Genomic DNA, 72089 nt, shown 5'->3' on the forward strand with positions numbered 1-72089 from the left:
TGCATCGTCAGTACAACTCAAATAGAAAATTGGAAAAGTGGGATGTATGCCAACCATCAATACGCTTATTTTTCTGTGAGACCCCCAGCAACCCCAAAAATTTCGTGAGCATCCGATCAAAATTCCGACCTGTAGTGTGATTGCACAAAAAATGGAAAACTATTTCGATGTTTGACCATCTATGACAACCTGTTTCACATCGTTCGAAAGGTTATATTTTCTACTTTCCTTGCCAGGTTTTGCTTTCGATATGCCTCTTACAGAAGAGAGATATTCGCTTTGAAATAAAACGTTGGCCTTTTCTCCAACTAAGTTTTTTTCACATTCCGACCCCTGAATTATATCCGACCATTATCAAAATCAATAGGTTTTTTCGTCTGTGGGACCCCCATTCACACCCAACATTTCGTGACGATCCAATCAAAATGGCGACGTGTAGCGTTATTACAAACAAATTAAGAAATGGGATGTATTACCGACTATTGCGATATCTCCGTTATTTGGCTACCTACGCCAACCTGCTTTACATCGTAGTAAAGATGGGATTTTCTACTTTCATAGTCAGACTTTGGTTTTGGAAAGTCGTCAACCAAAGCTGTGATATTTGTCATTATAACTAAAATCGCAAAAATGAAAAGTTGGGTTTAATTTGCGGCTATTGCGATATCTTTGTTGTTTGACCACCAACGACAATCTCCTTTAGATCGGTAGAAAGGTGATATTTTCTACTTTCGTTAGCAGGTTTTGCTTTTGGTATACCGCTTGTGGATGCTGAGATATTTGCTTTGGAAAAAACGTAAACATTTTCTCCAAATAAGCTTTTTGCCCATTCCGACGCCTAAATATTATCCGTATAACACGTATAGAATAAAAGATACGCGACGAAATATTGATTTCACTAGTTTTTTGTTACTTAAATTGGGAGTGATTTGCTTTTTCCACTTATATTTGCGACTTAAAATGTTTTTTTGAGTTTTAACGTTTTTTTTAATAAATTCAAAATATCTTAAGTTATATATCGAGAAGAGAGTCCTCCAAGGTTTAGAAGATAGCATATTGGACGATATTTGGGATAATTTATCATTGACGGAAGAAGAAGAAGCTATGGACTCAACGGTGAAGCAAATTTCCACCTCTATCTTGACTAGATAGAGGCACACAATCCGCTGAACTGCTCTCTTTCATTGTACCGGAATTGGAAACATCAAAGAAAACCGAGGAAAGTAAGTGAGAATCATCCATCATAAAGACAGACGACTTGCCGGTCTCTCTCTTAACATTTCAAAGCTAAAGAAGTAATGTTACAAAAACGTACCGAATTGTAGTATGCACCTGCTAATAAAAATAAACCTCAAGTTTGTGAGGAAATTTGAAAGGAAATATCTTCTCCCTGCTAAGAGGGAAGTCAAATGCAGGATGGACACCTGTCGAGACCCACATGGAAGTGAACGCTGTCGGAACCTCCTGTTCTTTTGGCAGTACAGCATTGGCAATCAGCAACCTGGAACGGCTGAGGAGTTGTTAAGACTGTCAGCTATCCCATTCAGTTCAAAGTGGAATCCAAAGGTAATAACAAAATCTCAACCGGTGAAAGTTGAAGGCTGATAAGAACGGACTTCAGGTTTGTGAGAAAATTTTAAAGGAATTATCCTCACCTAGCTAAGAGGGAAGTTGTTATCAGCGAAATTCCAATTTCTAGTGCAGGAGGGAAATATATCGAGACATTATGGAAGTGATGACTGCAGGAATCTCTACTCTGGTGGCAGTACTGCATTGGCAACCCGCCGCCACCTGGAACGGCTGACAATTGTAGCAAACTCCTATTCCAGTGGCAGTATGGCATTGGCAATTCGTAATTTGGAACGGCTGAGGAAGTGTCAAGGCTGTCGGTTATCCCACCAACTTCACAACACAACACATCTCAGCCGCCGAAGGTTGAAAAGGTGTTGAGGTAGAAAAATCGAAAAAAGATTATTTTTCGGAACAGTTGGTGTACAGAATTGACCAAAATTAGGTAATGACAGCAATAAACCGCAATAGATAATAAAAAGTCGAAGGTGTCGAGGGCACAACTGTCGAGCTATCGAAGTCTGCTGATGTGGTGCATGCATCAACGGAGCCGTGAGCTTTTTATGTGGAAGTCACAAGAAATGAGGAAACACTGTGCCTATAAGATAGTGTCTGCAATATTATGTAAACTACTAAAGTTTATGGTCAAATAATTTAGATCATATCTGTGTGGCTTTAGACCTGGCAAATCCACCATTGACCAGTAATTTAACTTACGGGAAATTGTGGAATAGATTAATAAAATGCGAATAGATGTTTACCATATTTTTGTCGATTATAAGTAGACATCGGTTTTTTGGCATGTGTTTTACTTCTTATCCGATTGGACTCAAATTTTGGATCTAGGCGTTTTAAGAGTCAATTTTTCGATATTCGGGATCATATCTAAATCTTGCAAAATATATGCCAAAAATATGTAAAATATACAAAAACAAGTGAGCAAAGGTTATAGTCGGGACGGGGCTCTACACCACTACCCCTGTGCATAAGCTTTTCACTTGTTAACATTTCTTTTAGGGAGATACTAAAGTTTTCACCTATATTTTATGCCAAATGACTCAAGGCTAGTAAACATTTTTTAGGGAATATAATCCGACTACCACAAAACTCCAACATGTGGCGCGATTACAAAAAAAATGGAAAAATTGAATATGTTACTGACTTTTGCGATATATCGGTTGTTTGCCCACTTACGCCAACATACTTTGCATAAATATAAAGGAGATCATTTCTTCTTCCATTGGCGGGCTTTCCTTTTGAAATACTCCTACCAGAAGCGGAGATATTGGCATAAGAAAAAACTTGACCATTATCGTGACGACCCGTTCCAAATTGCAACCTGTAGCGAGATTACAAAAAATTGGAAAATAGGATGCATTACCGACTATTGCGATATGTCTGTTTTTTGACCATCTACGACAGCCTATATATTTTATATCGTTGTAAAGGTGATATTTTCTACTGTCCTTGGCAGGTTTTGCTTTTGATATACCTCTTGAAGAAACAGAGCTACTGGCTGTGAAATAAAACGTTGACTTTTTCTCCAAATACGTTTTTGCCCATTCCGACCCCTGAATATTATCCGACCATCATCAAAATCTTTTTTCCCCTGTGAGACTCCCATTAACTCCCAAAATTTCGTGACGATCCGATCAAAATTGCGACCTGTAGCGCGATTTCGAAAAGAAATTGGAAAATGGGATGTATTACCGGCTATTGTGATATCTCAGTTATTTGGCCACCTACGCCAACCTACTTTGCATCATTGTAAAGGTGGGATTTTCTACTTTCATAGTCAGGCTTTGCTTTTAGAAGCTCCCCAACCAAAGTAATCCTCCTATCAGAAAATGCTATAAATTTTGCGATTGGCCCCTAATGTCAGTTCTGTTTTGACATTTGTGTAGTAAACACATGTGAAATACACGTTAATAAACAATGTTACGCTACACTGCTCCAGAACGCGGAATATTGGTGACTATTTATTTGACCAATAATCGGTCGGTGACTTTAGCACAACGTGAATTTCGTCGCAGGTTTCCTGGCCGTCCGCTCCAGACTTCTTTTTGTGGGGCTTTTTGAAGTCGAGGGTTTGTGTCAACAAGCCTCAGACTCTGTCAGCTCTTAAAGACAATATCCGTCAAGACTGTGAGGACCTACCGCCGGAAGTTTAGGCCAAAGTGGAAAATGCTCAAATTACAATAAACTGTGGCGGCGGCCATTTATCTGACATCATATTCTCGACTTGATGTAAAAAAATTAAAAGACCAAATAAATATAATCCACAAGAAGAATCAAAGTTTTTAATTTTTTTTTTTTAAATTACAGCCAAAAACATCGGTGTTGAGGAACACAGTGGCAACTCAGTTGATGGCTTAGGGATGGAACGATTAGTTATCGAAAGAAATTGCGATACCGAGTAAGAGCGCGGGTTTGTCATTCTTCATTTTGATGTACTCTCGATCATCACGATCCTCGTTTATAAAACCAATAAATTTAAAGGTGTAGACCGCCAGAGTCTAAATCTACCACAGTTGTTTCATTTACAAGTCATCACACCATTATATTGCAACACGTAAGTATCGACAGAATACTTTTTTTGTGTTGTTCTCTTTCAAAATAAGTTGTTTGTCATCATACAACAACAATTTCAAGGTTCTAAACCATTTTATGGCCCTAGAACCAAGACAAGTTCATGCGCCAGCATAGTAACCTTGTACATGGTCCTTCGAGTTTCTTATTCACCAAGAATCAGTTGTTATAAAGATAATAAACAGAAAATCATTTTTTTCAAAAAAAAAAAAAAAAACAAATTGTTTACAAAACCTCAATATCGTCACTAATCTCCATCTGTTGACATTTCATTTGGTGTCTCATATCACTACACACACACAAACTAACACAATAAGCAATATTTTTCAACGTCCGTCTTTGCCAAATATTCAGCCGCAATTTTAGCACTTACACCGTTCTTTGTTGAAATTGATCACACACAAGCTTTATCCATTAAAATACAAAACAGAAAACCAAACAGAAAAGATCCACTGAACTTATTTATTTCTTTATTTATTTAATTAATAAAAATTTCAGTTTAATTTATTTTGTGTTCCTCTGCAAATCATTGCTATCGTTTGTTTGTTTTGATTTCGTTTGACAGCATAAAATTAGTCAGTTACCAAGTATTCATTAACATATGTGTGAATGAAATTAAGATAGGTAGCGAAACGTAACGTACCGTAACGTAACGAAAGGCATATTCGTATAAAGTTGTAATGAAAACGCATCAATCTGAACGTATTGTATTTCATTTCATTGCATTGCATAAATAAAAACAATTTATAACTAACTAATATTTAAGTTTGTGGAACAATTATAATATTTAAGTTCTCATGAATGTTTAAGAAAGTAAACACTTATTGAGAAAAAATAAATAAATAAATAAGAAATTCATATAAAAATATAAAGACAAAATAAAGAATAAATAAAACTCAATAAATAATTCAACAATTACACTTTCTTTTGTTACAAAAGCAAGTAGTAGTACAACAATAATAAATTAAGCAAATTTAATAACACTTATAACTAAATAAAATAATCGTTGTAATGGGGTCTACAATATGTTCTAGATTTGAATACGAAACGACTAATCTTGCTGAGACATGTCAAAAAATATTAAAAACTCCTGAAAAGGAATTGTCTGATTCACTGATTGAAACAAAATTAGAAGCAATAGATGAAGATTGGCTTAATGTAAAAACTGCATTTGAAAGCGTATATTTTGCAGATGAGACATTAGTAGACAATATATACAAAGCAAAAGGCACATTTGAAACAGCAAAAGATGATTATCAGAAAACTAAGGCCAGTCTCATGGAAATATTGAAGAATAGAAGGGGACAGTCGTGTAGCGCAATAAGAGCTGACTTTACAAATACCTCGTTATTTCATAGTTCGGCAATGTATCCACCAAGTACAACATTTGACATGTCCGAAATCAGTATCAAGGTGCCGCCTTGTGATACTCAAGACTTCCACGGAAGTTATGAAGAATGGCCTACATTTAGAGATATGTTTACGGCCATATACGGTAAACATGCCATACTTACACCTGCGCAAAAACTTTTCTATTTGCGTAATAAAACCAGGAAGAATAGTTGACCGCTTTCCTTTATCTGATCAAAATTTTGAGTTAGCATGGCAAGCTCTAAAAGCGAGATATGAAAACAAAAGGGTTTTGGTTGACAATCAAATCAAGATTTTGTTTAACATCTCAGCTGCAAAAACAGAAAGTAGTATCGACATAAAACATATTCAGTCGACCATTAGTGATTGCCTCGCAATTCTCAAGGCTCATAATGTTCAGGTATCACAGTGGGATCCCATCCTGATATATTTGTGCTCAACAAAACTTCCTGTCGAGACATTAACATTGTGGGAACAATCCCTGGAGTCGCACTCAGATCTTCCACAATGGTCACAAATGGAAGATTTCTTGATAAATAGACATCAAGTGTTAGAAAGAATAAATAGTCTGAGAGGCCATTCTAGCGCTCATGATTTTAGTGTATATTTCACAACTTATCAACAGTCGCAAAATAGATGTCCTTTGTGTGGAAAAAATCACATACTTAAAAATTGTTCTAGATTTAATATCATGACAATTTATCAAAGAATAGAATATGTGCGTGAAAAAGGATTGTGTAACAATTGCCTGGCTAATGGGTACAGTTCGCATGAATGTGTTAGCATGCACCGATGTGTGTATTGTAAGAAAAAACATCATTCTAAACTACACATAGCAAATATATCACAGTCACAATTTGCGAGAACACGATCAGGGACACAAGAAGGTCATATTCAATTTCGAACAGGAAATGCAAATCAGACAAATACGCATGTCACCACAGATTCTATAATAGATAATACACAACCATGTTCATCAATTTCTATACCTCCAGCAAACAATACTGATACACACATGTCAATAAATCAAGATGACATAATGTTACCAACGGCTCTCGTAAAAATTAAACACTCAGGAGAGATATTCACTATAAGGGCACTGATAGATTCAGCATCAAAGCGAACATTTTTAACTGAAAAAATTGTAAAACGAGTAGGGTTACGGACTGAAACAGCAAATTTCAAGATAAGTGGACTTAGTGGAACGGAGGTTGCTAATTGTAATAAAACTTGCAATCTAACACTGTGTGCCGAAACGAATAAATTTGAATTACTAGCAGAAGTGTTAGTAATTCGGAAACTAACTAATTCCCTGCCAACTCATACAGTCTCATTTTCTGACAAAGGTAGCCTTAAAGATATCAAACTGGCAGATCCATCATTCATGATTTCAGGGCAAATTGATATGCTAGTTGGAAGTGATGTAATACCACATATAATTTTAGAGGGAGTAAAAAAGAATATATTGGGCGACATGGTAGCGCAAAACTCAATTTATGGTTGGTACATTTATGGGCCCATAAAACGAAACGAAATTTCATTAGCATCAATAGAAATATCGAATGTAGACGATGATGTGGGAGTATTACTTAAACAATTCTGGGAACAAGAAGAAGTCCACACGAACCCCATATTATCGGAAGATGATAAATATTGCGAACAATTTTATAGTAGCACAACATATAGACGAGCAGACGGCAGATTTGTAGTCAAGCTACCTTTTAAGACAAGGTTCCCTGGGGAGTTATTCTTAGGTTCATCTAGATACATAGCTAAACGTCAGTATGAACAAATGGAGAATAAATTGAAGAAAAATGAAGCATTAAAAAAATCGTATAACGATGTATTAACAGAATATTTATCATTGAATCATATGAGTCGCAGTAATTCAAGAGAAATAATTAAAAATGGAAAATATTTTTCCTTCTATTTGCCACATCATTCAGTCTTTCGTCCAGAAAGCACTAGTACCAAAGTGAGAGTTGTCTTTAATGGATCGTGTAAGACAAAAACTTCTTATTCTTTGAATAACGTATTACATACAGGACCAGTTTTACAGAATGACTTATTAACAGTTATCTTAAACTGCCGCTTATACAAATACGTATTCAACGGTGACATTGAAAAAATGTACCGACAAATTATTTTAAATAAGTCTGATCGCCAGTATCAGAAAATACTTTTTAGAGAAGATGAATTCAGTCAAATAGAAGATTATGAATTAAACACGGTGACTTTTGGTGTTAATTGCGCTCCATATTTGGCAATTCGTACGCTATTACAATTAGCAATGGAATCAAAAAAAGAGTTTCCACTTATAGTAAATATTATCAAGAATGAAACGTATGTTGATGACATATTAAGTGGTGGTCATACAATCGAATCTGCCTTAGAAGCTCAAAAACAATTGATTCTTTCATTAAAGTCTGCAGGATTTCCGTTAAAAAAGATAACTGCAAATCACTCAAGACTTCTTTCTCACATTCCACATGAAGACTTGTTAAACGAAGACATTCTAAAATTTGAACACATGAGTTCAACAAAAACATTGGGCATTCGTTGGAATGCAGTCACAGATTCATTTTCATACTGTGTGGAGAAGTTTTCAATTACTTCTCCTATAACAAAAAGGAAAATCTTGTCAACAGTATCCAAACTTTTCGATCCAGCTGGGTGGTTGACGCCTTTAATAATACAAGCAAAAATATTGTTACAAGACCTTTGGTTGGACGGTATGAATTGGGATGATGAAGTTGGTCCACAGATTTTATTAAAATGGACTGTCTTCATAGATCAATTTTCTGAAATCGATCTAGTTAAAATCCCAAGATGGGTTCACTTTAGCCAGAAAAGTATTATTCAACTTCACGGTTTCTGTGATGCAGCAGAGAAAGCGTACTGCGCCACTCTGTATATTCGTTCAGAAGAGGATTCTAATGTCTCAATTCAGCTTCTAGTAGCGAAAAGTAAAGTTGCGCCATTAAAGAAACTAAGCTTACCACGGTTAGAATTGTGTGGTGCAGTGCTGCTTTCTTCTTTATTTAAATCCATTGCATCAAAATTAGAAATCAGGAATCATTCAGTGTATTTGTGGACAGATTCCACCATAGTATTGGCGTGGTTGCAAAAACATCCGTCAACATGGAACACTTACGTCGCAAACAGAACAGCAACAATATTTCAAAACGTTGAGAACGCAATTTGGAGTCATGTCTCTTCCAAAAGCAATCCAGCAGATCTTGGAACGAGAGGTTGTAGCACTAAAGATTTGGCAAATAATTCTTTATGGTGGAATGGTCCAATGTGGCTTTTAAGTTCCCCAGAACAGTGGCAAAATCCAATCCTATTGTTCAAGATGCATCAGAAATTCATAAAACAGAAGTTCATTGCGCAACAAAAGTCAATAAAGATATCAGTGACAAGGAAGAAGCTGATGAAAACAAGAAGATTGAAAATAGGTTTTCATCATATTCACGAGCACTTGAAGTTGTAGCGTACATTTATCGATTCATCAGAAAAAGTAGTACGAATATAAAATTCCATGTACCAACAGACAAAAATATAACATTAATGGAGTTAGAGAATGCGAAAATCGCACTTATACGAATTACTCAGAGATCGTGTTTTGAAAAGGAGTATAATGATTTGAATCATTCAAGAAATATTTCCCGGCAAAGTACATTAAGGACGTTAAATCCATTTTTAGATGACAATGGCCTAATTAGAGTAAACGGTAGACTAGCAAATGCAAACATTCGATACGATGAAAGGTGTCCAATTATTATTCCAAATCCTTCGCAGTTATGCCGAATTTTTTTAAGATTCATTCATGAAACATATTTACATGCAGATATATCTTTAATGATGAGTACAGTCAGAAGTCAATTTTATATTCCGAAGTTAAGGAAAGCAGTTAAGAAATGTATTCATGAATGCTTGATATGTGTCAGATTCAAACAAAATCTTAAATCGCAAATAATGTCAGCATTGCCTTTAGAGCGAGTTTCTTTATCATTGCCATTCACTTACGTGGGAGTTGATTTTGCGGGACCATTTCAAATAAAATCAGGCACATTGAGAAACTCTCCATATCAAAAATCATATGCGTGTATATTTGTTTGCTTTTCAACAAAAGCAGTGCATCTGGAAGCTTGTTCAAGTCTATCATCAGAAGCCTTTCTGGCTACGTTTGCTAGGTTCATTAGCAGAAGGGGACTACCGAAATGCGTCATGTCTGACAATGGTACTAACTTTGTAGGGGCAAACAATTCCATGCAGGTAGAATATGACGAGTTTTTACAAAGTGCTGCAGAAGATGTTAGGCAGAAGTATATAGTGCAAGGTTTTGAGTGGAAATTCATTCCTCCTAGCGCCCCACACATGGGCGGTTTATGGGAAGCTGGAGTGAAAAGCTTTAAATCACATTTTAAAAAGGTAATTGGAGATCAAAAGTTTAATTTCGAAGAATTCACAACCATTCTAGCTAGAATTGAAGGCGTTCTAAATTCAAGGCCCTTAACACCATTATCAGAAGACCCTGATGATTTAGAGGCATTAACACCTGCCCACTTTCTTAGAGGTGGTCCGTTGTTATTCGCCCCCGAGACACCACCAGATAACTTATCAGTCATTAATCGTTGGGAAAAGGTCAAAACGCTTCATCATCATTTTAGCAAAAGGTGGAAAGCAGAATATCTAGAAGAACTGCACAAACGATATAAATGGCAATATCCAACGAAAGATTTGGAAGAAGGAGATTTTGTCATTATAAAGGATGAATTGGTACCCCCAAACGAGTGGACAATGGGAAGAGTGGTACGAGTTCACACTGGGCAAGACAGTTATGTACGAGTTGCGGATATCAAGACGTTATCTGGCATTATAACAAGACCCATTGTTAAGTTATGCGTATTACCAATTCAAAACAATATGTAGATACAACATTAATTGTCAGTTTAGTCAAAAGTTATACATATTATTAATGCACACACTTTTCGTATATTTTCTTTGTGTCCGTTCTATCTATGTTCTCTTTACAGTCAAAATGAATATGGGTCAATTCGAGCAGTGTATGGTATGCTTTGGCTTTCATCCACTATGGTTGTGTCCTGCGTTCAATGCCATGAGCACGGAACAGCGTCAGTATGCAGTACGAGCGCATAAGTACTGTTTGAATTGCTTAAGCAGAAATCATTATGTACGGACTTGCACTTCAAGGAGCAACTGTCGTTTTTGTGGCCAACGCCATAACACCATGCTTCACCCTACATCATCGGTACCAATCGGGACAACAAGCCATACAGTACGATTGATGAACACTTCAATATGTCAAAACATGGGACTGAATTTGGGAGTAGGTTCACGGAAACCCAGGACTGAATTTTATCACCCCTATGCCAGCCAACGTTCTTTCCAGAATCTAGAACAAAATCAGGTTCTTTTAAGTTTACAAAAGAAAGATTTGCAAGATCCAAACAAGAAACAAAACAAAGATCAACAACATGAAAAAAAGGAAAGACTAAGTCACAGAAGAAAGAATCCCAAAAGGCCGCTGTAAAACCAACGACAACGTCAAATAATAACGAGACCGAATTATCTCAAAATGAAATGATTGCCCAAATATTCAATAGCATAAAAGAAATAGCATCATCATTGAAAGTTGCACCAGTGCAAGGGGCCCGCCATGTTGAGGAACACAGTGGCAACTCAGTTGATGGCTTAGGGATGGAACGATTAGTTATCGAAAGAAATTGCGATACCGAGTAAGAGCGCGGGTTTGTCATTCTTCATTTTGAAGTACTCTCGATCATCACGATCCTCGTTTATAAAACCAATAAACAAGTAAGGCCGTGCTGATTGCCTGTTATTGTTGTTGGCTTTGTATTGTTGGACTGCAAAATAATACTTGTTGTGTATTTATTTCAGCTAAAGTCCAATACAAAGCCAACAACAATAACAGGCAATCAGCACGGCCTTACTTGTTGACTACGCATAAAGCAAAAACAACATTTTGTTGTGATCTCTGCTTACTGCAAACAACACTACTTATGCTTGTCTTCTTTGCGATGCAAAGACAGCATTAAAAAACAGTAGTGGGTATATGATTTTGATTATTCTGACTCAATTGTGCGGTCAACAGATTTAGGAGGATACAGAAAATTTCTCGTTCTGTTTAATTTTCTGGTCACTCTTATTGACCTGTTTATCGATACAGAGTCAGCGGTTAAGAGAACTGATGAGGAAGTTTGGCTGCTTCCGAAACTATAGTATTCTCTGCCTCCGCTCGTAGTAATCAATTTCATTACCCACTGTAAAACATTTTGTTTCTTCAAATTTTGAAGGAACAAAAAAATGGACTTTAGCTGAAATAAATACACAACAAAACCAATAAATTTAAAGGTGTAGACCGCCAGAGTCTAAATCTACCACAGTTGTTTCATTTACAAGTCTTCACACCATTATATTGCAACACGTAAGTATCGACAGAATACTTTTTTTGTGTTGTTCTCTTTCAAAATAAGTTGTTTGTCATCATACAACAACAATTTCAAGGTTCTAAACCATTTTATGGCCCTAGAACCAAGACAAGTTCATGCGCCAGCATAGTAACCTTGTACAATCGGAATTTTACTTTTGCGCCACCTTGTAACTATCATTAAAATAAATACATAATTCGAATATACAATTTTCGAATGATTTGTGGTATTAATGCTAGTTTCCAAGTCCACCCAATAAACTAACATGCTAATATGCCTGATGATCGGTCTAACCACCCGTGAAACGTAGCACAATGGTTGAATGTGTGGGCCTTCGGTGGATTCCTAATTTTTCAATGTAACTCTTAGGTTATAACAGCTCAACTCGAAAGAGAATTAATTCATATGTCACTCTAAAAATTACCTTCGCCTTAATAAGGCAAAACAAAAAACAAATTTTATATTTTTGCAACGGAAGTTTAATTTTGCACCACCTTGTTACTATCATTAAAATAAATACATAATTCGAATATACAATTTTCGAATGATTTGTGGTATAAATGCTAGTTTCCAAGCCCATCGGTATAACCACTGTGAAACGTAGCATAATGGTTAATTGTGTGGGGCTTCGTTGGATTCCTATTTTTTCAATGTACCTGTTTAATTTCAAACTTGTTTTAAGTAATTTAAATGATTTTATATTCCATATGGGTTTTCCACCCCTGCGTTAGATTTTGTCCCCTACCTTTGTATACAACTTTGTGTATCTCGTACACAAATACAAGGATAGTAACAAGATCTAACGAGTAACTTTTTTCTAAGCTCCGCTTTGTTACATCTTAGCTTTTCTAAAATCACTCGCTCATTGGATATCGTCCTATAAGCACATACCCTTACACTCTGTAAAAACGGTAAATAAGTGATTGTTCCACGAACAATCCATAATAAAACATAACTCAATATTGTTTGAGAAAAAATTCTAATCCTTTGTGTTTTTATTTATTTTCTTTTAATTTCATTGCTACGCAAACATTGGTCCTTCGAGCCGGATTGTTTTCAACGAAAACTACTAACGCTCTCCTTTTTCTCCTTTACAAGGCAATTCGACTACGTCGAGAACAACAACAACCTACACGATCCACGATCATCCCCACATATAATTTCATTTATTTCACCCAAATAATATAATATCAACAACACAGGTATGTACACTGCCTAATTTATTTTTACAAATAAAAGTGTTGTACAGTGATTACCGTGTTGTGATAAATAATTAAAAAAGCCGTCGGTCGTTTTACAAACGCGCATAAGTGTCCGTCCATTTGCCGTCGGTAAAATTCATTAAAAAATATCAACAAAACTAAGTGTCAAATCGTCCACTACTTCCTCACAGAAGAAACAACAACAATCACAGTGATTCTCCTTAATTTTTATTTATTTCCACATTCAGTTTTATCAGTGTTTTAGCACATTTCATTTACATTAAATATAAATTCATTGTTATTGTGGTGTTTTTCTTTTATTGTGCTTCTTTTTGTTCGCCAAAACACCAAAATCATCACAACAATAACAATTCCAATATAAAAGAATAAATGTCATTCATTTGTCATTACTGCTGATTGTTTCCACCTTTAATTAATACGGGTGGCAGATTTGGCACTTATATATCATTTACACCCAATCAATTGTATTAGGGGTATCCAAGTGTAACTAATAATACATTTCAATTTTTTAAAAATATTTTAGTGCCGTTTTCGGGTATTTCTTGAGTTGAATCTTTCGGATATCAACTAAAAATAAATTTTATTCGTGTTTTCGACACCGTGCACCCTATATTCGGTCATATTTCTAAAATTATTATTATTTTTATATATTATATTACATACACATTTATTTCAAATCTTTTATTTAAATATTTTGAATTAAATTGATTTATTTGAATAATTTGTTGTTGTTCGCTAGCGATTACTAACGTGCATTTTTACAGTCCGTGCACCCTACAGTCGGTAATTGCGAAATTTTTGCGAATTTTCGATTTTATTTAATATTTTTGGAAATTTATTTTCGGCAAGTGCTATCTTCGATACATTGCCATAGTTTACGTGTATTATACGATACACTGTAAGCATTTTGTGGAAATTTGAATACACTGAAAGAAATTTAGAGTGAGTTTTGAATTTTTTCTTAAAATTTAAAGAATTTTTGGTGGTTTAATCACGTTAAACCTCAAATATATTGCCGTATCCACGATACATTATTGAAATAGTCTACGACTACTTATAAATTCAGTGTATTCTAACCAATAAAATTATTTTATTTTAAAGCATCACGTGTTTTAAAATTATTTTTGCTAATAGTTTGGTGAAAATTTAACATTTTTATTGGATTTTCGCATACAGTTTTTGACATCACGTGTCACTATCTTCAAATTTCTTGCATCTCGTGCAAAATAATAAATTTCCAAAATACTTTGGTGCATTTTCGTGCAGTTTTACAGAGTTTTTTCTATTACAAGAATTGTTTTTCGAACAATTACCTTGGAAATTCCTGGTGCAAGTGCTTCATTTTTAATATAAAAAACATCATTATAATAAAAAAAAACATCGTTTTCAACGAAACTTTACTTTGATTTTCTAATTAAAATTTTTCTGAATTACGTTCAGTTTTTGATTTAAAATGTCTGTCACTCGACTAGATTTATTTATCAGAGCTACTGACGCTTTGGTTAAATTTGACGCTAGCTTCAGTGCCCAACGGGACGAGGAGCTCGATATTTACATATTAGAGCTACAAGAAGCTGAGGTCAAGAGATTATGGGACAGGGTAAAAACTACGTTTGACGATTGTCTCAATTTCTTTAAAGAAGATGAAAGTTCTGGTAACGACGTTACTGCTGTTGATGGCAAATATGAGGTTGCATTTAGATCTTATCTAAATGCTCTCGCCTCTATTAATAGGAAGTTAGATCGACTTCGGGCTCCGCCCAAGTCATCAGTAGCAACATCTTCCCCTCCCGCTAGTGTAGGCAATAGATCACATCGTTCCGAATGTGCAACTTCAATGTTGGATGTCACGCATCATTCTCACCATTCCTCCAATACATCATTCACATCCTGTGGTGATGAACATATTGGACATAGGTTAAATTTACCACCCTGCGACATTGAAGTATTTAACGGTGACTTCCTTTCTTGGCCGACGTTTAGAGACCTATTTTCGGCTGTGTATATTAATAATACTGGCATTAGTGACATTGAACGTCTATGCCATTTAAATAAAAAGACCAGTGGCGACGCCCATGAAATTGTGGCAAAGTTTTCACTAACCCACAAAAACTTTGGTCCTGCGTGGAAAGCTCTTAAACAGACTTACGACAATCCACGTATTTTGGTGAACCACCAACTTAAACTTTTATTTGACCTACCAGTTTTAGAAAGTGAGACTAGTTCAGGGTTAAAGAAATTACAGAGGGGTATCAATGGATGTATTTCTGCCATGTCCAATTATGACGTCTCAACTGAAGACTGGGACCCTATTCTAGTGTTCATATGTCTTCAGAGACTTCCTAAAAATAGTGTCACACTTTGGGAACAAAGTGTTAAAGACAAATCTGCTTTGTCTTCCTGGGACGATTTGGACTCGTTTCTTACAGAACGAATTCAAACTCTTACCTGTCTACGTGACATTAGGGGTATAGATACTGGCAAACCATCCACCAGTAAAAAAGTTCGTTCGCATTTCACGAATGCTGGCACGAACCGATCCCCCACATTTTCTCCTCGGAATTCCCCCCCTTCTTCGAGGTCCTCTTGTGCCTCTTCAAATAAAACATGTGTTCTTTGTCCACGACAAACGCATCACATCAGAGCATGCCAAAAGTTTCTGAATCTTTCAGTTCCTGAAAGAATAAATACAATTAGGCGACATAACTCTTGCTTTAACTGTCTGTCCTCTAAACATGTAGTTAATCACTGCAGTAGCCCCTACACTTGCAGTAAATGTAATAAAAGACATCACACTTTATTACACAGGGACAATACAACTGCTGGAACGTCTTCGACAGCAACTTCCAACAATAGGAGTGTAGCTTCTTCTGATCAACCCTCTACCTCTACAGGTATTAGATCAGATTCTTCGTCTTCTGCTAATAGACAGGTATTCCATACTGCACAAAGCAGGAATGTCTTATTAGGCACGGCAATGGTGAACATCGTTCATCATGGTACCACGTACCCTGCCGGGGCACTTATTGACCCCGCTTCAGAAGCATCTTTTATTACAGAGCGTTTACAACGCCTTATAGGTATCACATCTACTACAACGTTAGCTTCCATTTCTGGGATTAATCAGACAGTTTCGACCACGTCGCGCAAATTATGTTCGGTCAGCATTACTTCTCCATTGGATGCATCGCGTTCAATAAATACTACGGCCCTAATTTTGCCATCTATTTCGGGCAATCTGCCCTCTTTTACCGTCAATGCTGACATTGTTTCTCAATTGCCAAATCTTCGTTTGGCAGATCCCAATTTATTCAAGTGTCGACCTGTTGATCTTTTGCTGGGAGCAGATCTTTATCCAAAGATCCTACAACAGGGTACTCACATCAATATCTTAGGGTCGCTAATAGCACAAAATACGGTCTTTGGTTGGATCATTACTGGGCCTATTCCCCCTCCAAATATTCCGGTATTTTCAACCAAGGTTAGCTTTTCAGAAGAGGAAAATCTTGACAAGACTCTTCTTCGCCTTTGGGAACTTGAGGAAATTCCCAAACGTAAAATTCTATCCCCCTCTGACCAATTATGCGAAGACTATTATAAGCGTACCACACGTCGGGATTCAAATGGTAGGTACGTTGTTAGCCTTCCCCTCAAGACTGAGATAGTTGGACAGGTGGAGTTAGGCTTCTCCCGAGCAAATTGTTTACGACAATTTCTTCGAAATGAGGCATCCCTCCTTCGAAAGCCACAAGTAAAGGTAGTCTATGATCAAGTTGTTAATGAGTACTTAGCATTGGATCATATGAGGCCTGTTGGCGCCGCTTCAACAGACTCTTCGGTTTGTTACTTGCCACATCATCCCGTGATAAATCCCGACAAACAGACTACCAAACTTCGAGTGGTTTTCAACGCCTCGAACAAAACCTCCAACGGGAAAAGTCTTAACGACATTTTACATGTGGGACCTACTCTGCAATTGGATTTAGTTTTGCTTATTCTGAGGTGGAGACTATTTAAATTCGTTTTTAATTGCGACATCACCCAGATGTATCGCCAAATACGTGTCGATCCGGCACATACTCCACTTCAACGAATAGTTTTCCGGGATTCTCCACAAAAACCTGTTCAGGATTTTGAATTGCAGACGGTGACATTTGGTGTGAATTGCGCCCCCTACTTAGCTATACGGACGCTTTTACAATTAGCGGACGATACTAACGATCGATATCCTCTCGCTGCACACATACTTCGTAGGTGCATGTACGTCGACGACGTACTAACAGGATATCATGACATACGTACAGCCCTAGATTATAGAGACCAATTAATAGCAGCCCTTTCCTCTGCAAAATTTGAATTGAGGAAGTGGACAGCAAATGACCGTGCTATTTTGCAAAATCTTCCCACGGAAGATTTAATCGATGCTAAGGTTCTCTCCTTTATTGAAGCTAGCAGTTCCAAACCTCTGGGAATACGTTGGAATGCTCAGCTTGACTTGTTTTATTTCAGTGTGAGTGCTTTACCCTCAAAAGATCACTACACGAAACGAGAAACATTGTCAACTATTGCTAAACTATTTGATCCTTTAGGTTGGTTAGGCCCAATTATAGTTACTGCCAAAATAGTTATGCAGAAGATCTGGACAGATAAAATCGGATGGGATGATGCACTTCTGTCTACGACAGAACGTGACTGGCAAAATTTCGTGGACTGTTACCAGGATGTGAATTCCATTCATATTCCTCGGTGGGTTCATTATACGCCAGATTGTTCCGCCGAACTTCATGTCTTTTCTGACGCCTCAGAAAAGGCATACGCGGGGGTGATATATATTCGGATAGTAACTCCGAATAAAACCATTTATACTCACCTCCTGACCTGCAAAACTAAGGTAGCCCCCCCTAAAGTCAGTTTCTTTACCACGGTTGGAGCTTTGCGGAGCCGTTCTGGCTTCCGAATTATTAAAAAATATTCAGAATGAAATTGACATTTCATTCCAAAAAATATATTGCTGGACCGATTCTACGATCGTCCTTTCATGGCTAAACAAAACTCCATCTACATGGACTACGTTTGTTGCCAACCGTGTTAGTAAGATTCAGGAGATTACAGACAGAGGTAGTTGGCATCACGTGCGCTCTGAAGATAATCCCGCTGATTTAGGCAGCCGGGGGGTTTCGCCCTCTGAGCTTGCTTCATCCCAACTTTGGTGGCATGGTCCACACTGGCTTCGCCAAGATAGATCTCAGTGGGATATTTCTAATTTAACCTCACTTGACACCGATATTGAAATACGTGCTGTCAAGGCGCATGCTTCATTTTTAACTGATTCCGAGGACTTTTTAGCGAGATTTTCATCTTTAGATAGGGCTTTACGAGTCCTATCTTATATGTATCGGTTTATCCATAACACTCACCGTGCATATAGAGGTCGATACATTTACAATGATGACAACCTCTCAAGTTCGGAGCTAAAAGCATCTAGATTACGTCTAGCTGTTCTAGCTCAAAAAACACATTTCGCGGAGGAGTATCAGTCTTTGTTAGATAAGGTTCCCTTAAATCCAAAAAGCTCTCTTCTACCCCTAAATCCATTTCTGGTTGATACAGGAGTTATGAGACTTAATGGACGACTATCAAGGTCACCCACTCTTTCTTATTCAGAAAGACATCCCATTCTTCTTCCTTACCACAGTCTTTTTGCCCATCTTTTAGTAAAGTTTATTCATATTCTTTCCATCCACGGTGGAAATCAATTGATGTTACGCATCCTCAGGATTGAGTACTGGATCCCAAGACTCACTTCATTAATTAGGACAACGATTAATAAATGCAAAACTTGCCATTTATTTAAAAGTCGTACGTGTACTCAAATTATGGCTGCTCTTCCACCGGAAAGAGTAACTTGTTCAAGGCCTTTTACCACTACTGGTGTTGACTTTGCAGGTCCTTTTGACCTCAAATCCTTTACAGGCCGCTTGACTAAAATCACTAAAGGGTACGTCTGTGTTTTTGTTTGCTTTTCTACGAAAGCAATCCATTTGGAAGCTACTTCAGATTTGTCCACGGCAACATTTATAGCAGCCTTCCAACGCTTCATTTCGAGGCGAGGTTGTCCAAAAACTATATTTTCTGACAACGGCACCAACTTCGTTGGAGCTTCTAGGGAACTAGAGCAGGACTTCAAAGCCGTAGTCCGCGAAAGTCGAAATAGTCTGTGTTCCACGCTGCACTATCAAGAACTTTCGTGGGAGTTCATACCTGCCGGCGCTCCCCACATGGGTGGTCTTTGGGAAGCCGCAGTAAAAAGTTTTAAATTACATTTCCGTAAACAAGCTAAAAACTTCAAATTTACATTTGAGGAACTTTCTACGATTCTTTCCAGAATCGAAGCTTGTTTAAATTCACGTCCTCTATGTCCCATGAATGACAATCCGCAAAATACTGTAGCGCTAACAACAGGTCACTTCCTTATAGGGTCTCCGATCCTAGCTCCTCCGGAGCCATTAATAGATGAATCGCCTCTTCACCTTGTAAATCGTTTCCGGAAAATGAAAGCTCTTACTCAACAATTCTGCCTTCGGTGGAAAGAAGAGTATTTAAAGAGCTTGCATAAAAGATATAAATGGAAGTTTCCGCAACGCGATTTACAAACGGGTGACTTGGTAGTAGTACGGCACGAAAATCTACCTCCCACTTCGTGGAAATTAGGTCGAATAATAGCGGTGCACCCGGGTACGGATTCTAGAGTTCGCGTCGCGGACATTTATACAGAAAACGGCACTATTAGACGGCCAATCGTTAAATTAATTGCGCTACCATAATTATTATAGTCCATATCTCGTGTCGGCTTTCGCGTCCTCTATACTTTTTCGCGAAATGAAAAACGACTATTGATGGTAGCGAAGGAGTCGCGAATATTCGGGCTATGGTAATTACAAAACGACCTACGGTTTTTAACATTGATCATTCTGGTCAATCCTCTCTATAATTGTTCCTCATCCTTGTCTTGTCGCATCCTCTCTATTTTTCACAGAAGATGGAAGATTTAGGAAAGATGGCTGCGACACTGCCTGATATTGAGGACGACGTCCCTATGTCTGATGAGGAACGGGAGCTTGATGCCTCGGCTGTCCCCATTACGGATTCAGAGCTTCCTAAAGATGCCCCTCCTTCGGAGGAAAACAATATTTCTAAAAATCCGTCTACGACGGTCCCTGAAGCTCCTTCAGGAGAACCTGTGGCAACGCCACCACTTTCGGCACCCGTCCGAAAGAACCAGGTCTCGAAAAAGGCGTGTGTAGTTTGCGAAGGCAATCACCAATTACGTGATTGCAAAGAATTTAAGGCGATGCGCGTTGAGAGAAGGTTGCGTGCGGTAGCACTTCACAAGTGCTGTGGCAATTGTTTGGCCACCACGCACCATATGTCCCAATGTACCAGTCGGTATCATTGTAAGATCTGCAACAAGGAGCATCATACGTTGCTCCACCAGCCTTCTCCAAACGACCCTGCTCCAACCAAACAAATTTCAATCACACGCAAACTACGCAAAGGTAGATCTTCCAAAGGTCCGTCCGCTAAAACCAACCAACCTCCACTTCCAGGTCCCTCTATCGCTCCCCGACATCCCACACCGCCTTCGGCAACATATCGGCCTATATCTGCCATTCAGCCTGTAGCTACGCTCGGGCCTACTCTGGTGGCACAGGTCGTGTTATCTGATCGTCGGATACCAGTCAGAGCCCTTTTGGATCCCTGCGCAGGACACAGCTTAATCTGCCGATCATTGGCCAACAGCCTTAATCTGTGCCCGGTAATGGTGGGTCCGGAAAGGTTCTGCCAGGTACTCGTCGCATCGTGTTACGATAACATACAAATTAAGGTTTCGGCGCGAGTGATAGATTTGGGTCACCTGATCGCTCCTTCGGAGTCAGTGTCCGAGGACTATAGAGAACATTTCGCTGGACTGCAGTTAGCCGATCCTCGGTTTTATAAATCCGCTGCAGTCAGCCTTGTTCTGGGTCCTGAAGTCTACCATAAGGTAATGAAGCCTCAGTCCTATTCGAGGCCTGGTTTCCCATGGGCCCAACTCACCATTTTTGGTTGGGTAATCTCGGGTCCCTGTAGTCTTTAAGTTAAACGTGAGGGGCAATCTTCAATTGCCTTGGCTCCACGAGTCCTTGTCACACGACTCCACGAGTCGACTTGTTTTTATTTTTTATAAAAGGTTATAGGATTGTGGCTCCACGAGTCACACAACGGTCCTGCTCCACGAGCAAATAACTTTTATATCTTTATAATGTTTTTTGAAAAAATGAAAAAAGAGAATTAAAAAAAAAGAATATGGAAAAAAACTTGTATATATTTTTTATTTTTAATTTTATTATTAATTTTGCAACATAGCAGGATGTTGCAACGCGGGCGGCAATGTTTAATTTCAAACTTGTTTTAAGTAATTTAAATGATTTTATATTCCATATGGGTTTTCCACCCCTGCGTTAGATTTTGTCCCCTACCTTTGTATACAACTTTGTGTATCTCGTACACAAATACAAGGATAGTAACAAGATCTAACGAGTAACTTTTTTCTAAGCTCCGCTTTGTTACATCTTAACTTTTCTAAAATCACTCGCTCATTGGATATCGTCCTATAAGCACATACCCTTACACTCTGTAAAAAAGGTAAATAAGTGATTGTTCCACGAACAATCCATAATAAAACATAACTCAATATTGTTTGAGAAAAAATTCTAATCCTTTGTGCTTTTATTTATTTTCTTTTAATTTCATTGCTACGCAAGCAGTACCTCTTAGGTCATAACAGCTCAACTCGAAAGAGAATTAATTCATATATCACTCTAAAAATTATCTTCGCCTTAATAAGGCAAAACAAAAAACAAATTTTATATTTTTATATAGTTTAATAATAAAAAATTGTATTACAATATACATATTAGGGCTATAACCAAAAAAATACCACCACATAGCCGTGTAGAGCATGGAAAACTATTATGAAATACGGTGTCAATTTTTCTCTATCGCGAAAAAAGTTTCCGCACCAAATGCATGGAAGTTCAGAAATGCATTTTATAATTTTATCTGTTATAACAACATATTTGCTTTTGATTAAAATTTTTATTTTTTTCTTATCTAATTTAAAATCATTATCAAAGCGTTCTGGGCCAATTTGTTCTCAAATCGCGCCATTTCGGAGCATATTAGGAACTTTTGACACTATTGCAATTTTTCGTTTTTCTTTTTAAACTCGTGAATTTTATGTTTATATTTTTTGTACCTATCGGACCAGAGAATTTGGGGTCATTTGCAACGAATTCGCGAAAGTTACAGGCTGTTTTTGTTGACCTTGCCTGTGAGAATTGTATTTGTTTTCTACAAAAATACAACACCATTACCATGTGGGGAATTTTGTCCTAATAATGAAAACGCGTTTCTAAGATCGATTCGATGAAAAAAGTTTCAGCACCGACCGCAATTACTAAAACCCTTTTCACATTTTTTCTACTTATAATTTTAAATTTGCTTTGTTTGAATAAATATTTATAAACAAAAATACATTTCCCACAGGCAAAGTCATTAAAAACGATCTGTAACTTTCGCGAATTCGCTGCAAATGACACCATTTTCTCTAGTCCGATAGGTACAAAAAATATAAACATAAAATTCGCGAGTTTATAAAGAAAAACGAAAAATTGCAATAGTGTCAAAAAATCCTAATAGGGTCCGAAATGGCGCGATTTGAGAACAAATTGGTCCAGAACGCTTTGATAATGATTTTAAATTAGATTACAAAAAAATAAAAATTTTAATGAAAAGCAAACATGTTGTTATAACAACTAAAATTAAAAAATGCATTACTGAACTTCAATGCATTTGGTGCGGAAACTTTTTTCGCGATAGAGAAAAAATTACACCTTATTTCATAATAGTTTTTCATGCCCTACACGGCTATGTGGTGGTATTTTCGATATCTGCAAAAAAGTGCAAAAAGTTATATCCCTAATACATATAACCATATTTTTATACCTTACACCACACTGTGACATAATAATCTGCTAAAAAATCGACGTTAAACGACAAACAATCTTAACTTAGAACATTTTAAAGATTTTTGATGATTTTTTTCAAAATCCGATGTCTAATTATAAGGCAGGCTTCGATAGCTCTCATTCGGCTTTGTCAGATGACATTAACTGATTCCAGTTTCTCAGCTAAAATAGGAAAGAAGTACAGTTTAGTGCCAAAAGAGATCTCAGAGAATGCTATAGTCTTTAGTGTGATTTTTTCAACATTCCGTTGTAAAATATTACAGCGGGTGAAAAATTAAAAGAAATTGCACAGTATACACAGACAACAAAGTACGAGTTTGTTGCTTGTGTCGACCTTTACCTTTAAAGAAAAAAGGAAGTAAACGGCGATAAGGCCAATGGGATTAATTTTTTTTTGTGTATGAATAGGAATAGATTTTGACAATTGAAGGAATTATGCCACTGCAATTGGCTGTAACCGCAAATCTATAGGAGTTAGATACGAGGGTGCGGACGGTCAGTTGAATAGATGCTGTATGCCTCACGACACGCGTGGATGGTAGGAGGAGCACCTGCTCTCGTTGTAGAAGTTAGAAACGTAACGTTAACCGGATCATAGTTGTTCAAGTATGGAATGAGTTTGCCGCGGAAAAAGCCGCACACTATACGAAATTGCTAGAGGATGTTGGTTTAGGACTTTGTTGTGTCTGATGATGTCATCGACTGTCGATTAATGTCTGATAGAATGACGTCATGGATGGCCCGATGATAGCACTTGAAGTTCTTACGCTAAATGCTAGCCGCAGCATTAATACTAGATTGGAAATTAGTTAAGGTGTCATGGGATGATATTATGGTACTAGATGAATTGCTAGTAAAATAACTAGCTGGATACGAAGAACACTGCATGGAATAATGGTTTCGGATGGAATGCTAGTAAAATAACTAGCTGAACTACTAGGTAGGAAAGGTATCACTGCATGGATTTGTGGAACTGGAAGAATCACCAATAGAATAAACCAGCTGGATGGAATACTTGACGGAGTGCTAGTCATAGTGCGAGATGAAATGCTAGCAGCAGTGCTAGTTCTTGCTGGACGGGTGTTGAAGCAGTATGCGGCTAGGAACCTGGGCTCCAGTCCCTGTGTAAATGCTAGTTGCTACATATCCTCACTACAACTCAGGAAACTGAACAGAACCATTGGACAGACTGAACAGTTTTGCCGCGAGCGCATGAAATCGCTCCGGACCGAGATTTTTTTCAATGCCGTCTCGAATTGCAATGATGCCGGCAGGAACTTCCGGTTGATACTGCTGTCGCTGGGTTGACAATCTCTGGCCGAATGTTCCATTCGGGTAGTTTCGGAGGGAAGACTCAATTATCGTTGTTTGTGTCCTCCCAGAGAGAAAGCATTAAGAACCAACTAACATATTTAAATTATTTTCGATATGTTTTATTTTTGGGGATTAAAAATAACAATGACACATAAATGGGTTAACAACGGATAAAAATCAAAGCTTATGAAATATCATGAAATGTATAACAAAAATATGTATGCGATATGGTTGAGTTAAAAACAAATTATGAGTTCGATCGTAAGAAATAAATTATATAAAAAAACGTTCGAATGGAAAATCAATTATTTCTGATTTTCCATCAGTGGCATGTAGTAAAGTTTTCATTTTCTTTGGTGGGAGTTGAAATCGTTTAATAATGTTTTTCGGTAATTTTCACTTTGCTATGCCAGTGAGCGGGATGAACTTTGTGGACAATAGCAGCGTTATGGTGATGAACGGGAACTGCATGATGTACCAAAGCAGCATGGTGGTGAGCATCAGCGTGATGAACAACAGCACCATGATGATGGGCATCAGCGTGATGAACAACAGCAGCGGCATGGTGGTGAACATCACCGTGATGAACCAAATCAGCGTGACGCAAAACACCATCGTGATGAACATCGCCGTGATGAACCAAATCACCGTGATGGGCAGCATCACCATGATGCAATTCGGTGTGATGCAAATCGGCAGCATGATGATGTTCATCGACATGATGATTTTGGTGGACAACGTGATGATCAACAACGGGATTGGTGTAATGCAAGAAATGATGAGGTTCATGGTGGACCACCTTGGTGACATGGTGAACTGGCTCCACTTTGTGAATGGGTTCATGTTGGATGATCTTGGCAGCTGGAGCATTGTGTACATCAACAGCAGCTACACCATGATGACCGGCATCGTGGTGGGCAACTTCCAAAGCGGCATGATGATCAGCATGATGATAGACTGGGTGGTGTTCAATGCCATGATGGTCAATACCGTGATGTTCAAGACCATGATGGCCATCGACTACAAGACGAGCAGAGTGGCCAATGTGGACGCCATTGCTGTGATGAATATCAGTGTGATGGAAATCAGATCCATGATGGACGAGACCGTGATGGGCATCACCATGATGGGGCAAAAGACCAGCTTGAGCTGAGGTAGCCAAAGCAAGAGCCATAACGCATGAGAATACCTGAAAGAGTTACAATTAAAATTGAAAAAGTTTGTTTTTGGATATAATAAAATAATATGGCAAATGACAAGAGAATACAAAGGGAGATCATAGAATTCTTTTTTTAAGTGATGTTTGATTATTCGAAAAACACATAAGCTCTAAACCGCATTAGATGAGCTTTACTTTAACAACAAAATCAACGTTTGTATATTCGAATTATGGTGGATTATGTGTACGATTGATGTTGCTAAACGAAGGAGTTGTTACAACAGGATACATGTCGGTCATTTTAAATTGAGGTTTTTTTATATTTTCTTCTCACGGTATCGTTTACACGAAAATAGGACCGATTGAAGGAACATTTTAAATTAACAATTTTGAAATATTAAAAATGGAATCGGTTATTGAAGGTGTCACTTCAAGCAAATATTTGTTAAAGGCCAGTTTCTGGGATACTCAATATTATTTTAAAAGTTTTCAGCACTTGATCGTATAAATTTTTTACGATATTTAAGTTTATATATTAACTCATTTTATATATTTTTTAAATCCTTGTCATAATGCTTTCACTTCTTGACTTGTTTATTTATTCGTTATATTCGTACCTTCATTTTTACGATTTCACACTTAAGTTTTTTAATCCCAAAATTTAAAAAAAGTGTCACAAAACTTTGTACGAACTCTTTGTTTGTTCGACGCCGAGTACTGAACTGATGTCTAATCAAAAATACCTCTGCATTTAAATAGTCCCCCTCGGAAAAAAATGTGTGTGGCATATTTGTTTTGGCCAAATTCAATTGCCTAACATCTGATTTCATTCAATTGGTAAATGCTGCCGCCACTGGGTATCAATCGTAATATCCGTAATTACAAATTTGAAAGAAGAAGCTCTAGCTAAGCAAAATAATCAAATATTCATTGCAACGAAACTGTAATAACAATTCGTATGAATGTACATTGGTATGTATGTGACAATAGCATACCTAAAATATTTAATTCATTTCATTTCAACGGAAGGGATTACCGTTTAAGTACTGTTAGTTAACTTAGTAAAAAAAGAAGCGCTGCCGTTTTCGGCTTGGCACCAAACAAAACCAAAATTGTCTATTTTGTGGGAAATTGACGAACGTTTTACAGTCAAGGTCATTTTTGTTGAATGCGTACGACCCGTAGTTGGTTATAAACCTACTTTAAGTTGAAATTAGTGGCACACGTATCTACCATTTAGATTTTAATAAATTTATATTCTAAATGTTTCGATAATGAGTTATTTAGATAACGAAATATAAAAAATGGTGGCACTTCCCCAAGAAACAATTTAGATTAGCTTAATGTTATGCAAATGTTTAAACAGAAAACATTTGGGAAAACGAGAGGCATAATCTATATTTTCACCCTGACTATTGAAATATAGCGTTTCCAAATAAAATGAAACCTTTTTTAAATTGAATGAAACCTTTTCCAAATTAAATGAAACCTTCCTTTTCCAAATTAAATGAAACCTTTACATTTATTGAAAGAAATATAAAAAAATCATTTTAGTTTTTAACGGTTTTTTATTTTAATTTTGATGTTAAGAATTAAGTTCATTGATTTTTCTATTTTTAGTTCATAGATTTTTCTATTTTTTAACCTAAAAAATTTAATAATCCTTGGCCATCAATGGAGGTTAGACTGAAAAGATCTGAAAGAGAAAATTTTGATTTAAAAATTGCTGGTGATGATAGTGTCTATATGTCTTATCCAATGAAGTGGCATTTCGAAAGGATTTGCAGTTTTCAAGCTAAATCCTGAAGACCTATGAAAAACATTTGAAAGTTTGATCTGAACCTTTACATCCCAAAAATGGTAAAACCTAGGAAAATATCAATCAGCTAATCTCGTACAGAATTTTCACTGCTACAACATTTTCTTTAGTCCCATTTCAATAGGACTTGCGGTTTCCAAGCAAAATCGTGAAAAACTAAAAAAACCTACAAATGGGAACTTTGATCGCGATTTATTAAAAAATCCATACAGTCATTTTTTCTTGTTTTTGGATTTTTCTCATCTATAAACATAGCTGTTTCAAAATCCGCAAAAACTTCCCTGGTGTAAGGGGTTTTCATTTAAAGTTAGTTAAGGTGTACTGTGTATAACATTGCTTTATAAGGAGGAGATACAGTCAATCCATTGTCCTAATTTGAACATCTTTATCTCAATAACGGTAAAAACTACGAAGATATTATAAAAGCCAATCTTGTAGAAAACATAGCTACAGCATTTTCTTTAGTCCCATTTCAATTGGACTTGCGGTTTCCAAGCAAAATCGTTAAAACCTAAGAAACCCTTAAAAACCTAAAAAAACCCTAAAAATCGCGATTTATTTAAAAAGCGCTCCTGCGATTTTTTGTAGTTTTTTGAATTTTCTCATCTATGAACACTGTAGTTTCAGAATCCTCAAAAACTTCCCAGGTGTAAGCACCTTCCATTTAAATTCGATTCAAGAGCACCGTGTCGGTATATACTCAGTTCGCAATATTTAAGATAGATCTTTATAAATTGGCGCACCATTTTCTATTACTCCCACAATGTTTGATGATTTCCTGTATTGGATGAATAAACTTTTGCCTATTAATCACTAAAATAACGTTTATTCCATTGAAATGTAAAAAAGTTCACGCACAAATCGATTTTAAAAAAATATTTTTTTTTTTGAAAAATTTATGAAATGAAAAACAAACATTTTTCAATAATTATTTCCTGTTGCTCGAATGAATAAACTTAAGCCTACTAATAACTAAAATAACATTTATTCTATTCAAATATTGAAAAACGTCACGCACAAACCACTTTCAAAAATTTTGGATTTTTTTTTTTTTTTTTTGATAAAAATTTATATTTTTTGAAAAAAGCGATTACGACATTTTTGTGGTTCTCAGAATTTACGAAAATTAGTGAGATACAAATGTTATGTCAGTTTGGTTATCTCATGTGGCTTTAAAGTATATACTTGTGAATTCAAAAAATTGCCCAAAATTCTGATAAATTCAAATTTTAAAATCATTTTGTGCGTGAGGTTTTTTCACCGAATCACCTTATAATTAAGTTTTTATGTAATATTATGTAAAAACTCATCGCGTTATGATACAGGGATATGAGGTTGTAAAAAAATCATAACCCTAGCCCCCATTGAACGGTAACTCCCGATTTTTGGCATTTTCAAGATTTTAGCCGCATTATCCTAAAAAAGTGGGTAAAACCCGCTGAGAATGGTACAGATCCAAGTTTTAATACAGCCCATCAAATTATCGTAAAAAGAGTTTAATTTTTAAATTTTGTATTCAATATTGTCATGTAATAATTCAGCCAGAATTCGTAGAATGGTACCTTTCGTTTTACAGTATTTCGAAGGTTCTGGCATCAATATCAAACCAAAATGGCTGAAATTTGATATTAAGTTTAAGTTGGTGGTATAAAACTTTTTGTCGGTATAGGTCCACGTATTCACATAGCCCCTTACAATTAAATTTTTTATTTAGTCTTGGTTGAAGTAACAAAACTTACCTGCAGAAATTTCTCAGTACAGCCTCCCTACTCAGTAACTTTTTAACAACTTTACTCATTGTTTATTTTACAACAATTTCATTTGTTTGTTTTGTAGTTGTTACAAAAACAAAAGGAATTTTAACAACTTTTCAATCGATAAAAGTTACAGAATAGGCCTACAGGTCGACTTTTTGATACATTTTGAATACTTGTTGTCATTAGATACGAAAGCTAAATTCTGAAAATTGTAAATATTGGTCCATGTTTTGAACAGAAAAACGATGACGCCCCATGGGAGCTTTTTGATACATTTTCTTCCGAAGTGGGTGTAACTTGGTATTTTGTAATATCAATGGGTGGAAAAAATCCACGCCTAAAATTATAAATATAAATTGATTATCATCAGTTAAGATATTCTGATCCTCCAAAACTAAAGTAAACAGACTATTTACTTCCATACAGTTCATGGTTAAGGGCATAAAAAGTCCGGCCGCCGAAGTTAACGTGGTTCTTACTCACTACGTATTTTTTTAAAAGTACTAAAGTATTTGAGATTGTTAAAAAATGCTAAGAGATATACAAAATGCTAAATGGAAATTTTGGGACTAAATACAAAATATTGCTAAATGTAGCTGCAAAAATGCTAAAGTGGTCACACTGATTACATTCTTAAACAAACGTTTGAGTTGCGGTGTGTATTTATATCGCTTTTTGTGCACTCCGGCCACTTGCCCTCAGCATAATGTTCGGACAGCTAAATAAAGATGTTCCGCCTAAGAGAGGACACATTTTCAAATTGTTGACACGTGCTGAAAAAAATTGGTATGCATGTATATGGTGGTGAGATTACCTCAAACTACACCATACTTCGAGGCGACCTATTCAATTGAGCGTTCCAGTGTTATAATTTTAAGGAAAGGAGTCAAAAACAGGTAACCGTATCCGTCCACAGGAAAATTATACTTTACCTTAATCAGCGCAATAAATCCAACATCCGGACAAAAATTAAAAAAATCGGAGAGCTTTCGTTGGCGTCGTTCCTATTGGGCTTACGTTTACACACGTGGAATAAATAGACTAATTTGGCATAACATGACTTATACATGGAATAACTCTACTAAACACTATCCGATTTATTTGTAATTTGTAAAAGGTAGGCATAATTGTTATCTTTACGGAAACACATATTTTTTGGAGATAGACCCGGTTACCTCGTTTATTTTAGCCGGATCACATGAACATGTACATACTCCCCTTATATGTGCATATAAATGATATGGTTTTTAGAACCGCTATATCTCAAGAATTATAAACAAGTAAGAAAATATCAGTCGGCTTTGCCGACGGTCATATATCCTCAGCCTATGTGAATTGAAACTTTCATCTACGGACAGATCGAATACTGGAGTGTTACAGAAGTTGTGTACCGATATTGCCCATCTTCCGACTTAAACTAAGTTTGCACAAAATATTACAGTGGATACAAGTTGTCACAACAAAAATCTAAGCTATTCGAGAGGAGGTCTTAAACTGAACTTTGAAATTTTGTGCGGGAGTTACCCGAAGGAGTGGGCCGATAGAGTCCATATTAAAACCTCATCTATGTCTAGTAGAAGTTTCACAATGTGCAAAGTATGGACCAAATTGGTTACTCCCTTCAAGAGTTATCGTGCGCACAAATTTTCCAAACATTTTGAACTTTTGTCGGGGAGGTACCTGAAGGAGTAGACCAATATGACATCTTCGAACTTAAACTAAGTTTGGACAAAATATTACGATAGCCAAATTTTGGACCAAATCGGCTCATCCGTTTGAGAGTTATCGTGCGCATCAGCCAGCTAGACGGACGGACATTACTAAATCGACTCCAAATTGTCTGAAACACATTTTGTCCAAACATACTTGGGTCTAAAACCATTATTTCGATGAGGCACATTTTGCCCATATGAAAATTAGCATAAATACTGAGGGTATCTATATATATAAAGTAGAAAAATGTTTGTACGTTTGTTTGTTTGTTTATTTGTTTGTTTGAAGTTTATGGACTCAAAAACCGCTAAACCGATCTTCCTCAAATTTTCAGAGTATATCACTACATGGCCTGAAAGTAACATAGGCTATAAAATGTTTTGAAATTCCGCGTTGATCCGGAGATATAGCATCAGAATCGGAGGTACCTCCAAAAATTTATATGTTGTATGCAAATATCTATAGAATGGTATCTTTTACCATCTTCAAATTTTAGATGTATGAATGAATTTGGTCTAGAAATACATTTGCCAAGTTAAATTGAAATCGGCTCAGATTTGGATATAGCTTCCATATACATTTTCGGCCGATTTTAGGTATTTGGTGCACGAAACACGCTATATATCTCAGATTTCAATGAAATTTGGAATGTGTGACGGAATTCGGTATAGAAATTAGTGTGCCAAATTATATCCAAATCGGTTCAGATTTGGATATAGCTCCCATATATTTTCGTCCGATTTCATGTACTTGATGCACCAAACACGCTACATATAAAGAAATTTGGAAGAAAATTGGCCTACAAACAAATGTGTCAAACTATATTATACCTTAGTCGGGGTAGCGAAGCGCACTGGGTTCAGCTAGTAAAAACTATAAAGACTAAACTTGTAGAGAAGTTTTCTATCTACAACATTTACTCTAGTCACTTTTTGATTAGACCCAACAATTTCAAAAAAGAAAAAAAATCAAAGCGAATAAAACCCTTAAAATTTGACCTTTTAAAACCGAATAACATTTTTGCACACATGAGATCGATGGGTACTTTTTGGATATTGGTTCTAATGCAAATCCTAGCTCTCCACCAAGATTCAGCTTTTTGCGAATTTCTTCATTACTTCAATGTCTATTTTGACTGGGCTATAAGTAGTTTACATTCCCTTCATAACCGTTTCGCGTTATCCGTATATGTTACCATTCCCCTGCTTGCGCCAACGCTATCAATAAATTTAATGTTTCAAATTTTCATAAAATATACATATGTATGTCACAAATTTTGTCAATTATTTCACATTTCATTTAAAAAACAAAAAGGTTAAATTTTTTAGCGCTACATCTAAAATTTTTGGTACCTACATAGGGTTAGATAAAATTCTCCTTTACGAATCTCGCGAGCCAATTTTTGGTTGTTGCGGACTAAAGTTATGGCGGTTTTATTTTGACTTTTAAGAACAATATTTTATAAAAATGCTAATTATTTTAATGAGCACAATTGTTACTATTAACTTCTCTCGAAGTGCCTTCAGTGAATAGATTGCATAATACATGTAAAACGATTCGCGGAATGTACATAAAATGGATAAATTATTGAATGTAAGTCAAATTTTTCAAAAATAAAGGTCTATTCAACGGTCATAAAATAACATAAAAATTTGTTGTGATTCAAAACTTCACGGAGAAATCAAAATAGACTAAAATCATACAGATTGATATTATAGTTTCGATGTTATAAAAAAACAAGTAAGAAAAGTCTATAGTCGAACGGAGCCGACCATGGGATACCCTGTACCACTATCCCTGGACAATCGCTCTCCACGGAACTTCTTTTCAATGATTGTGAAAATTTAATTATCAAATATCAGAGATATAATGTATAATACTTATGACCAAAACCAAAAAGCATGACAAAGACATTTTTGTAGCAGGAAAGGAAAATTTAGTTCACACAAACTAAAATGTAATGAAACCCACTTATGTAGTACTACTACTTCCGTTGTTTAACCGCTACGTTATTGAAATTTTTACCAATTTCACACAAAAGTTTCAGCCCATTTAACCCGCTAAGTATTATCTGATCTTCACGTTGGTTTGTACGCTTCTTCTTCATCATAAACTCAGACTTTGTTTAAAATTTTGCGGGTTATTATTTTGACCTACAGAGTCGCTACAAAATTGGTTAAAATTTTGTTTTTGGTCCATTTCATTCCCTGAACATTTCACGATCATCGGCAAAAACTAATCATTTCTATTCTGGCCCGAACCCAACCTCCTTAAAAAATTCGTTACAATCGGTCCATAATTGCGGCCTTAAGCTTGTTTACAATTTTTAATGGACGGACACACATCGCTAAATCGCTTTATCTCGTCGAGATATGAATTTTGGCATACCAAATAAGGGGTCTAGGACGAATATTTCGTGGTGTTACATAAACTTTTGGAGAGACAATATGTAGCATGGGATAAAAATGTGGTTCTCTACACAGAACCCATTATATATTAGGCAATAGGCCCTTTATCTAGCAAACACTTTATTGCAATTTACATCAGAGGAAAGGTCAGTAGTTTTTTCCATATGTAGGCTACTTTGCGAAATATATATGTCCTCAAGGAATTAAAATATCGACCAAAAAAAAAATTTTTATATTTTTCATACAAAAGTAATGATCCATTTCACCCGCTAAAGAATATCAGATCATCATTCAAAATTGTAGGCATCTTTTTCGACCTATACTCTTACCCGGTGCAAAATTTCGTGACTATTGATGTATAATTGCGACTTCTAGCGAGTTTATTATTACACTACAAACAAATAACGGAATATATTAGGCTGTAACTCTGTTATCTGATCATGCACACTAACATAATTGGCATCAATTGAAAGGTCAAGCGTTCCACTTTCAAGTACATCTCACTTGTCCGGAATGTCACTTCCAGGAATTAAGATATAAGCTGTATATTAAAAATTTTCACAATTTTCACACAAAAGTTTTGGTCCATTTAACCCTCTGAATATTACCCGATCGCCATCTCAAATTGCAAGCTTCTCCTTTGCGATATACCTTATTTAAAATGACGCGTTGATCGGACTATTATTGAGACCTACAGAGCCGCTAGAAAATTGGATAAATATTGTTTTTGGTCCATTTCACCCGCTAAATAGTTCAAATTAGAATAGGGATATATTCTGATCTGAACCCGACCTCCATACAAAATTTCGTGACGAATAGTCCATAATTGCGGCATGGAGCGTGTTTACAATTTATAATGGACAGACGGACGGACACACATCTCAAAATCGCTTTATCTCGTCGAGATATGAAGATTGGTATACCACATTTGGGGTCTCCGACGAATATTTCGCGGTGTTACATGAATTTTTACCAAAACAAACTTATAATACCCTTCCTTTTCCACATTGTGGTATAGGGTATAAAAACTAATTGTCATAAAAAAAATTATTTTTTGTTTGAAAAAATAATTTTTCACATGCATTCTGTAGTAGAAAATATTGGTAAAATCTATAGGAATACTTCCTTCATTTTGCTTAAATCTCCCAATAAAATTTACAGATTTTGCTTTATGGACATTCATATCAAAGCTTTTCCATTGAGGAAGATTATTGGGTTGCTGAGGATATATCTTTAGGCTTCTGAAATGGATATAGAGGTCAAATAACACATTTTAATTTTTAATTTTTTTAATTTATATACATTTTAAAATACGTATACATCTTAGCAGTAAAAAAAAAACTATAAAATATCGCTAATTTGCGTAAAGTAAATTTTTCCGCATCCGATTTCAATGTCCACCATGAAAATCTACATAGATATATACATAACTATTTCAAGGCGATCAATCAAGCACCGTGGATGTAGCATCACACACTATTTTTTGGGATAAAATGAATGTTGCTCCCTTATCAGTGAAGTTTTCAAATCTCTGTTTTCGCTAAAACGTAGATGCTGCACTACACGCAGAAAAATTTATGTTAGAAATATGTTTGGATCCAAACAAATATATGTTTGGGACCGGTTGCAAACAAATATATGTTTGGATCCAAACATAATATGTTTGGGTCCAAACAAATATATGTTTGCAACATTTTGTAACATATCTCAATTTGATATGTTTGGGTAAAACATTTTTTTTATGTTAGAACATTTTTTTCATGGGTGGAGAGAGGATGTTTGTCAACGAGAGTAATAACAGTGCTCTCGCGGCTGTGGAATGTTGCTTTAGAATAAACAGTTGTGTGTATTGTATAATAGAAGACGTAGAAGCGAAGAAGGGGGCTTTGGTGGTGTACATGAATGTCCAAAAATTTTATTATAAAGGTGTGCTATTTTGTTGCCCATTAAGTGTGCTATTTATTTGGTACCCTACTGTAGCATAGCGGTATGCTTTTAGTACATACACACATACCTACAAGCAAGCGAGAACATAATTTGTATATTTTGCCATTTCTGTTTCTGCATTTCCAAAACCATTGGAATGCAAAACAGGTTTTATGTGACGATGCAAAACAGAAGAAAGTCAATCGAAGTTTGAGCATCAAAACGATCAACACGCACCACCCCCGTCGTGACGAAGTGAGAAGTACAAAAGTGTTAACTTACAAAATATTATAATTAAAACATTAAAGTGAATTTGCATAAAAATCAAATCCTAATAATCGAATGTGTATAAACAATATTGTAATTATAATTTTATACCTGAAACAAAAACATATAATACTTACCGTGTTAAAAACATACATATACCTGAATAGTACAAAAAACCATAAAATACTTACCTTGTGAATTTCCTTATACTTACCTTTGTACATAAACCTGCTACTTACCTTTGATACATACCTAAATACTTACCTTTTTTGAAACACACGAAAAACCTGTGAAAAGAAAAATATTTATACTTACCTTGAAAACCAAATCCTAAATACTTATCTGTGAACACCTAAATGCAAAAGAAACCCATTGTAAATACTTACCTTGAAAATCTATCAAAATTATCAATAAAGTTGAATTAAAAGTTGAACAAAAAAAAACATAAAATCTTTTCTATGGAAAAAAGTGAAAAAAGGTAAAGTGCTAAACATTTGGTCCTAGTCGAGCCGAATATGTGTGGTTAAGAAAAATCTTAACATTTTCAAAAAACAAATACAACATAAAAGTGGAATTTTTTGGAAGAGTTTTTTACAACAACAAAATTGTGAAACTAGTGACATTGAAAAATTACAACAACAAACGCAGTGAACAAAATTGAAAAAAAAAAATAAAGTTTGTAAAGAGAACAACATAAGAAGCAAAACAGTGACAATTTGTGGAAACTTAAAACAAAACAAATACAGTGGAACGCAGACAGTGGAATATTACAGTGGGACGTGGAAAAAGTGATTAAACAAAAAAATTATTTTACAAGAAAGAAAAAATTAAAATTAAATTTGTTTTAAAAATACTAAACAAAAAAGTTCACATACAAAAACATAAATATCAAAAAAAAAAAACCCAAATTACATTGAAACAAAAGTGAACATTTAAACATTAAAACATACAATTTCTACAACACACAACAATATCTACAAAACAAACCAATATAAACTAAACGCGAATACGGTGACGCGTAACAAAACAACAACAAACAATCAGTTGGAGAGTTGGAGCTGAGGATTTGGAAAGGCGGACAGACGGACAAAAGGTTAAAACCCCCCCATATACTTACCTAGACCCTATAACCAAACAGAGCAAAGTGAGTACAAATAAGTTTTTTGATTTGGAGCGTGGCATCAAAAAAGGAACACAGGGTACGGCGAATTTTGACTCCCGACACTGTCCCTTTATACGATAACTCGCTATTACATCACAAATTGACACCTTTGGATACAAAGACCCAAGTTTTTTTACATAACCCTAGAAAAGCGGACTGAAGTTGACCCAGCGAAAGTGGGAACACACATATACGTCCACACATACACACACAAACACATACAACCTAGTGAAATTTGGGATTTTGTAACAAAGATTTTTCAATTTATCCACATAAATTTCTAAAAAGGTAAATTTTTGTGTAAATTTGGTTAGATCATTTTGTGGAAATCTAACAATTTACAAATACATGCACAGTTCAAGCATAACATAGTGGAATTTTTGGAAAATTCTCTCAATTTTGGAAATTTTCTCATGCATTTTTAAATACAAGAAGAAAAAGAGAAATTTTGTGGAAAAATTGGAAAGTTTAGTGAGAGACTTGTGGAAAGTCGACCTTTTCGCTCATACATATTTGTCCGTCCGTTCAATAATTTGGAAATTTTGGAAGTCTGACCCGATATATATTTTGGAAAATCATCAGTCACTTGGAAACCATATTATTTTTGGAAGCTAAATAATTTCTGTCGGTTATTGACCCAAAAACACATACAACACACACAATTTATGGGAAAATAACCTGAAATTACTAACATAAAAATTACAAACGTTTACAAAAATTTTGGAAAAAATCTTATACGGCGACATACACACAAACAACAATATTAAACAATTTATACATAAGCGCCATATTGATTTCCCAATACATCCATTTTGGGAAAAATTGGAAAAAAAACATTTTGCGCCTTTTACGTACATAAGCATAAGCGTTTGGTGGACAAGCGCCCAAAAATTTGAGGTTAACTAACCTAAACATTCGACACTTTAAACTTTTTCTTATCTTATGAAAATTTATATAACTTTTGATACTCATACATTTTTACAGCATCTTTGAAATTTTTTGGATGAAAATTTTTGATTTAGACACAAAATATTTTTGTCTTTTTTGCAAATAAGCAATATTTTGTTGAAAAAATTTTTGATTTTAAATTAATTAATTTTTAATTTTAAACCAGTTTGAAACAACAATACGACATTCTAAAGCATTTTTCGCTAACAATTTGGATTTTTTGGACCCAAAATAATTCACCTTTGAAATTGTTTGCTGGGATTTTGCTCTGGCTTGACTCGTTTCTTTACTAAGACATTTTTGTTTCCACCCAAAACCAATTATTATTGGAAAAAACAAAAAATTTTCGTCTGTGTTTAAAGCGAAATCATTCTCTCAACAATTTATTTACAAAAGCGTCACTAAAATAGTTGTGGATTTAGACAATTATTCAAAAAACAACTGCGTACAAAAAATCATTTCACTTTTTCTGATAAAATTTGCTGTTTAACTAGGGTTTTATTACAACCTTGTTATTTCTGCAATTTGCTGTTCTTTGGGACTTTTTTTCTGGATAACCCAACACACATTTTTCTTCGACTTATTTTTGGAAATTTTTTTCGGATTTTGATTGAAATTTTTCGACCTTTCAAAACTTTTTCTTGCGTTCTTTGAATGAAAATATTTGGCATCAAATAATTTTAATTCTCTGTACTCACATTGGAGAAAACATTTATCGTACTCCACAAAACATTTACTCTACTCTACAAAATATCCAGTTGTCGTGAATTTATTTGGGAATTAACATCAAAATTTTGCTAAGACAAAATTTTCTGACTCTGTTTTTTACCCAATAACAAAAAGGTTTGACCCTTTGATTGGACTACTTTGTCATTTCTTGCGACTCAGCAAATTTGTTCTAAAGTCAGATCTAATTTACAAAGAAAGATGGCCAAACTTAATCGTGAAAAATTTGTTAACTGTCTTAATGATTTAAAAGATTATGCAGCGATTTTAAGTATAGCGAACACCGAAGATGATATTCATAGATTAGAGGCATCAAGAGTTCAGCTAGATTCGGTTTATGACCATGTAAAAAGAGCGTATGAAGAATGCAGGGATCATGTCCCAGGGGAAGGTGAAAAGGAAATTGACAAAAATAAGCTAAGAACTCATTATCTAGAAGCCATTGACATTTACAAAAATGCTGTAGGAGCGATTAATGGGCAAATTCAGTTAGTTAAGCAGAAACAAGCCGAAGAAAAAGTTAAAAGAGAATCTCAAATGACGCAAAAACTCAATACTGAAGTAGAATTTACACCTGTTTCAAGACTTCCCCCATGTGACACAGACACATTCAGTGGAGGTTACAGCGAGTGGCCTACGTTCCGAGACCTCTTTACAGCGATATATATTAAAAATTCAAAACTAAGTAAAGTTGAAAAACTCTTCCATTTGACCCAGAAAACAACAGGAGAAGCTAGAGAGATAGTCAGTCATGTCCCACTTACAAACGATGGCTTTGAGTTAGCGTGGAAGAATCTCACTGAGCGATATGAAAACAGAAGGATGCAGGTCAACGAGCAAATCAAAATTCTTTTCAATTTACCCCATATAGCGTTTGATTCAAGTAACACAATTCAAAAACTTCAACGTACCATTAATAGTTGTATTCAGACTCTTGAGACTCTAGAAGTTGATGTAAAGGGTTGGGATCCTATCCTTATTTATCTTTGCTCCTCAAAACTACCTCGATCTTTTCTAGAGGAATTTGAAAACTCTTTGCACGACAGCAAAACTTTGCCCACCTGGGAGCAGGTAAACAAATATTTGACCCATAAATTCAAGACATTAGAATCTGTAGGAAATATTAAGCCTACAAGTACAAAATACAATCAACAAAAAACTGATTTTAGTAAAAAATCAAAATTTGCAAACAGTTTCCATACCAATACTTGGCCAAATTCACAAAATAAGGGGGGTTCGGTGAATAAACAAACTTCGAATCAACAACAAAAGACTCAAAATACGCAAAATTGTCCACTTTGCAAAGCAAATCATTTTATTAGAGATTGTTCTCAGTTCCTAGGAAAGTCAGTAAATGATAGAATTCATTTAGTCAAGATCTCACACCTTTGTTACAATTGTCTTTCGTCTAATCACGGCGTCAAAGAATGTAAAAGTCGGTTTGGTTGTCGTACTTGCAATATGAGACACCATTCCATGTTACATAAGGGAACAGACACCCAACAACAAACCCAGAATTACAACTTAGAAAGAGATGAAGTGCGCCCTAGTACTAGTGCTTCAGCTCTCACAACCACAATACAGTCCACAGAACCACAAAACGTTACAACCTTGACTCTACAAGAGCATAGAGTTTTCGAACATAACCCTAGTGCAACTTTGCTTTTCACTGCTATAGTACAGGTCGAAAATAGAGGACAATCATATGATGCCAGAGCAATTATTGACCCTGGATCACAATCTACTTTTATCTCTGAAAAACTTCGAAACAAATTAAAATTGCCTACCAAGAAAAACCTTGTTCATGTTACAGGACTTAGCCAAATCGTCTCAGAAACTTCTACAAAATCTTGTCTTTTCACTTTGCGTTCTCGTTTAGACCCTAGCTTTGAATTAGATGTATGGGCACCAGTTTTGAAGACCCTTCCGTCTAATTTGCCTTCACAAAATATTGAAAAGAGTAAACTTACAGATATTATTGGTCTTAACTTAGCAGACCCGAAATTCCACATAAGTCAACCTGTCGATCTTCTCATAGGAATGGATATAGGACCCTTAATCTTCGAAATAGGGACTCCCATAAAATCTTTTGGCTCATTCTTAGCGCAAAAAACAGTATTCGGTTGGATAGTAGGCGGTCCAATACCCGAAACCACTAGAAATCCACATAACATTTCTTTGTTTAACACCACTTCAATCGAAAAGATTATTACACGTTTTTGGGAGGTGGAAGAGCCCCCAAAAAGAGTTTTGAGGTCAGAAGAAGACTCATTCTGCGAACAAAACTACCTAGAAACAACAAAACGAAATAAAGATGGGAGGTATATTGTTACCCTGCCCTTTAAAAATTGTGAGGAGCTCGGCAATTCTCGTAATATAGCCCTCGCACAGTTTTATAGAATGGAGAAAAAACTTTCAAAGACTCCAGAAATCAAAGACTCATATGACAAAGCGATATTAGAATACTTAGAGCTGGGACATATGAGAAAACTTTCACGTGAGGAAATAGATCAGACCCCAAATTACTATCTGCCGCACCATGCGGTGATTAAACCAGATCGATTGACTACTAAACTTAGGGTAGTATTCAATGCGTCAAGCCCCACGTCAAATAGAAGAAGCCTCAACGATAATCTTTTCGCTGGACCCATACTTCAGCAAGATCTTGTTTTGCAAATATTAAAATGGAGGTTCTTCAAATATGTTTACAATGCCGATGTTACACAAATGTATCGTCAGATTCTATTGGATAGAAATCACACTCGTTATCAACGAATTCTTTTTAGGAAATCTCTTTCTGACCCAGTCGAAGATTATGAGCTTTTGACGGTCACTTTCGGAGTGAACTGTGCTCCATTTTTAGCACTCCGTACTCTCATGAAATTAGCAGAAGACATAAAAGATATATACCCTAGAGCTGCTTCAGTTATTTTACAAAACTTATATGTTGATGACGTCCTAGCGGGAGGTCATTCCATACAAGAAGCGTTAGACTCTCGCAAAGAATTAATTTCTGCCTTTGATTCTGCAGGTTTTCAACTTAGAAAATGGACTTCAAATGAGCCCAAAATAATTAAAGACCTGCCAAGTGATCACCTTTTGCCTCTCAATTGGCTAGATCTGTCTGAAAATGATTCTACCAAGACTCTAGGTATCAGATGGAATATTTCGGGGGATAGTTTTTCAATCCCATCGCCTTCTATAGAAAACAAGATTAACTATACAAAACGGGAAGTTCTATCTACGATTGCCAAATTGTTTGACCCATGTGGTTGGTTAGCTCCAGTAATAGTAGTAGCCAAATTAATCATGCAACAAATTTGGTTAGACAAAATAGACTGGGATGACGCTCTCAAACCCATGACACTATTAAATTGGCAAAACTTTGTTAAAAATACTTTCTCAATTGACACTATCACTATTCCAAGATGGATTAAGTACACACCAACTAATCAAATTGAGATTCATGGATTCTGCGACGCGTCAGAGAGCGCGTATGGCGCGGCCCTCTACATTCGGGTAGAAAATCCCAATAAAAGTGTTGACACATTTCTCCTAGCAGCAAAAACCAGGGTCGCACCGATTAAAAAGATTTCCTTGCCACGACTTGAGCTTTGCGGAGCTGTACTTCTCTCTAAATTGGCCTCTACAATAATATCAAATCTTCAGATGTCGAATATTGAATCTTATTATTGGACAGACTCCACAATCGTTTTAGCTTGGCTTAAAAAACCACCGTGCCATTGGAGTACCTTTGTAGGTAACAGAATTTCAGAAATTATTGAAAATGTTGGTAATGATCGATGGCGTCATGTTGACTCTGAGGCGAATCCCGCTGATGTAGCAAGTCGCGGATGTTCACCGATCGATTTGAAAACACATAATCTATGGTGGCATGGACCCCAGTGGTTAAAATACCAAAAATCTAGTTGGCCCTCAAATAATATTCCGTTAGATACGAACTTAGAAGAGAAATCAGCTAAGGTTCTCACCCTTACAACCATTACTGATGATGCCAGACAAGAACTTTTAAAGAAAGACCCTTTGGTAAATTTCTCAAAGTTAAACAGAGTATATCGAGCATATGCATGTGCTATGCGATACTACAAAAAACACTTACGAGCTTGTCCCGATTACTCCCTTGAAGAGATTCAACAGGCTAAACGTCTAGTTATCATGGTAACCCAAAAATATTATTTTGAAAACGAGTACAAGCTATTGCAAAGAAAATCTAAACTTCCATCTAGTAGCGGTCTTGTTTCTTTAAATCCGTATCTTGACTCAAATGGCCTTATTAGAGCAAATGGTCGCCTTGTTCAATCACCTGCCTTAACAGAAAATGAAAGGCATCCCATCTTGTTACCATATATGTCCAAGTTATCGCAACTCCTAGTAGAATTTACACACCAAATAACTATGCATGGTGGAAATCAGCTCATGACTCGAGTCCTACGTTCAGAGTTCTGGATATTCAAACTGAAAGTTCTAGTAAAAAAGACCATTCATAACTGCAAAATTTGCACATTGTATAAGAAACACAGTCAAAATCAAATCATGGCTTCTCTTCCGCCGGAGAGGACTTCTCTAACACGACCCTTTTACAATACTGGGGTGGACTTTGCCGGCCCTTTCAATATCAAAAACTTTACTGGTAGAGCGTGTTTAATAACGAAGGGTTACGTATGCGTTTTTATTTGTTTCGCCACCAAGGCAATCCACCTAGAAGTAACTAGCGATCTTTCGACGCAATCATTCTTAGCTGCCTTCACTCGATTTATAGGTCGTAGAGGTTGTCCGGCGTGTGTATACTCCGATAACGGCACCAATTTTGTCGGTGCATCTGAATTACTCAAAAAAGATAGAGCAGAATTTATGAAAAATCTTAGTTCACAAGCTATTACCCAAAATTCTCATCAAAACTTAGAGTGGAAGTTTATACCTCCTGGCGCTCCCCACATGGGTGGATTGTGGGAGGCCGGTGTTAAGTCCTTTAAGACTCATTTACGTAAAAGCTTTCCAAATCTTAATTTTACTTTCGAAGAATTCACTACAATATTAATTCGTATTGAGGCTTGTCTGAATTCAAGACCCTTGAGTCCAGCCAGTGACGACCCTAACGACATAGCTCCCTTAACACCAGCTCATTTTCTCATTGGGGCACCGATGTTAGAGCCAGCAGAACCGGATATTTCCGATTCCGACCTTTCATATGTTAATCGCTGGAAGCGACTTAAAATAATTTCACAACATTTTTGCCATAGATGGAAACATGAATACTTAACAGAACTTCATAGAAGACATAAATGGAAATACCAGAAAGACAATTTAAAAGAAGGCGATCTTGTGGTCGTGAAAGATGATCGCTTGTCGCCAACGGAGTGGAAGTTGGGGCGAATTGTTAAGACATATAAGGGGGTGGACGATAACATTAGAGTGGTAGACATCAAAACTTCGCTTGGCATCTCTAGTCGACCCATAACCAAAGTTGTCAAGCTATTTACCGACTGACTAGTCGGACCCTCTTTTCTTAAAAAACTTGGTACTCCTCTCTCTCTTTTAATTACAGATATGGCTGCCTACCTCCCACACAATAATTGGGACGAAGAAGAGGAGGAAAGACCCCCAAACAGGCGACAACAACAAAATCGCCCACCACAACCAGAGCAACCTCAACAACAGCCAATCCATCAACAACATCAACCACGTCAACAACAGCAGCGTCAGCATCAACAACAGCAGCGTCAGCATCAACAACAGCCACAACCAGAACAGCCACAAAGACGACCACAATCAAGAAGCCGATCGGGTCAGCGAGAAGAAAGAAGGGATCGGCCGAGTTTCTGGCAATATGCCTGCGGGCTCTGCCAGGACGATCACGCAATCGTAACATGCCCCAGGTTTAGAGAGCAGTCTGCTTTTCAGAGGTACGAAACCGTTGAACGGAGAGGGTACTGTCGGAACTGTTTGGCCCGTAGTCATCTGGCACCGGATTGCACCAGTTTGACGAGCTGCAGAAGGTGCGACCACCGACACCACACCTTATTACATGGGGCCCCACAGTTAGATAATACCTTACAACCAGCTCCCATTGTGGTGCCTTCATTCTCTTGGGATTTGGTGTTCGTCCCCACAGCCCTTGTGCGTGTCTCAGCCGACAGTGTAGATACTTGGAAGACTGTACGAGCACTCATTTGTCAGTCGGCCACGATGTCCAGAATGGCCTATTCAACGTTCCAAAGGCTTGGTCTCAGATCGATAATATATCAGAGTCGCCGATTTGCTACCTTCAAGATTATGGCCAGGAACATAAACGGCACGTGGGCTTTAAAAGTAAACGCCCTTATTACCGATGAATTGCCACGCAGACCCTATTCCGACCCTTTGTTAGAAGACCCTACAGGCTACTTTGCGCCGCAAGCTCTCGCTGACCCCGATCCTCGCAGCAACATTCCCATTGATTTAGAGTTGGGAGCCGATACATTCTCTGCGATTCACCAGGAGGGCTGTACACCGGCTGGCATTGGAGATGTGAAGGCGTTCAACACAAAATTAGGCTATGTATTTTCAGGCCCAATTAAAAATATGCCTACTAATTAAACTCTTTTATTCACAGATATCACGGCGGGGGAGGCATGTACATGAATGTCCAAAAATTTTATTATAAAGGTGTGCTATTTTGTTGCCCATTAAGTGTGCTATTTATTTGGTACACTACTGTAGCATAGCGGTATGCTTTTAGTACATACACACATACCTACAAGCAAGCGAGAACATAATTTGTATATTTTGCCATTTCTGTTTCTGCATTTCCAAAACCATTGGAATGCAAAACAGGTTTTATGTGACGATGCAAAACAGAAGAAAGTCAATCGAAGTTTGAGCATCAAAACGATCAACACGCACCACCCCCGTCGTGACGAAGTGAGAAGTACAAAAGTGTTAACTTACAAAATATTATAATTAAAACATTAAAGTGAATTTGCATAAAAATCAAATCCTAATAATCGAATGTGTATAAACAATATTGTAATTATAATTTTATACCTGAAACAAAAACATATAATACTTACCGTGTTAAAAACATACATATACCTGAATAGTACAAAAAACCATAAAATACTTACCTTGTGAATTTCCTTATACTTACCTTTGTACATAAACCTGCTACTTACCTTTGATACATACCTAAATACTTACCTTTTTTGAAACACACGAAAAACCTGTGAAAAGAAAAATATTTATACTTACCTTGAAAACCAAATCCTAAATACTTATCTGTGAACACCTAAATGCAAAAGAAACCCATTGTAAATACTTACCTTGAAAATCTATCAAAATTATCAATAAAGTTGAATTAAAAGTTGAACAAAAAAAAACATAAAATCTTTTCTATGGAAAAAAGTGAAAAAAGGTAAAGTGCTAAACAGGTGGCATGTATGCGTCAAACTCGTGTGTTTCTTGTTTTGTTGTTGTTAACCAACGAAGAAGAAAAGAAGAAATGATATGAATTATATTTTTTTCTTTCCTCAGTGTTTTAGTTGCCTTTGTAGAGTCAAGACGGTAAAGTGAGTGAATAAATCAGTATTTTGTCTTTTCTTAAAGAAATTGTGCTTTTTAGTAAATTAAATGTCCAATACATTTTATAATTGAATCGGAAAGTTGAATGGAATTATTTTATTGGACAAGGAAGACATCGCATTTAATATTGGTAATTGCATACATACTTATGTATATTTGAAATATGGCATATCCATATTTATTTATTACATTACATAATCATTTGATTCTAGATGCCGATTCCCCGCTGATGATTTCAACTATGAGGACAATTTGTTTTATTTCACAACTAAAGAGAAGCGTTTAACTACGTTTCTATATATTTTTCCTTTTTAAAAGTGTGACTATTTACAAATTATTTCAATCAGTTTTTCTTTTATTAAAGTGTGTGTATTTCTTTGGAATTTTGTATGTACCTATGTGTTTATTGTTCTTTTGCCTTTTAATAAAAAACCACAACATTTGTGTGTATACTATAGAGATAGACAGTGAGCTCTTACTGAGAGCAAGTGAGCACACATTTTAAAGTGTTTTACATTGAATTTTACGCTCCCTTGCTCTCAGTAAGCGCCCACTTGTGCATGTGTTTGTTTTTTTTGTGCCTTTTGGGTTTGTATTTTTTTGCACCCAAACATAAAATTGTTTCCACACAAACATATCTTTGTTTGCACCCAAACATAAAATTGTTTCCACCCAAACATATCTTTGTTTGTACCCAAACATATATATCTTTGCACCCAAACATAAATATCTTTGCACCCAAACATATATATGTTTGCACCCAAACATATATATGTTTGCACCCAAACATATATTTGTTTCCACCCAAACATATATTTGTTTGCAGACCCAAACATATATTATGTTTGGGACTGTTGCAAACATATATATGTTTACTGCAAAATATGTTTGGGACATATGTTAGAGAGGCCGATTTTTTTTTGCGTGTAGTTGTTTCATTGCAGTGGAAACGAACCGCAGAGAACGCGATAAAATACGCGATATTTTCGGAAACAATTTTAGGCGATTTTTCTACTTTGGAATTTCTCGTAACTCGCGTTTTAGTAGATGGAATTTCACGGGGAATGATTATTGGATCCGGAACGTAAAAAAAACTAAAATGTTCAAACAAGTACGAGGAAATCGAATGACAATTGTAAAAATGAGGCCCGAAAATTATGATTTTTAGAAAAATGTTCGCACAAAATTTCCGCATTTGGATGCAGATTTCTATAAAGCTGTACAGACTACATTCACAATAGTCGTATCAAATAACTCAGAATCGCAAGTACTACAATCCTATGAGTGATTTTTTGTAAAACCTGTTTGCGGAACGTAACTAGAAGAAAATGTCAAAAAACACTGTAAATCTGGCTTCAAAACGGTAGAAGCACATCTAATTTTGAAAACTAATACATTAGTGAAGTGATCCCTATTTAGTTTACTTATACTTTTACTTTGACAGGAAACTCGTGGAAAGTGTGGTTTAATAACAAATCGAGAGAAAACAAAAAAAAAAAAAGACAAGTTGGCTTCAACCCATTTTTACCCAATTTTTAACATAAATATAGCCACAGCTTCCACGCAAATTAACTGTGAAGTCCAATATTTTTTGCCACATCCACAAACATTTCATTTTATTCAAAAATATTTAATTTGTATAATATACAATCACAAGCCGCGTGTTCTACAAGGGTAAACCTTGGCTTCAGCTATTTTAAATTTTCAACAAGTAAGAAAACGTTAAGTTATACCCCCACCACGAACTGTAATGAAGTGAATAGGAACAATTAGTTTTATTTCGTTTATGAAAGTACTAAACACTTCCTTTTATTGCAGGTGTAGTACATATATCTCAGCTGATAATACTCCCTTCAGTTCATATGGGGCGACATTTTTGTTCTTTCCAAAACATGGACCAATATTTACAATTTCCCGAATTGAGCGAAATACATAAAATTGGAAAAAAAACCGACTAGACCTAAACCTGGATATTCTGGATTTGGATAGTTAACAACATCGGGAGCCTCGTTCTATGGAGCTGTATAAAACGTTAACCTGTACCGATACATTTCTGGAGGAAAGTTTCTTAACTCCAGCGAAGACTAAATACCAAATTTCAGTTAACTTTCAAAATACCGAAAATTGGGAGGGATCTTTCTATGGGGTGTATATAAAAACATGGAAAAATACCGGAAATTTTCAGGTGGGAAGTTTTATACCACCAACGGAGACTACATATCAAATTGCATCCATTTCGATGGGGTATTGATGACACAACCTTAAAGTACGGAAAATTGCGAAGTACGCTTCTAAGGGGGTTATTTAAAGAAAAGGGCTTATACTGATAATTTTCTTCTGCAATATTTTAAACACCCATGGCAGTTTAAATACTAAATTTCTGTCATATCGGTGGTATATTGATGCCACAACTTTCAAAATACCGAATATCGGAAGGTACGGTCCCATGGGGGTATTCATACCAATTTCATACCAATATCAAAAACACAATACCAAATATCAGCTATTTTGGTCGGGAACGAGCTATATGTAGAATATCGGGAGGTACCGTTCTATGGGGTCTATATGAAGACATGGACCTATACCGACAAATTGCAGATGGAAAGTTTTGTACCCTTAACGAAGACTAAGTACCATCTTGCAGCCATTTCGGTGTGATAATGAGGCTAAAACCTTCAACATACCGAAAATTGGGATATACCGTTCTATGGGGGTACCCCCCAAAACATGCACGTCTACCGACAAATTTCTGTGGGAAATTTTTGTAGCCCAGAAAAATACTTAATACCAAATTTCAGCTACTTCGGTGAAATAATGAGGCTGCAAAAATCAAAATACCGATAATCGGGAGGTACCGTTCTATCCAAACGTCGACCTGTACCGACAAATTTCTGATAGAAATTTTTTTAGCCCGGAAATAGACTACATACCAAATTTCAGCCACTTGGAATAATAAGGCTAAAACCTTCAAAATACAGAAAATCGGGATGTGCCGTTCTACGGGAGCTATATGAAGACGTTGACCTATACCGACTAATTTCAGGTGGAAAGTTTTATGCATACAAAGAAGACTATGTACCAAATTTCAGCCATTTCGGTGTTATAATGAGGCTAAACCCTTCAAAACACCGAAAAGTGGGATGTACCGTTCCGTGGGGTGTACATCAATGCGTGGAGCGATACAGATAAATTTCTGGGAGAAATTTTTGCATCCCAAAAAAGGAAGCTAAAACCTTCAAAAATACCGAAAATTGGGAGATATCGTCCTATGGGGACTATATGAGGGCGTGGACGTATACCGACAAATTTCATATGGAATGTTTTGTACCCCAAATGAAGACTAACCACCAAATTTCAGACATTTAGGTGGAATATTGCGGCCACAAACTTAAAAATACCGAAAATCGGGAGGTACCGTCCTATGGCGGCTATATGAAGTCGTGGACCTATACCGACAAATTTCATATGGAATATTTTGTACCCCAAATGAAGACTAACTACCAAATTTCAGCCATTTTGGTGGAATATTGAGGCCACAACCTCCAAAACACCGAAAATCGGGAGGTACCGTTCTATGGGGACTATATGAAGGCGTGGACGTATACCGACAAATTTCATATGGAATGTTTTATACCCCAAATGAAGACTAACCACCAAACTTCAGCCATTTCGGTGGAATACTGAGGCCACAAACTTAAAAATAATGAAAATCGGGAGGTACCGTCCTATGGGGGCTATATGAAGTCATGGACCTATACCGACAAATTTCATTTGGAATATTTTGTACCCCAAATGAAGACTAACCACTAAATTTCAGACATTTAGGTGGAATATTGCGGCCACAAACTTAAAAATACCGAAAATCGGGAGGTACCGTCGTATGGGGGCTATATGAAGGCGTGGACCTATACCGACAAATTTCATATGGAATATTTTGTACCCCAAATGAAGACTAACCACCAAATTTCAGCCATTTCGGTGGAATATTGAGGCCACAAACTCAAAAATACCGAAAATCGGGAGGTACCGTCCTATGGGGGCTATATGAAGGCGTGGACCTATACCTTCAAATTTCCGGGGGAAAGTTTTATACCCACAACGAAGACTAAATACCATTTCGCTGCGATAAAGAAGCTAAAACCTACAAAATACCGAAAATCGGGAGATATCGTCCTATGGGGTCTATATCAAAACGTGGACCTATATAAACATTTTATGGTAGAAATATTTCTTAGCCTCTGGAAATACAAACTTACAACCGATTCTGTGGTCAAATGGGACTAATACATTCAAAATATCTTAAAGTGACGCGTACTATATATCGGGAGTTATATGGGAGCTATACCAAAACGTGGACCTATTAAAACAAATTTTGCTAGAAATGTTTTTTAGCCTCTGGAGACACAAAATACCAAATTACAAGCAATTCGGTGGTAAAATGGGACAAATATCTTAAATATTCCTTAAAACAACGACGCGTCACGCGTCAGTTTGTATGGGGCTATACGAAAACGTGGACCTACATAGCCCGCTTTCAATATCAAAAGTCCTACATATAATTGGTTTTTTAAAAATTTCATCAACCCACTTCAATCAGTTCGGACGCTAGAGTGATTTCCACAGACGGACGGACATGGCTATATCGCTGCACGCTGATCAAGAATATATGTATATATAGTTTGTGGGGTCTACAATGATTATTTCGAGTAGTTACAAATGGAATGACAAACTTAATATACCCCCCATCTTATGGTGGAGGGTATAAAAATATTGGTGATATACATAAAGCTCGATTTTTGCGCACTGAATTTTTTTAAATTCTCGACTTTTCATTTGCCTTTTTTTCTGGTACCTAACCCGTGTCGTATACATAAGTGTAGAGTAGGCCTTTATGCAGCATTCTTCGGTAAATCAGAATAACTTTTTAAGGAGTGAAAACCATGAATTGACAATTTCTAAAAGCTATATGTAGATCTGATTATATTGAAAACTTACGCATGAGTGTTTCTTGTTCTTGATCATTTGTAAACAAAACAAATTCCGGAATTCATGAATGGACGGATGTTTCTCTCATATGTTGTCGATGTTAAATATCGACATACAATGATCTACTTATTTGTATTTGTTAACATTTTGTGAGTCACCGGCAACATGGCACCATTAGTGGCTATTTGCAATTCATTGCTACCATTATTTAATTTTATTTGATAGTAGTAAAAGTAGTGCAAAAATTAAGTCATATGCTCTGCATTTGAAATTGAGCATATGTCGCACTTCATTTTATATAAAATACACAAATTGAGTTTGTTGAGGTATCAGTTTACAAACAAACGTTGAAAAACTAAAGATAGTTTTAAGATTTTTAACTAAGGATTTAACCATTTTAAGGCTCAAAATGAAGGTAAGGATAATATATTTAGAAAATGTTTCAAGGAAGCAACGATAACACTTTGCAATTGTTTAGGTGTTCGTATGTGTTTTGGCTTTTGCTGTAGCCACTGTTCAGTGTGGTTTCTTGCATCATAATGATCAAGCTGTTGTACATCACGGTGTTGATACTCACCTCGGACACAATCCCCATTTGCTTGTGAATACTCATCACGTGGAACAGCATCCAGTTTATCATCATGCCGATCAAAACGCCGTTGCAGATATAGGATTTGTTGATAACCATCATGGTGTTGTTGCTGAGGATGTTCGCAATACACCTGCAGTTAAGATCATCCAACATGAGCCTATCCATAAAGTTGAACCAGTTCATCATGTCACCAAAGTCCTTCACCATGAACCTCATCACTTTTTGCACTACACCAATCCCGTTGTCGATCATCATGTTGTCCATAACAATCATCACATTGATGAACATCACCATGCTGCCGACTTGCACCACAGTGAATTGCACCACGGTGATGTTGCTCACAATGGTGGTTATGTACATCACAGTGATGTTCATCTCGCTGATGGTATTTTGGGTCATTCTGGTGTTGTTCACCATGCCGATGTAAACAATCACGATGCTGTCATTTATCATGCTGATATCCATAAACATTCTGCTGTCGTCCATCATGTCAAGCCCGTTTACCATCATAATGATGCCATTGTTACCAAGGTTTATCCTTCTAAAGTTTATGGTCATTTAGCTAAGGATTTTGCTAAGGTCAAAGTAATCAAAGGCCAATGGTAAAAACAGTGCAATTTTATGTTAATACGAATATTGAGAAGAACGTCATGACCTTATGTCACAGTTTATATAGGTTACAAATTAATTGAAATAAAATCATTAGTATATAATTTAAAAAAAAAAAATGTATTTGCTTCACTGATATTCGAAGTTGGGAAAATTTAGGAGAAAGGACAAATCTAGGTATCAATATGAGACCTTAGAAGAAGAGGTACCTCTAAGCATGTAGGATGTCTATGGCGGAAAAGTTTTCCCTTATTATCATTATTAGATGTGTCACGAATACCCGAAGTGAGACCAAACTTCCCAGCAGAGGTGACGGGATTAGCAAATGAGCTTCGTCGAACCAAACCCAGTAACCCCAGAGTCAGGGAGCTGACACTGGAAGTTAACAGGATGGTTCGCGAGAATCAGCGGAATCATCTGAAGAGTTGCAACATTGGAGCCGGGTTAAGTCACTCTCGAACCATGGAAAGAAGGACGATAAGAACTCAGACACGTTTGGCGACGTTGACTGACCTGAAGAAGTGCTCATGTTATTTCAATCGACAGATTGTCGAGCACACCGGGAGCGACAGGGCGAAGAGAAGAGTACTACGTCGCATCAGATATCCTCCTGCGGAAGATGAACCACCGCAGTTTACAATGTATGATGTTGCGAATGCCATCAGGAACGCTAAACGATCCAAAGCGTTGGACCCTGATGGAATCTTCATAGCAATACTGAAACCGTTGAATGAGCCGGGAGTGAGCCACCCTCATTGTTCCCGAAGTCTGGAAAATGGGTACGGTGGTCCCGCTACTGAAGCCAAGCAAGGATGCCAGTGAATCGTACATGCCGATTTCGCTTTTGTCGCCCATAACAAAGACCCTTCAGGCCGTAGTCCTCCCCAGCGTCAGCAATAGCTATCCAATTGACAGTCATCAGCATGGATTCCGTAAGCAGCACAGCACGACAACAGCGCTGCACGCCAACTCCACACATATTTTTCGAGGACTCAACCAGGTTAAGCCGTGTGATAGAACAGTGATGGTGGCGCTTGACTTATCAAAAGCCTTTGATACTGTCAGGCACTCCACGCTGTTTGAGGACATTGAGCAGACAACCTTCCGGCAAAGTCTGAAACGTTGGATAATCAATTGTATGTGTGGACGCCAGTTGTACATGGAATTCAGTGAGTTCCCCAAGGTGGGGGTGATTCGTGTATTCCGCCCCCTCCAGACGGCATCAAGATAGTAACGTATCCGGATGATTGTACGATCCTGGCGTCAGGTACCTTCCCTGATGACATCTGTGAAAGTCTGAACTCCTATTTAACCGATTTCACTACCACTTTCCACGCGAGGAATAAATCTACGGCCACTCTGTTCTCCACATGGACGGCGCAGGTGAGCACAGAGTTGATTTCCATTGTCGATGGTAACAGAATTCCGAACACAAACTGCTCCAAAATTCTTGGGGTTACATTCGACAGCACATTCACTTTGTCCTCGCATGTCATCGCTATCTGCGACAAACAACAAGGGAACAAGGTCCTCAAATCCCTGGCCGGCAGCACTTAGGGTGCAGATAAAGAAACCTTGTTGACCACATATAACGCAATGGGTCGGTCTGTGGTGAGCTATGCGGCGCCAGTGTGGTCCGCGAATTTATGTGATACGTATTGGAATAATATTTAAACCGCCGTGAGAACAGCAACAGGATGCCTCCTCATGTTCTCCGCTAAATTTCACTGTAAGTCACAAAAGAAACAAAATCTCTATTTGCATTACATGCCAAGGAAATGTCGGTATCAATTTTGCCAAAAACTAAGAAACTAAAATAGGAGTGCAAGTTTCTACAGTTTTGGAAATATTTGAGTTAAGATTACATGGAATCATTGCATTTTAGGTATGTATATGTTGTCATTGGCAACTGTACTGACAAGAATGCGAGGAATATTTTTCTAAAAAATTAAACCTCTTTAAAATCGCCTATAAAATGCGATCGAATCAGATTAAAATATTCTAGAAATTTGTTCGCCATAAAATTTTGCTATAGGTCTAGAATACATCAAAACTCTAAATTTTACCTAAACCCCTGGGAGTGACTCTATACTATATTCTGACATTCTGAATCAAAGAAAATCTGTACATATCTGCAATACAAAATATCATTTAAAAACGAAAAATGCAAATATGTGCAGAATGTTTCGATGAAAATTTGTAAAAAGCTCTTTCCTTCTTATGAAATGATAGGGTACATAGCCCAACTTGATCTTACTCACAACTGTTTTCATAATTTATTGTGAAACTTGACCTTGAAAAAAATCAACAATTACGGGCATCAATTATTAAAAAAACGCGCACTTTATTGGCGTTTCATATACATTTATTTCATTACAATTACAAAAAACATATTTAAAAGCCGTTGTTTAGATTTGATAGTATAATATTTTAATAAACAACTTAAATATTGAAACAATTTTTTTTCAAAAAGGGCCTGCTTTTATACCCCCTTATTAAACTAGAAACGTATATCACGGTGCTCTTGAAGCAACTTTAAATGGAAGGAAGTTTTTTGCGTATTCTGAAACTGCAATATATATGAGAAAAATCAAAAACCAAACAAAAATTCGCGATTCAAGTTGACATTTTTAGGGGTTTTTTAGGTTTTCGCGATTTTGCTTGGAAACCGCAAGTCCTCCCGAAGTAGGCCCAAGGAAAATGTTGTAGCTATGAATATTGACCTTTAGTTTAAGTTTGGAAATTGCATTCATGAGCTGGTTTTATAAGGATACGATACAGTCAATGCATTGTCCCAATTTGAACTTCTATGTCTCAATAACGGTAAAACCTACGATATTATCATAAACATCAATCTTGTAGAGAATTTTTATAGCTACAATATTTTCTTTAGTCCTATTTCGATATGACTAGCGGTTTCTAAGCAAAATCGTGGAAACCCAAAAAACCCCTAAAAATTTCAACTTCAATCGCGATTTATTTAAAAAGCGCTACGGCGTTTTTTTGTTTTTTTTTTTATCATCTATGAACATTGTAGTTTCATAATCCGCAAAAACTTCCCAGGTGTAAGCACCTTCCATTTAAATTTGCTTCAAGAGAACCGTGATATATTTTCTCATAACTACACGCAGTGGGATCCTATAAAAAATATTTGACCTATTCAGTGTAAATTGATAAGAAATTATTTTTCAATTTTTGGCCAGGTTTTCGAAATATTGGCCACTGTGCACCGGTTCAAAGATCTCAGCACTCAGACATTTTATCAATTCTGAAGATTTCAATTGTTGTGCAACTTGTATTAGTATTCAAGACGTAGCCTTTCATACTAGATGCCAGCTCCGGAACCATCCATCATGGAACCTTCTGTATAGTAGCCCAGACCCTGCAGAGGATGTTTACTTCGGTTCCAGTCATATCTACTTGGGATAACGACATCTACATGTTCAAATCTTAAAACTTGTTAAAGTGCAGAATTGTGGGAAATTTTGTGATTACATATCACTAAATTGCCGACGATTCCACACTTTAAGGTCTGTTCCTAATTCCTTTGGGTAAATCCATGCCCATAGGTACTTTGGCGGCAAAGATTCTGTTCATGCAGCCTTAGAACAAACACTACGTGCTGCCTGAAGTTTAATGTTGGGTCCCAATAGCAGGCGGTTCAGCGTTGTATTCAGAGCTGATGGTAGACCGTGGATAGGCAATGTGCGCTTACTGAGAGCAAGTGAGCGAAAACTTCAATGTAAAATGCATTGAAATGTATGCTCACTTGCTCTCAGTAAGCGCACATTGCCTATCCATGTGGTAGACTACTTCTAAAGCAGCCAAGATCACCCATATACGTTAACGTGACGGCAACAACAATGTGTATGTTCTCTTTATTCTCATCTGTCGTGGTTAAGAAATGGAAAGGCTCGCTCAGAAAGACTAATGCTCAAAATATTTTGAGCACCACCGTTCTAAAGCAGCAATTGTCACACAACAACAAGCATGGTTTTTCTATTAGTGAGTGGAGAGAGAAGCTCTCTTTGCTTGCTCGAGAGTAAAGGGCTGCGGAATGCTCTTCTAAAGCATGGATAGGCAATGTGCGCTTACTGAGAGCAAGTGAGCATACATTTCAATGCATTTTACATTGAAGTTTTCGCTCACTTGCTCTCAGTAAGCGCACATTGCCTGACCTAGTTCTAAAGGCTCCCGTTATTAGAGTCTAGGCTGCTCTTTGCACCTTTTTTAATCTGCTGGATGGATGTCGATTACTGGCGTAGATAAGATATCCTTAAGATAGCATGGTCCTTACCACATGCACGAATAGAGTGCGATTAATCCTCTCTTCGTTCATTGACAGCCCACAATTTTGCCTAAGCTTTTAGCTTAGCACAAACCAAATTTTCGTTTTCTAGTACCAGATCTGTCTTCGTTGCATTTATTCCAAGAACGTTTGTTTTGGACCATCGAGACATTTGTGATAAAGCCTCACCGCATAAGTTCCGACATTGTAGATAGGAGTTTGCCAGTAATCAGTAGTACAATGTCACAAGCTTAAGCAAACATTATAGTGCCCTGATTATCCAATTCCGTGAATAGATTTTTCATCACCGGAAAGCACAGCAACGGTGTAAGCCCCCACCATGGGGAGTACCTCTAGTTGTCGTTTGTTTTCCTTATGGTCGTAGTTCTAATAATAAATACTTAATTAGTTGAAACACATTGGATGTAAAGGAAATTTTCATAGAACTACACCATTTTCACATGTTATTCGAAGAATTTCGATTGTAATTTAATTATTTCATTTGAAATTCGAAACATTTCATATGTAATTTTAGAATTCCAATTAAAATTCGGATTATTTTATTTATGATTCGATTTTTTTCATTTGTAATTCGAATTCTTCAATTTGTAATTCGAATTTTTCTATTTGAAATTAGAATTATTACGCTGGTAATTTGGATTATTATATTTGAAATAAAAAAAACAAGTTTGGTTGCTTTTGTTTTATATTTGGATTTTCGAATTACAAATAAATTGCTTCGAAACGTAAATGGTATTATTCGAATTTCAAATTAAATAATTCGAATTTCAAATGTAATAATTCGATTTTCAAATGAAAAAATTCAAATTCGTAATGGAAAAATTCGAATTACAAATGAAATAATTAAAATTATTAAGTAAGCAAACGCTATTGTCGGGTGAGGCCGACCACGTGATACCCTACACCACAACTTCTAAGAATTAGCTATGTGCAACCGCCTTGCACGCTGAATGTCCGGGTTCGAATCCCAGGCTTGGTCACATCAAATTTTCAACGGTGCCAAAATAATCCTTAGTAATGTCGTCGATATTTCCTTATTATTTCAGCAATGAAAAACGTCTCTACTAGTGGCAACTTAGGACACGCCGTTCGGACTCGGTGATAAAAAAGGTCGCATATAACTTAAAATGAATCCATGTTTGTGGACAATTATATAAATTATACATTTCTAAAAAATATTCGAAAATTTAAAAATTCACATTGATTATCCCCACCTCTACCTCTACCTCTTCAAATTATCTTTAAATATCAGGTTCCTTTTCGGAATACACCTAAAATAAATAAATAAATATATATACACTAGGGTTATGACTTTTTTACAACCTCATATCCCTGTATCATAGCGTGATGAGTTTTGCCATAAGATTACATAAAATCTTAATTATAAGGTGATTCGGTGAAAAAACCTCACGCACAAAATGATTTTAAAATTTGAATTTATCAAAATGATGGACACTTTTTTGAAGTCACTGAAAACAGATATATAATTGAAAATAAACTTTAGAGCCACATGAGATAATTAAAATGACATAAAATTTATTTCTCACTATTTTTCTTCAATTCTGAGAATCGTAAAAATGTCGTAAACGCTTTCATTCAAAAATATAATTTTTGAACAAAAAACAAAAAATTTAAAATATGTTCAGTGACTTTTTTCGCTACTTTTTTAATATTAGAATGAAATAAACGTTATTATAGTTATAAGTAGGCTTATATTTATTCATTCGTGCAACAAAAAATAATTTTTTGAAAAAAAGAATTTTTTAATTTCATATATTTTTCAAAAAATTATTTTTTTTTAAATCGATTTGTGCGTGAACTTTTTTTATATTTCAATGGAATAAACGATAGCATAGTGATTAATAGGCAAAAGTTCATTCATTCTTGCTACAGGAAATCGTTTTTGATAGTTGGGAAAATTGTGAGTTTATTGAAGATCTATCGTCCAAAAATTGTGCACTTGTACCTCCCATAAAATACGTGGAATCTGTATGTATCGTAATGTGCAGCTCTACCAAATCAATTTTAGTAAGCTAACTTCAGATTTTTGAAAAAGTTTGAGAATTATTTTTCGGTTTGTAATTTTAGTATGAACCGGCAGGGGTTTTTGGAACTTTTGGACCATTATCTCTTGAAGTATGGACTTACCCCAGAAACATTGTATTGTTGCAATAGGGACCGTGAAAAAACCTTCTTCAAAAAAATTCAAACAGTTCCGATACGAGTCCTCAAACTGCACTTTTCCCAAATTTTGTGTGACTGGATGAAATAATACGATGTGCAAAGTTTGGACAATCAGAAAATCCCCTTGAGAGTTTCTTGTTTATTTTTCAGGGTTTCTTGGAGCTTTTCGGCCATAATCTCAGGAAGTATGGACTTGTCACTGCAATTGTACCATTGTAAAGGGGCCGCAAGAACGATCGGCTGAAAAAAAATTCAAAACGATTCGAGAGGACTTTTAAATTTGAGTTTTTCGAATTTTGTGTGGGAGGTACGCGAAGGTGTGGACCGATATGGTCTTACCCGATCTATATCTGGAAGGAATATTAATATATGGAAAGTTTGGACCAAATCGATTGCTCACTTCGCCAGATATCGTTCACACAATTTTTCGAAAAAAAGTTAAACTTTGGTTTGAATCGGTAGATATTTTCGAAAGTTATCGTGCGCGCCAGCCAGCTAGACAGTAAGAGAAACAGATGAACGGGCAGGCCTAACTCGACACCAATGAATTTCGTCCAAACATAATTGGGGTCCAAAACCATTATTTTTTGTCGTATTTTGTATGTTTCCCCTTTACCCTAAATCCTAGAATAGAATAGGTGGCGAGGCGACCCCATACTGCAATATTTGTATAAAAAATCTAATTGGACAACTGAATTTAAAATTTCTCTGTCATGATAGAGACAATCCCATGTAGTATGGGAGGAAATTGTGGTCCTCTACACAAAACCCATTGTATGTTAGGCAGTAGGCCCGTTATCTAGCAGACACATTATTACAATTTGCATCAGGGGAAAGGTCAGTCGTTATTTTTCCACATGTAGGCTACTTTGCCGGTATATACCCTCCAGGAATTAAAATATGTACCAAAAATAAAATTTGCATATTTTTCATATAAAAGTAATGGTCTATGTCACCCGCTAAATAATATCAGATCATCATCAAACATTTTAGGTATCATCTTCGACCTAAACTCTTATCTCGTGCAAAATTTCGTGACTATTGATCTATAATTGCTACCTCTAGTGTGTTTATGATTACACTACAAACAAAACTGGATATATTAGCCTGTAACTCTGCTATCTGATCACTAGACATCGGATTTTGCATATTTTTTATTAATAAAGATACGAAAATTCTAATTGGACCAAAATTCGTTTTGAAGAAAACTGAATGCAATGACAGGCTCATATTTTTTATTTTTTGCATATTTGCATATTTTGCATATGCACAAGATATGCAAAATATGCAGAAAATATGCAAAATATGCAAGTAATATTTTTGACAAAAATCATCAAATTAAATTTGGAAAGTCATCAAAAAGTGTTCTTAATTAAGTTTATTGCCGTTAAACGTCGATTTCTTAGCAGATTATCATGTTATTAATTATTATTCCACCACAGCAATAAATCTGGACTAAAAGACTTAGAAAATTTCCTATAACCCAGCCTTCTTATTACAACATAAGTTGCTTTCTAATACAAATTTGTTCAAAAACTCAATCAGAAATGTCAAAATATAGGTACGTATCCAAATATGTTGATAGTTTCTGCTCGGCCAAAATTGTCTGACAGAATAAAAAAAGAGCTAGAAATTAAGACTACGAAAATATTGAATATTACATAAAATCTTTCATATTTTATTAAAACATATAAAAAATATATACGGTGCCATCATGAATATTTCCCTCTGAATTTTCCGCACGGAAAATAATTTTAAAACGTGAAATTCTTTTAAAATCAATATTTGTTAAAATTGAAAACTACTAGATTCGCATCATTATGGCGTATTCTAGTCGAATCGACAAAAATATTCCCCTTTTGGGCATAAATACGGAAATAAAAAATTGTGAAATTGGGGAAAGGAAACAAATTCTGGACGGAATTTTTATTCATGATTTCACTGATAACTATATTTTAATACCCTAAGGGTATTATGTCTTAGTGAATGAGTTTGCAACATGCAAAATGAAACGAAATAGACCCACAGTTCCTTTTGATGATCTGCATAGATTCGCACTTATCCATCTCGCCATGTCTTTTTGAAAACAAAGCACAGGTCACATTTATGGACCACTTCGCATAAAAATTGGGGATTTTTTGGCCCTAGGACGATCCCTATTTTGGTAAGAATCGATTCAGATTTGGATATTGCTCCCATATATAAAGTACATTCGCGATAATCCCTACACCACAGGTTTCGGCGGTGTCCGAATTATCAAATTGTTCGGATTAACGAATTGTAAGGAAAATAAATTATTTTATATGATTAAATCACTCGTGGAAGTTATATAATAATACTTTTTTAATTTGTAATTGCTAATAACGAACACTTAAATGAAAGTGCTCTACGTATAAAAAATAGTGAGATTTTTCTACTCGACAATCCGGAAAAAGAAAAAGCCAATCAGATTGTGAAAGTAGTGCTAGAAATATGGCGCTTTTAAAGTTTACATCAGGATGTAAGCAAACCTAGCGACAGATGTGGAATTTCATCGTTTTGTAAATTAATATTACTTGAAATCTTTGCCTTTTAGGTGTATAGTGCATTTGGCAACTTTAATGACAATATTGCGGCGAATATTTTTCTTAATATATTTATATCCTATACAACTCGATAATTTTTACTAAATGTTACTGAAACAATTTTTTTACCAACTACTCCATTAAACAACTGTCAAAATTCGAAGCATTGGTAATAATTAGTACAAATTATAGAGTATACGGTATAAATTAAACAATTGTGTATACAAAAGGGTTATGACTCGTCGACTGTGTTATCAAAATTGTTTTCCTGTTGCAGGAATGAATGAACTATATTTTTTTAGCATTCCAAATACTTTTCTAGCAGAAATATGTGAGTGGTTTTTCCATTTTAAAGACAATTCCAAGGTTTTTAACTTATTTTACCACTACCACTCTATTGTGTGGTTTTTCTAATTGATGTCATTTTGCACTAATCATTGTGCGTTCTTCAGTTTGCTTATTATTCATCGTGGATGGGTATAACAATAATGCATTACTTTTCGCCGAGAAGTGAACATTTTTCAATTCTGCATTAAGCGGTTGTATGCGTACAATATAGATCGATATTATAAAATTATGTATTTTTAGAGCATTAAACTAAAACTATGTCATCAATAATAAAGCGGCAGTTAGAGCATTTTTTCAAAGAAGCTTTTTGACCACAAAGAACAAAAATTGCCAATTAAGTCTGTATATACTGAATAAAGGACTAAACACTATAAAATATATGCAAATCTAATATGTGGATATTCAAAACGTATACTACTTCTAATTATAGTTATATTCCAGAACCTGGAATCGTAAATGGTACTTTAGTACTTTTTCCCATTTTGCGCTAAAAAACGAACCCTTTTTCCAGAAACTAGAAAAAAAATGCGCTTTTATCTAAACAAAAATAGCGATGACTAACTCTAGCTCCTCTGTTTTTTTGCTAGACAATTTTGGCCGATTAGAAACTATCACCATATTTGGACACGTTGATTTTGGCATTTCTGATTGAGGTTTTGAAATTTTTCCATTATCTATCTACATTTATATAGGAAGCAAATTATGTTGTAATAGAAATGCTGGGTTATTTGACATTTTCTCACCTTTGAGAACTGATTTAAGTCTTGTTAGTCTAGATTTATTGCTGTGGCGGAATATCTGGAGAGTCTCAATAACATAATAATCTGCAAAAAAACTATGTTAAACGTCAAAAAACTTAAATTAGAATGCTTTTTTGATGATTTTCTAAATTTAATTGACGATTTTTGTCAAAAAAAAAAAACGCTTGCATATTTAGCATATCTTTGCATATTTTGCATATTTTTTGCATATATTTTGCATATTTTTTGCATATATTTTGCATATTTTCTGCATATTTTTTGCATATTTTTGATATGACCCCAAATATCGAAAAATTGACCCTCAAAACGCCTAGATCCAAAATTTGAGTCACATCGGATAAGAAATAAAAAACATGCTAAAATCCGATGTCTACTGATCACATACATCAACATAATTGACATCAATGGAAAAGTCAAGAGATCGTGTTTCAAATATAACTCACGAGGGAGGAATGTGTCTTTCAGGAACAAAGATATAAGCAGCATATTAAACATTTTCACACACAAATTTGTGGTCCATTTAACCCTCTAAATATTTTTCACGATCATCAGCAATATAACTAGGGATCTATTCTGGTATGAACCCGACCTCCATACAAAATTTCGTGACAATCGGTCCATAATCGCGGCCTGGAGTTTGATTACAATTTATAATGGACAGACGGACGGACGGACGGACACACATCTCAAAATCGCTTTATCTCGTCGAGATATGAAGATTGGTATACCCTTTCCACATAGTTGTGTAGGGTATAAAAATCAGATTATTATTGAAGTAATTCTAATTTCAAGTAGAAATCTCCAATTTCAAATGAAATGATTCTAAATTCATTTGCAATTTTAAAATTACAAATGAAATGTTTCGAATTATAACAGAAATTCGAATTACATGTGAAAATGATGTTGAATCAAACCCCATGTTTAACAAATCCTATTTTATTTCATATAATGAACAAAAAGATTATTTTTTTAATTTATTTTGATTTATTTGGATTAAATTAACAAGAAAACATCACTTAACCTCTATTCTATGGTGAATCGTGTTTTAGAATGAATGGCTGTGAGTGAAAGGAAAGGAAATGAGAAATTTTAAATAATTTACACTAATAAATATAAGAACATGAAAATGTCATTGGTTGTTTTTGGTGTCAAATGCATCAGTTATTTCTTTGGTAACTCCCAAAAAGTTCTACCATTTCTTAAGAACTTTCACTTTAGGAATTTTGCTAATGAAATGTCCATGGTACTTGGAGGGGTAAACTTTACGCACAACAACACCATGACCATGATGATGATAGACGGGCTTAACATGATGTACCAAAGCAGAATGTTCATGAACGTTGGCATGATAGATGACGGCGGCATGGTTATCATGATGATCAGCATGATGAACCAAACCAGAGTGACCATGGTGAAGGACATCATCGTGGTGGAGAACATCAGCATGGTGAATACCGGCATGATGGAGGACATCAGCATGGTGAACACCGGCATGATGGAGGACATCAGCGTGATGAACACCAGCATGATGAACAGCACCGTGGTGAAGGAAATCTCCATGATGAACATCAGCATGGTGGACGTCAGCGTGATGTTCAAAATCGCCGTGGTGGGCAGCATCACCAGCATGCAATTCGGTGTGATGCAAATCGGCAGCATGATGATGTTCATCGATGTGATGATTTTGATGGACAACATGATGATCAACAACGGGATTGGTGTAGTGCAAGAAATGATGAGGTTCGTGATGAACAACATTGGTTACATGATGAACGGGTTCAACGTGATGAATAGGTTCGTGTTGGATGACTTGGTCAGCGGGAGCGTTTTGAACTTCAGCAGTAGCAACACCGTGATGACCAGCGTCGTGGGTTACGACATCCACAGAGGCATGGTGATCAGCATGATGGTACACGGGATGATGTTCGACGGCATGGTGATCAACGACAGCGTGGTGATCTACGGCATGATGATCAACAGCATGGTGATATACGGGATGGTTTTCAACGTGGTCAACAACGGCATGATGGTCAAGGGAATGGTGGTCTACAACGCCATGATGATCAACAGCGTGATGTGCGTCGACTGGTAGATCATATGAATAACCAACTTGAAGGCCATTGTTGTGATGAATATCACCATGGAACAAACCAGCATCATGATGTACAACACCATGATCTACAATATGACCATCACCGAGATGGGGTAGTAGTCCAGCATGGGCTGAAGCCACAGCAAGGGCCAAGACACAAGCAAATACCTAAAGGCAATAAAAATGTATAAGTATTTTTTTTAATATTTTTTAAAATTAAATTTCCTTTATACCTTCATTATAAAAAATACACTCTTCGTTTCCAAAATAAAATTAACTTGGCAGTTTCTTTGCTTTGCTTGATGTCAAACAATAAACTGATGTCGAGTGTTGTAAACCATAGCATTTAAATACCAAAAAATAGTTTTGGAATATTTGGTGAATATCATAGGCAGGATTGCTGATACAAATTTCAATTGACTTCAATTACTTGATTCGTTAGAAATTTCAATGAATGAAGTGAACAAATCATAAAAGTGACCCAAATGCATAACTTCGATATGCATAGCCATCGTCGATTGAATGGAAGTGATAGCGGCTAGGCGTAGTTAGGTGAATCGTCGTAGTACATATTTATAAATATGTGTCTGGCATAACAAATAAATTATTTGTGAATTTGCCTGCAAATGGTTTGATGTGACATGGAAATGTAATTATAGTCTAGTTTCGACAGTTTCAAGGTCGTTTACGGCAAATCAATAAGCCAAACACACATATTTCGTTTGATGAACTGAGCTAGTGTAAATTTATTTCCGGCGCCATAACGGCCCATGAATTTGCTGGGAGTAATAAATTATCTAAGATAATTGTATGTATCAAATTCGATATAATTTTTTCACTTATTGTATAATGTATAATTCCATGTTCTCTCTTAATATCAATTTCTATTATTGAGCAAATTCATAATTTTGGGTTTACAGTTGATTCATTCGTTTGGGTATTTGTCTTGTATTTCTACACCGAAGAAATTCAGTTATAATCCGATTATTTCATGTGAAATTCGAAACATTTCTCTTATAATCATTGATAATGTGAGAATTCCAATTGAAATTCAAATTATTTCATTTATAATTATTATTTGTTAATTTTTTTTAATTGTAATTCGATTTTGTCTATTTGTAATTCCATTTTTTGCCAGTTCCACTTTAAATATATACGGGGATTTCTTAGTGAAATTGGATACTTGGAAAAAAATAGTTTAGGATTTCCTCTACTTTTTGCTGTTATGTTGCGGCTCCTCAGTAAATAATACATTTCAGTACATTTTCAGATTTTTTGCTAATGGTAATGGAGATATCAATGGCTGACTAAAATTGACTTATCTCAAAACTATATGCAAAGAAATCCTCATAACTTTTTTAATATTTTTTAACTTTTTTAATATTGGTGCAATCGATCCAAATGTATTTGTGATGGTAGACATTTTTGGAATTTAATACAGTCGAAATCGCTTATAACGTCGGTCAAGGGACCGACGGAATTCGTCGCTATAACCGATATGTCGTTTTAAGCGATAGGGCTATAAAGGGCCCCAGAGATTTGGGACTTTTGGATATGGTCGTTATAACCGATATGACGTTATAAACGACGACGTTATAAGCGATTTCGACTGTATTTAAAATTAATTTTTATCAAAGATTGTATGGAGGGTATATTATGTTTGTTTTTCTGTTTGTAACACATCACGGTGTTTTTGAAGCAAATTTAAATGGAAGGTGCTTGCACCTGGGAAGTTTTTGCGGATTCTGAAACTAGAATGTTCACAGATGAGAAAAATCAAAAAACAAAAAAAAAATCGCCGAAGTGCTTTTTAAATAAATCGCGATTTAAGTTTTCAGTTTTAGGGGATTTTAGTTTTTCACGATTTTGCTTAGAAACCGCAAGTCCTATCAAAATTGGACTAAAAACAATTTTGTAGCTATGAAAATTCTACTCAAGATTGACCTTTATGGTATTCTCGTCGATTTTACCATTTTTGAGATAAAGAAGTTCAATAAAACAATGTCATGACTGCAAATTTCCAACTTAAACTTATACAGTCGAAATCGCTTATAACGTCGTCGTTTATAACGTCATATCGCTTATAACGACGAAATCCGAAAGTCCTGAATTTCTGCCCTTTATATTCCACGCAAATAAATATCGCTTATAACGTCATCGTTTATAACGTCATATCGGTTGTAACGTCGGGTTTTTGTGAAATATTCGAATTTTGCTATCGGTTATAACGTCGAACCACACAAAGGAAAACATGTCTCTAAATATTTTGGTGTATGTTTTATTTTCAAACTCAAACAACATGCAAATACTAAACATATGTTCGAAGGTGGGATTGAACAGCTGATTACGACTCACATGTAGGCGGTCTCAAGTCAATTAAGCTTGAATTTTTGCCACCCAATGACATATTCGTTTTACAACCCATGGACCAAGGTGTAATAGAATCATTAAAATCGCATTGCCGGAAACCGTTAGTGCCAGAGGCGTGTTTAGCTGTAGAAACTCTTCAAAAGTGTATTTACTTAGAAGATGTTACAAGCAAAGAATGTGTTTTGGAAACCCTTTCAAAACTCAGATCTGTGCTAAATTTAAAACTTAAGTTGGAATTCAAAAGCCCAAACTAAAATAACAGACCATTTAGAGCAATATCCTATATTAACGTAAAATATCTGCTGCAGAATTAATTTAACTTCGTTATTTTTATTATTTTGTTTTTAAGACATTTAAATTTAAGTTTATATTTACTTAATAAAATGACGTATCTATACCCAAAAGTCACTATACATAATATAATTTCACATCTTTTATAAATATCGCTTATAACGACTATCGCTTATAGCGTCCGATTTTGGTCGGTCCCTTGACCGACGCTATAAGCGATTTCGACTATATATCTAAAAAATGTTACAACCTAGGATAAGTTACTTAAGCCAGTCTTGTAGAGAATTTTCACAGTTTTAAGATTTTCTCAGGTCTCATATCGATAAGACTTGTCTTATTCAAGCAAAATCGCGAAACCCTAACAAAAAAAAAAAAAACTATAAAGGTAAACTGACCTTCTTTATCTCAAAAAAGGTACAGCCTGGGAACAAATCATAAACGTCAATCCTCTAGAGACAACATTTCCTTTAGCTCCATTTCGATGGGTCTTGGGGTTTCCAAGCAAAATCGCAAAAACCTAAAAAACACCTAAAAATGTGAATTTTGACCGCGATTTATTAAAAAATATCTATAGCAATTTTTTCTTGTTTTTGGAGTTTTCTCATCTATGAACATTGCTGTTTCATAATTCACTTCTCCTCGATTTATGGCTTTACCTTACATTTCATAGTTATATGTCCAAAGAAAGTCGAAGAGAATACTCCATGGGCAACATGAAACTAGTGTATGTCTTTTCGACACAGCATCCACCTAAAATTGGTACTGATATTTTGAAGCCGGAATTTCGGGGTTTTTGAATTTTTTAATAATCCGGACATGCAAAATGATAATATTCAAAACTCATAATAGGATTATAGATCTCGTTATTTTACATCGTTTAATGTATATCTAATGAGTGTGCTCCATACAGCATCCTAGCAATTGGAGTCTAAAGATCAAAAGTTGATGCGTGAATTTTCTTAAAAAACCGATTTTATGGGTGTAAAATTTACAAGTGTAATTGAATTCCCTTTGAACCCCGCGTGAATTTAGTTTTTTTTTCCGTGACGGATCTAATGAGCCCATTCGCGATCGAATCCGCGAATATAGATACATTGAAAATAGGAAAATCAGCAAATATATAGTTTGGCAATTCAGCATACTAAACCGCGATTTTCTTAAAAATTTTTTACGTAAATGGAGCCTATACACGCGTTTATACTATTTGCGAAAACGCGTGTCGTAAATTACAGAGATACACCAGTAATATGGGTATCTTACGCAAAATATAATCCGCGGTGTATTTTTGATGGGTGCTAATTAAACCGGATGTGCATCAAAATCGTATGCACATTGCGCTATTTTTACCCACTTTAAGGCTTTTTGCATTGTGTGATGCAACTGGCGGCACACATTGGCCGCTGAGTGAAAAATCGAAATATGCATAAATATTGAAAGAGATTGATTCGCTGTATCCAAAAACGGATGCGCATCAACTGATTTTAATGATTGTAATTTCAATATTACTCTTAATTTCCTATCCTTATAAATTATCATTGATGAAGTTTTAGCAAATTGATTAAGTTTTAGCAGTGTACATTAATTATTGTATGGGATTTAAGCGAAATAATTGGAGAGCTGCCAAATATTTTTTTCTAATTTTTCGAATCAAATCAAAAAATATATTTGCAACAATATTTTTAACAATAACTTGTTCGTTCTCCTTTGGTGTTGCTATAATATGAAATTTATGTACCCAATCTCTATAAATTTGGTATCATATTTTTCTACGCATTGTCTAGATTCCGCATATATTTTTTAATTTATTTTTGAAGGTTTGTTTGGACTCTGGGACAGGATTATTTGGATTTATTTTAATTTTTTTATTATTTGTTGATTTTCCGCGAAAATAATAACAAATTTAATAACTATTTATGCATACATAACAACAAATAAGAAATTTTTAAACATTTTTTCTTTATATGAGAATAAAAACCGCTATAACTTTTGCGCGCATCGTCTAATTTTATGAACGCGAACAGACTTGAAACCAGAATTTTTTCCTTTACATCTATGCCAAAAATTGTAGATGTGCTCGCAAATTTTTTTTTAAATTTTTTCAAATGGAATTGCAGAGGTATTTTGGTTTTTACCATGTATTCTTGATCAGGATAATATTCTAAGACGATCTAGCCATGTCCGTCTGTCTGTCTGTGCGTCTGTTGTAATCACTCTAGCGTTCGCAATAATTGAGCTAGAGCGCTATATTTTTGCAGCCGAGTGACTTTTTGCCATAGTTAGGTCAAGTTTGAAGATGGACTATATCGGACCACTTTTTGGTAAAGCACTCATATAATGGTACCTTCCTATTTTCGTTTTTTTTTTTTTTTTTTGGATTTTAGCTACATTTTTGACCCAACTACCTGTAAATTCACTATAGGGGTTCCCAGTGGTAACAAAATATCTGCACAAAAAACTGTCAACATAGGTCCATGTTTTGGTATAGCCGCCATATAACGGCACCTCCCGATTTCCGGTATTTTGAAAGCTGTGACCTCAATATTACATCTTTACTTTAGGTATTAAATTTTGTCCACGCCTTCATATAGCCCCATAGGACGGTATACAGAAAAAAAGCCACCCAGAAAATTTTGATTAAAAGCTTTATCACCATATTTTGGTCGAATGGCGATAAAATATTACGAATATATAGGGAAAATGTTTATCAAACATGAAAATGTTACTAAAAAGCGATCAATAAACGATTTCAAACAAATAATTTATTGAAATTTGTTTATGGTTATTAATAAATTTCTGTAGTTAAAATGGTTTTCAACGTTTGTCGCATGTTCTCGCTCTCAAGAGCGAGAGAAACAACATTTTTAGGGCATAAAGAGAGCGCTACAACAATGTGCTGTGTTTTTTTTTTTTCTTGAGATGTGAGTGTCGTTGCTATGTATATTTCAAAGCATGGTCATGGGATTTTTGCGGCATGAAGGGATGGAACTTTTGTGTGGCATTTGGCTTGTTTATTTATTTGTGCTCGGGTGAAGGCTTGTATGTAAGTTTGTTACTGTTTTTTGTTGCTGATTTTTATGAACCTAAAAAACGAAGAGGGAAAGAAAAAACGGTACGAGTTCTCATGTTTTTTTCTGCTTGGTGGTTTTGGAAGGCAGATAACATTGTTTAACCATCAGTTTGGTTTATTTTGGCAGTCTCTTTAAAGCAGTCGTTCTGTGTGGATCGGTAGATCAGAAATAAATCAATGTTTGTGTGTTTTCTTAAAGTAAAGGTGCCTTTCAAGTAAATTAAATGCCCAATACATTTAATAATTGAATTCTTGAATATGAAAAAGGATAATAAGAATATTTTATTGGACAAAGAAGAAACCGCATGTGATATTGGTAATAACATCAAAACATTTTATATATTTGAAATATATATGGATGTACTATTTCTCACATTACAGATACCCATTTTCCGCTGATGATTTTCAATGTGGCAGAAGAATGTGTTTTATTTCAAAATGTTCAATGATGTTCCCTGTATTTTATATTTAAAAGTGATTTATTCGTTTCCTTATATTAAAATTAATGTGTGGCACTAAATAATTATGTACTTCTGTTTTTAATTATTCCATTCCGTTTTTCTTTCTTTCATCTGTTATTTTTTATGTACCTATGCGTCTGGTGTTGCTTTTGTACTTGGCATTTCAAATAATAAATAAATAACCACGACCACTTATAAATGTGTGTATGTATCTTTTTTTGTGGCGTTTGGGTTTGTATTTAACAAAAAAAAAATCAACAAAATAATTGTTATTGGAAGTATTTTTGTTTGGCGCAGTATAACCACCAGGAAATAAAACACTTTTGTTCTTCGAGGGGATGTTAGCAGCAACTCTTACTTTATTCAACTGGCAACTTATGCTTCTTTACAGGCGCTTATATTACAAAACTTACATCATCTAGAATATTCTTATCGATATCAAAACTAATGATTACATAATCGATACTCATTTATCGATATCATCTCTTCATACTTATTTGAAGTACAGGAGGCGCTCAATATATGTGTTGCCTATTGTGCATTTCATTCACAATATCCAACACCCCTCCTCAACACATATATTCCTAACTCTTTATTTTATCTTGTTGACGTACAACATTACATTGACTTACAATGTTTCTTAAACATAGACACACTATGCATAATCTTATATTCTACTATATACACATACATACATATTTACATATTTCAATATTTACATTGTCAATTTCAAAAATTATCATTTGATTTCATTTTCTGGACTAACCATCAAAATGCGTGACACTCTCCTTCCTGATATGCCTGTCTTTTCTTTGGCCTGCCTGCATGTTCATGGAATTTCCCCTCCTCAGTGCGATGCTTCTCACTCCAATTTTTATTGCGCATATTCGCATGCATACACACATTTTTCTTATTCTGCGGGCTGTACAAAAACAAATTGCCTTCTTTCCTGGCATACATAACTGTTTTTCTCTTTTCTATTATTCTTGCGCCTCTGTTGTTGAATTTCATCGTTGCCAATGCTGTGTCCGCATGCTCACCGTTTCTCGCTGCATTTTTACAATGTGCAGCGTGATGGCCTCTGTCACCGCAATTGTAGCACTTTACATTTACATTGTTGTTGCCCGCTCGCTTGCCTGTGCGCCTGTTACAATTGTTGTTGTACCCTCGTTTTCTTGTGCGCTCACATTTTTTGTTGTTGTACACACGAACATTTTCTCGATCACTGTTGTTGTTGCTGCATAAACTATTACTGCGCATTTTCCTTGCTTGGTTGCTATACGACATGAATGCGGTTTCTGTATTTTCTGCTTGCCTCGTGGTTTTTCTCCGTTCAGCTTCTTCGGCCAGCTTTATCTTGAGGGAACTCATACTTGGCAA

At 35.8% G+C, this 72089-nt stretch overlaps 4 protein-coding genes across 4 annotated transcripts; 3 read left to right on the forward strand and 1 right to left on the reverse strand.

The window, feature by feature from the left end:
* The first annotated feature begins 12977 nt into the window (after window positions 1–12977).
* On the forward strand, window positions 12978–21365 carry LOC141403058 (uncharacterized). The gene is made up of 2 exons (XM_073985221.1): window positions 12978–13207; window positions 20265–21365. The coding sequence occupies exon 2, from the start codon at window positions 20268–20270 to the stop codon at window positions 21363–21365; it is 1098 nt and encodes a 365-aa protein (XP_073841322.1). The 5' UTR covers window positions 12978–13207; window positions 20265–20267.
* Window positions 16206–17826, forward strand: LOC141403056 (uncharacterized). Its single transcript, XM_073985220.1, has 2 exons — window positions 16206–17738; window positions 17818–17826. The coding sequence occupies exons 1-2, from the start codon at window positions 16206–16208 to the stop codon at window positions 17824–17826; spliced, it is 1542 nt and encodes a 513-aa protein (XP_073841321.1).
* Window positions 21366–24985: 3620 nt separating the features above from the next.
* On the reverse strand, window positions 24986–35911 carry LOC141403059 (uncharacterized). The gene is made up of 3 exons (XM_073985222.1): window positions 35901–35911; window positions 35799–35820; window positions 24986–25801 (listed from the first exon to the last, which is right to left on the reverse strand). The coding sequence occupies exons 1-3, from the start codon at window positions 35909–35911 to the stop codon at window positions 24986–24988; spliced, it is 849 nt and encodes a 282-aa protein (XP_073841323.1).
* Window positions 35480–45880, forward strand: LOC141401515 (uncharacterized). Its single transcript, XM_073981802.1, has 2 exons — window positions 35480–36805; window positions 44064–45880. The coding sequence occupies exon 2, from the start codon at window positions 44066–44068 to the stop codon at window positions 45092–45094; it is 1029 nt and encodes a 342-aa protein (XP_073837903.1). The 5' UTR covers window positions 35480–36805; window positions 44064–44065; the 3' UTR covers window positions 45095–45880.
* The last annotated feature ends 26209 nt before the right edge of the window (window positions 45881–72089 follow it).

This window comes from Musca autumnalis, unplaced genomic scaffold, assembly GCF_047663935.1.
Source record: "Musca autumnalis isolate F117 unplaced genomic scaffold, ASM4766393v1 scaffold_4, whole genome shotgun sequence".
In the NCBI taxonomy this organism is placed as follows: domain Eukaryota; kingdom Metazoa; phylum Arthropoda; class Insecta; order Diptera; family Muscidae; genus Musca; species Musca autumnalis.

Excerpts from the sequence above, each read along its gene's own strand:
- LOC141403056 (XM_073985220.1), top strand. The coding sequence starts at position 16,206 with ATGGTGAACATCGTTCATCATGGTACCACGTACCCTGCCGGGGCACTT.
- LOC141403058 (XM_073985221.1), top strand. The coding sequence starts at position 20,268 with ATGGAAGATTTAGGAAAGATGGCTGCGACACTGCCTGATATTGAGGAC.
- LOC141403059 (XM_073985222.1), bottom strand. Across the intron at positions 25,802-35,798 it reads ATATGTATGTTTTTAACACG|GTATTCTCATGCGTTATGGC; the intron begins GTAAGTATTATA and ends TAACTCTTTCAG.
- LOC141401515 (XM_073981802.1), top strand. The coding sequence starts at position 44,066 with ATGGCTGCCTACCTCCCACACAATAATTGGGACGAAGAAGAGGAGGAA.